Source organism: Brassica napus, chromosome A5 (genome assembly GCF_020379485.1).
Source record: "Brassica napus cultivar Da-Ae chromosome A5, Da-Ae, whole genome shotgun sequence".
NCBI lineage: Eukaryota > Viridiplantae > Streptophyta > Magnoliopsida > Brassicales > Brassicaceae > Brassica > Brassica napus.
The window spans coordinates 10,075,089-10,147,177 of NC_063438.1; the positions used below are offsets into that span (position 1 = coordinate 10,075,089).

Sequence of the window (72,089 nt, forward strand, 5' to 3'; positions counted from 1 at the left end):
GGTGCGGGAGGCAAGAGCTGAACGGGGAGGAGAGCGAGCTGCAAGTTACAAGGGGGTAGTCATCAACGGTCATGATGGTCGCCAGGAACAAAACAACGAGGATAGGGATCATCAAGGAAAGGGCAAGGGGAAAATGTATGAGGAAGATGAGGCAAAATGGGTCCGTGTGTCAGGAAGAGAGGATAAGAAAATGAGTGCAGATAGAAGTCGTTTCAGGAGAGAGGAGCTAGATTCACGCCATCGTCGCCCCAGACATGAGCCTACAAGGAATTCGTTTCAGGAGGGTCGTTACCGGTCTCAAGGGTATCGAGGTATGCGAAGAGAACGTAGTCCCAGAGATCACTTTCCAGAACAGGAGAGGAGTAAGGGGCGCACATATGAAGGTACCATGAGGTCTACTCAATTGTCAGGGGCGGGTGAAACACAACAGGAAGTGCATTCGCAGAGGGACGGTGACGTGATATTGGCACCTGTCAACGGGCTAGGGTCTGTTCAGGTACGTATGGGGAATGAGGAGGTAGAAAATGGACTTGATGTAGTCAACGAGGGCATGCTGGAACAGGAGAACTTGGTGAAAGCAGACAACATGGATACTGACGAGAATAATTCTTCACTGAAAGAGGGAAAGGTAACTAATGGTGGAGAGGATGAGTTCCAGGATGTTACGGATGAGGAGATTGTTGGGAATCAGGGTGTTACACAAGGTGATATTGGCGCTAACATTAAGATGAGTGAAGAGGGAGAGTTGGAAAAGGCTGAGAATGTGGGCGGGGGAGAAAAGAACAAGGGAGTTAAAAAGAAGCTCTTCAGAGGAGGGCCACTTGTAGTGGGAACTTCTAAGATGAGAATGGTGCATTCATTAATTTCACCGCGCAAACGTCTTGCGAGCAAGTCCAACCCCAAGCAAGGTGAGGGCACGAAGCAAGGTGATGGCACGAAGCAAGGTGATGGCATGAAGCAAGGCGATGACATGAAGAATGGAGCGGAGCAGGGTACTTCAAACCCCAAGCCTCCCATTAACAAAAATTGAAGATTTATATGGATTACGAAGATGAAGAAGCGCGGGTTTGTGTGATGGTTTTCAGTTTGTGTTTTTTTAATTCTGTTTTTCAAGTAAGCTCACTGAGCAATATCTGGTGTTTATGGTTAAGTAGTCGTTTGAGTTCTTTTTTCTGGTCTAGTGTTCTGGTCAAGTTTTTTTTAAGGAATAAAATTGGTGTTTTTGGTTCATGGATCTATGGTCTACGATGGTTTTGGTTGTGCAAAGTTACGGAGAATCATGTTGATGTGTCCTCTGGCTGTGTACAAGAGCAATGGAAAGATACAGATTTATTGGTGTTTGAATTTAAATTAGGTGTCGCAGAGGGCTTGACTCGAAACTGTTCGTTTCTATGGTTAGCACGGGATGACATCTCTGGCAGTTTGACCTCATTATGTCATGACATGTGGTATGTATTTTGTACTGTGGTGAGGATCGAGAGCGGAGAAGGAAGGGAATTGGTCTCTTTCACGTCTCTTTTAGGGCAGGTTTGTCTTTGGAGCATGGATGTTGGTGTGGATTTCTTGATGACTTGTACGGCACGTCAAGTAACTGTAAAGGTTTGTGGGCAAGCTCGATTGGGACTGTTTTCAAACAAGAATATATATGAATTTTATGGAGCTTGTCAAATAAGACGTTTATTGAAAGGAGCTCACATTTGGATGGGTTTTCGGTTTATAATGGCAATGATAATTCGCTTATTAAAATTATTGGGTTTGCAATATGGTCATCTTATGATATCTTTGTTAGCAGGATTGTATATATTAGCTCATCAAGTAAGGTTTCTTCACATCTGCTTATCTAGCCTGGAAAGGTTTTTTCAAATATTTTTTAATGAGAGTACTTAGTTAGAATTGTAGAGGCATGGGAAGCAATTGGACCATCAGTTATTTAAGGGAAATTTGGTATAAACATAAACCAGATTTTTTATTTTTATCAGAAACAAAGCAAGCTTTGGAGTTTGTTCAAAACTTTCAAGCACATATTGGATTCGATAATCTGGTTACAGTGGATCCAGTTGGGAGAAGTGGTGGATTAGCTCTATTTTATAACAATGAGTATCAGGTTAAGATTTTATATTCCAGTAACAGAATGATAGATGTGGAAGCGGTGGCTCTTGGAAAGGTAGTTTATTTAACTTTTGTGTATGGTGATCCAGTTCAAAAACTGAGGGAACAAGTGTGGGAAAGGTTAACTAGATATGGGCTCTCACGTTCTGAGCCTTGGTTCATTGTTGGCGATTTAAATGAGATCACTGGAAACCATGAGAAGGAGGGAGGATTTTTGAGAAGCCCAGAATCTTTTATTCCTTTCAATAATATGATACGAAACAGTGGATTATTGGAGTTTCCGGCTCGGAGAAATAAAATGTCATGGCAAGGAAGAAGAGGAAAAGGAAAAGAAGCAGTGACGGTCAGATGTCGTCTAGATCGCGCTTTAGCAAACGAGGAGTGGCACACTCTATTTCCGTGCTCTTATACAGAATATTTAGGGATGGTGGCGTCTGATCATCGGCCGGTGGTGGCCTATTTAGAAGATAAAGTTTCAAGGAGGAAAGGGCAGTTTCGATTTGATAAGAGGTGGATTGGTCAAGAAGGACTAATGGAATCAATTACAATGGGCTGGTCAAACTATAGGGCAGGACAATCTGAAGGTATAGTGGCAAAAATTGGTAATTGTCGCCATGAAATTGCTAAATGGCGGAAAAATAATCCTCCTTATGGAAAGGAAAAAATAAATGATTTACAGAAAGCTCTCGAAGAGGTACAAACAGATAATAATAGGTCACATGATGATATTTTGGAAGTATCCAGGAAGTTACAAGATGCATATAAGGATGAAGAGGAGTACTGGCATCAGAAAAGCATGAATATATGGCACTCATCTGGGGATCTTAACACAAAATTCTATCATGCTTTAACCAAGCAAAGGCGGGTACGTAATAGGATTGTGGGACTACATGATGCTGAGGGAAATTGGATCACAGGGGATAATGGGATGGAGAAAGTGGCAGTAGACTATTTCGAAGATCTATTTAGTACCACTTCGCCATCAGAGTTTGATAGTTTCCTTTCAGAGGTAACACCAGGTATTACACCTTAGATGAATCAACGATTGTTAAGAATAGCGACTGAAGCTGAGGTCAAAGAGGCTTTGTTTATGATGCATCCAGAGAAGGCGCCAGGTCCAGATGGTATGACTGCTCTTTTTTTCCAGCACTCTTGGCATATTATTAAAGATGATTTGGTTGATATGGTGAATAATTTTCTGGTTTCTGGAGATTTGGATCCAAGGATAAATATTACTAATATATGCATGATTCCAAAGACGGAAAGGCCCACCAGGATGACGGAGTTGAGACCAATTAGTCTTTGTAATGTGGGGTACAAGATTATTTCGAAGGTGTTGTGTCAGCGTTTGAAAATATGTCTCCCTTCTCTTATTTCGGAAACTCAATCAGCATTTGTTGCAGGACGTTTGATTTCTGATAATATTCTTATTGCTCAGGAAATGTTCCATGGATTGAGAACCAATAAGGCGTGTCAGGGAAAGTTTATGGCGATTAAAACGGATATGAGTAAAGCATATGATAGAGTGGAATGGGATTTTATCAAAGCCTTACTACAGAAGATGGGATTTGATCTACACTGGATTAAGCTAATGATGGAGTGTATATCCTCGGTTCAATATCGGGTTCTATTAAATGGACAACCACGGGGATTCATTACTCCACATCGAGGTTTACGTCAAGGAGATCCTTTATCTCCTTATTTATTCATTCTTTGTACTGAGGCCTTAATTGCGAATATAAAAAAGGCAGAGAGAGGGCAACAACTAATGGGAATGAAGGTAGCTCGGGCATGTCCAGCAGTATCTCATTTACTATTTGCGGATGATAGCCTCTTTTTTTGTAAAGCTCAGGAAAAAGAATGCCAAACTATTCTCAGGATATTAAAGGAGTACAAGGCAGCATCAGGTCAACTTATAAATTTTGATAAGTCGTCCATTCAATTTGGCCACAAAATTGAGGAAACGGCCAGACAGGAGTTAAGAAATATTTTGGGTATCCAGAATTTAGGAGGAATGGGATCTTACTTAGGTTTACCGGAAAATCTTGGAGGGTCCAAGATACAAGTTTTTGGCTTTGTTCAAGACCGACTAAATAACAGAGTCAATGGGTGAACTTTTAGGTTTTTTACTAAGGGAGGAAAGGAAGTGATTATTAAATCAGTGGTTACGGCATTACCAAATCACGTGATGTCTGTTTATCGTTTGCCTAAGGCAACCGTAAAAAAGCTAACGAGTGCGGTAGCACGATTTTGGTGGAGTCCAGGGGGAAGTACAAAAGGTATGCACTGGAAATCATGGGACAAAGTATGTGTAGATAAGGATGAAGGAGGTTTGGGGTTCAAAGATATCACGGATTTTAACACAGCGATGCTAGCTAAGCAGTTGTGGCGGCTGATAGAGAAGCCAAATACCTTATTTTCTCGTGTCTTCAAAGGTCGGTACTTTAGGAATGCCTCACCCCTGGAACCGATCCGTTCATATTCTCCGTCATATGGCTGGCGGAGTATAGTATCTGCTAGATCTCTGGTAAACAAATGACTAATCAAACTGGTGGGATCAGGATCTTCTATCTCTGTATGGAACGATCCCTGGCTCCCAACCACTCGACCGAGACCAGCCAATAAAAATCAACACAATTTCTACCCAGACCTTACAGTGGATTCCCTCATTAATACCACTTCGCGAACTTGGAACTTACAGGTACTTAGGGATTTGGTGGATCCGCAGGATGTGAAAATTATAGAAAGTATACCACTGAGCAGGACTCAGATGTTAGACAAAGATGGATGGCACTTCACAAAAAATGGAAAATATACAGTTAAATCTGGATATCAGGCAGAACGAGTTTATCCAGACAAGATAAGACCACCATTACTCATTGGACCTACCGTCGATATACTAAAGGCTTTCTGTTGGAAAATAAGGTGTCCTCCAAAATTAAAACATTTTCTTTGGCAATTGGTGACCGGATGTATAGCAGTTAAGAAGAATCTGCATGCAAGAGGAATACAAGGAGACACATGTTGTGCAAGATGTGGAGCCTCTGAGGAATCAATAAACCATGTGTTTTTCGAATGTCCTCCAGCACTTCAGGTTTGGGCTCTCTCGAAGATACCATCAAATCCAGATATTTTTCCAACCTCTTCTCTCTTCACAAACATGGATCATCTTTTTTGGAGAGTCTTTCCTCAGATGGATGATCATCAGTTTGCTTGGATATTATGGTACATTTGGAAAGGAAGGAATAATAAAGTCTTTAGCAACCTGGACATTGATCCTAGGGACACCTTTAAGTTGGCAGCAACGGAATCAACACTTTGGGCTGAGGCACAGATATTGAACGAACAGCGGACAACACAAACTGTGGAGGATAGGACACCCCCGGCGATTCCAGGCAGATGGTGTTTCACAGATGGTTCTTGGAAAGAAAATGATACCTTCTCCGGACAAGGTTGGTATAGTACGTTAGAAGGATTTGATGGGTTGTTGGGGGCGCGAAATGTTAGAGCTAGTCTCTCTCCTCTCCACGCAGAGATGGAAGCACTAATATGGGCAATGGAGTGTATGAGGAATTTACGGCAGTTTCAGGTCACGTTTGCAACAGATTGTTCTCAATTGGTGAAGATGGTTTCGGAACCAGATGAATGGCCAGCTTTTGCAAATTATTTGGAAGATTTGAAAATCCTGAAAGCAAGTTTCCTCCGATCAGAGATTATCTATGTACCAAGAACGCAAAATACCAAGGCGGATAGCCTCGCACGCAGTGCAAGGACACAATCGTCTTTCGTTGTTCACATTGATGCAGATCACCCGATGTGGTTTACAGAGTCAGTATGAATCTGTATAAGTCGATGACAAAAAAAAAATTAGATAAAAACAACAACTAAGGTAAGCATGAAGCATGACATGGCAAAGACGTGGTCTCCACTCTCGCCGGGGAAAGAAAAAAAAAGAAAACCCAGACGTCCGTTCTTCTTCCTTTCTCCTCTGACCTTTATTTCTTCTCTCCATCATCATTGCAATGTCTCTCTTGACACCACGATGAAACCTTCCTTCCCCTTCAGATCGTCGTCACACTCGGCAATGGTGGAACAGAAACAGAGGATCCTAACCTCCCTCTCCAGAATCGGCGACCGCGACACTTACCAGATCGCAGTGGACGACCTCGAGAAGCTCGTCCTCTCCGTCTCCGACTCCCCCGAAACCCTCCCGGTCCTCCTCCACTGCCTCTTCGACTCCTCCGCCGACCCTAAACCCCCCGTGAAGCGAGAATCCACGCGCCTCCTCTCCTTCCTCTGCCTCACCTACTCCGATCTCACCCCCTCGCAGCTCGCCAAGATCATCTCCCACATCGTCAAGCGCCTCAAGGACGCCCGACAACGGGGTCCGGGACGCGTGTCGCGACGCCATTGGCTCCCTCTCGGAGAGGTTTCTGACGGAGGGTGGGGCTCCGATGGTGGGGCTCTTTGCCAAGCCTCTGTTCGAGGCTATGGCGGAGCAGAACAAAAGCTTGCAGTCTGGTGCTGCCATTTGTATGGGGAAGATGGTGGATTCAGCGACGGAGCCTCCCGTTGCGGCTTTTCAGAAGCTCTGCCCTAGAATCTCTAAGCTTTTGAATAGCCCTAACTATCTTACCAAGGCTTCTCTCTTGCCTCTTGTTGGAAGCTTGTCTCAGGTTTGTATCTCTACTTTTTGCTACTTGGTTAGAGTTGTGGAATCTTGGTTTATGTGGCATTGGACAGGAGACACAAGCTATGTTCTGGTCTTAATTTGCTAGAGGAAAGTAGATTGGTGTGTCGGAATTCATTGGTCATTTGTGATCTGACTGATGGTCAAATCTTACATTCTTGCAGGTTGGAGCTATTGCACCCCAGAGCTTGGAATCATTGCTACACAGCATCCATGAGTGTCTTAGATGTACTGATTGGGTTACTCGTAAGGCAGCCTCTGATGTCTTGATAGCCTTGGCCGTCCATTCTACCAGTTTGGTTGCAGACAAAACGGATTCCACTCTTACAGCTCTCGAGGCCTGTCGTTTTGATAAGGTGACAACTCCGTTTGTCATTTCATTCTGTAAAAATAAGCTACAGTCGTGTGAATATCTTTAAAGAAACGGCTATGTACCTTTTCACGATTTACCATCTTAGCTTATAACTCCTAGAAATAAGGATGGTTTTTGTTCTGTAGTCTTTCTGGAAGAGGAAGTATGTTGCATATATCTAAGGCTAGAAAGAAGACATACAAGTATATGCTTAGCTTGTCCCATTCTCTTTCCTAGTGTCTAGAACCTTATGGTGTACACTGCTATGTATTCTAGTTCTCCAAAAAAAAAAAACTAAAAACAGCCAAAAAACTTGTTGGATGGCGAAAGCTATGTGTAGCTTAGCAGATATCTGTTCTTCCTATGTGCGAATTAATTTGCATGGATATGTTGTTTACTCTGCTACTCTGTATATCCATATCATCATTTATTAAGAAGGGAAACTACTAGACTGGAATATCACATTGTTACTTTTTCCTTCATTTTGTTTTTGCATAATTCCAATAAGTGGCTATGTTTGCTTTGTCTTGCAGATAAAGCCTGTTAGAGAGAGCTTGTCCGAAGCACTAAACGTCTGGAAGAACATTGCTGGGAAAGGTGAATCTGGAACATCGGTCGACCAGAAAGATGTGGCATCTGAGCAATGTATGTTGGAAACAAATGGAGAAACCGATCCGGTGATGCAAGGCTCTTCAGATGACTTGAGCAGTAACTCAGATTCCATTTCGAAAGCGGTTCTCATCTTGAGGAAGAAAGCACCTAGGTTGACTGGCAAAGATCTTAACCCAGAGTTTTTCCAAAAACTGGAGAAAGGAGGTTCTGGAGATATGCCTGTTGAAGTTATTCTTCCCTCTAGGCAAAAGAACTCGTCGAACTCAAACACAGAGGATGAATCAGACGCCAATGCTTCAGTATCGAGGAGTAGGCCAAAAGGTTTGTGCGGAATAGCAGGTGCACATCCCAAACAACGACATTTTGGAGATTTTGCAAGAGCATTTGAGGCAGATGAGACCGAAGTAATCCAGGCGGAGGCATCTGAAAGCAGAGGGAATTGGCCACCTTTACAGAGACAGTTATTGCACTTGGAGAGACAACAAACCCACATAATGAACATGTTGCAGGTACTGTTCTGTTTTTATCTATAAAGGGAATAGCTTTGAAGTAGTTTCACTCTTAATAGGTAACTTTCCTTACCATTACAGGATTTCATGGGTGGTTCACATGACGGCATGAGAAGTTTGGAGAACCGTGTTAGAGGTCTTGAGAGGATCGTTGAAGAGATGTCAAGAGAAATGTCTACACAATCAGGTAAGTATAAAGTAACTGCTTGATCCGCGTGGTTAAGAAACTGTAACTTGTTGCATCCGTTTAAAGCAATATATTTATTATTGGCTTCAGGTGCGAGGGGAAAGGTGGCTGCACCATGGAGGTCTGATGTAGATGGTTGGGATGGTCCTAGCTATGCTTCTTCGAGAAACGCTCAGACCAGTTCGAGAAAGACACTTGGTACCGGTCCTATGGATTCCGAGCACTCAGGTAACAGCAGAAGAGCATGGGACAAAAGCTCTGTACAAATCAGACTAGGTGAAGGACCTTCTGCTAGAAGCGTATGGCAAGCTTCAAAAGATGAAGCTACACTCGAAGCTATACGTGTGGCTGGAGAAGACGGTGGAGGAACGTCAAGGACAAGGAGAGTATCTATTCCCCAGGCAGAAGCAATAATGGAAGACGATGACGATGATGACCGTAGAGGACAAGAGCGGGACCCTGTCTGGACTTGTTGGAGCAATGCGATGCACGCACTCCGAGTTGGTGATACAGATTCTGCATTTGCTGAGGTGTTATCAACCGGTGACGATCTTTTGCTTGTCAAGTTAATGGACAAAACAGGTCCCGTTCTTGATCAACTGTCGTGTGATATTGGAAACGAGGTTCTCAATTCTATTGCACAGTTTCTCCCGGATCATACTCTGTTTGACGTATGTCTATCTTGGATTCAACAGGTAAAACAAGATTCTTACGTCTTCAAATACATTTGACTCAACCTTCGATTTTAATGTTTTCTTCTTTGTTTAAATATCCTCCAGCTGCTTGAAGTAAGCGTAGAAAACGGACCAGACTTTATGGGAATGCCATTGGAGTTAAAGAAGGAGATTCTGTTGAATCTACATGAAGCTTCTTTAACAATGGATCCTCCTGAAGACTGGGAAGGTCTAGCTCCTGACCATCTTTTGTTGCAATTAGCATCTAACTGGAACATCGAGCTCCAACATTTCGACCAGTAAAATGTTTTTAAAACACATTACAGTGTACAGATGTGCGTTTCACTCGTGCAAACAAATGTTCTTTGATGAATTATGATTCTTTTATGACAGCTACAATACATCTGCAAGGAACGATGCTAACCCAATAAGACAAGAAAAAAATCAAATTAAGAAATGATAAGATTATGAGAAAGCCAGCAGATTACACAATTAGGAAGATAGAAAAAAAAACACAGAGTATTGCTGCATAAAGCAAGTGACACTACAAATCAACTTGTACTGTTACAAAGACATAAGACTCTGGATATGATACAGACAAGAAGAGCAGTATGGTTTTGATCATTCTTCATGATTGTTGATCCCAATTTTAAAACCCGACCCTCATCAGAAAATGGGAGGCATGCACGAAATATTCATACGTGGTAGTACTAAGTAAAATGCAAAGACATTAACAGATAAAAACAATCATAAAATTGCATATATATATAAAAGTATCCCCAGAATTTGGGCGTGCCACCCATGCGCCCCAACATCTCTCTCTGAAACCCTTCGTCTCGAGAGCAGCCGCCGTTGTTTTCAACTCGCCTCTCCGGCGCCTCTCGGCGTTGTGAGAGGGCCACTGTCGCTCCCATATGTCCATCTGCTACTCCGTCATGGGTCCGGTCGGTGAATCAGCGCTCTGTTTCTGGTCTTGACTAGCGTTCTCCATCTCTTCGATTGAAGGACTCGCCGTGCTGAGAGAGCTCAGATGCTGGTGCTTCTAGCGACTGTACCGCATCTTCGCAGCCTCTCCTCACCAGATCTTGCGCCGCCTCTCCGTCCACCGCAAAACCCTAACGGTTTGGTTTAAATTGTCGCTGTGAAAGTTGTCTTATCTGTCAAGGGTCATTTGGGTGTGCACCACTACGAGCTCGTGGTCTCGGGACTTCAGACTCAGGATTGGAGGCGGCTTGTTCGTCTCTCCATGGGTCAAGCTTAGGTGTTTGCTATTGAGTGTAGCTTTAATTAGCTCCTCATCCCTCCTTTGTGTCGGATTTGGCGTTGCTTGGTTGTCTGGGTTTTGATTGTAGGTTCAGCTGATACGGGTAGTGGAGGTGGAGGCTCTTCGTTTTCTTGGTGTTTCAGGGTTTCACTTTGTTCCTAGAGGAGGTAGTAAGGCTCGGAAGTGGTGATGCTGCCCCTTTCTCTTCACCGGCTTAGAGGACGAGCGTGGTTGAGGAAGTTGAGCGCTATTAAGCTTCTGTGGTTAGTGTTGTCCTGTCTTTCGTCGGATCTTGGCTCAGACCGTGTCCCAGCTCGGACCTTGAGGGCAGTCTTTGAGCGGGCTTGTGTTTGTTCTTTTGAGAGATGACAAATTGTTCAGGTAGCCGGATGAATCAGCTTCTTGTGAGTGTTGTGCTTTCTCGTTCACTAGTCTTCGGTCCTCTCCCTTTAAACCTGTCTCGGCTTGTCTTCTCGCTCGGACTTCTCAAGTTTGTATCATTACTTTTGGTCCTGTTCGCTCCAACGCAGAACGGCTAAAGTATTGATTGATTTTGTTTCCATGTTTTTACTTTTTTTGCCGTGGAAACAAGTTTTGAGATCTTCTAGTTGTTAATCACATCTTGTAAAATCTCAACTTTCATTATGAAATGATATTTACAATTTAGCAAAAAAAAAAAAAATTGCATATATAAATCAAGTGTCATTAGAGAAACGAGAGAAAGTTATAAAGACAAAAGAGTTTCAATGTGATTTGGGATATACTGAGGTCTGTCTCCAAGTGAATTGCCTTCATCACCCACAAGTCTTCTGTCTTCGACTCTTCTAAACGTCTTTCTCTTGGGATCAATATATATATAATATATAAAAAATTGGAAAACGTTTTTGGTGAATAAATCAACTCACCATCATCAGTGATACCAATGATTTTGAACTGCTTATGCAAATCCTGACCAACATAGTGAGAAAGAGGTGAATAAAGATGGTGGCACCATTGGTTTTTCCTTGCATCCTCCAAAACGCACATTATTATACTTTTTCCACTCCTAATATTGCCAAAAAAAGCTAACTTTCCTTCATAAGATATCATCATCAGCATTTTCCAAAACATATAGTTACCACCCCATGGATATGTTATGACACTGAAAGTTTCAGATCTTACATCGAAACTCATTATAAACAGATGGGAACCACAAACAGCTTGAAAATATAGAAAACCGTTACTGCAACGTCCACTGAAACCAGTGCCATGGCCATTTAAGGGCGGTGAGTATGCTCGGTTTCGTTGATCTGATCCTAACGTTAAAACCCGACAGTAATCGCAATTTTCATGACTAGGCATCCAGACTAGCTTGTGTTTTGCCACGGTTGGATCTTATCCCAAAAACACTGTTTACCTTTCCGATGTACGGTGTTTCTCACAACACTGAGGAAAGACTCAATTTTGTGCTCTTGTTTATCCTCACTTTCTTCTCTTGTGAAATTGTTTGGTATTTGTTATAGATCAAGTTTATGAATTCCATGTTGTGCGGTTGTTTCTCACGGTGTTGTAGGCTGTTTCGGTCAATATTCTTCTTCCTTATATTTTGGCTAATGTTAGGAATTATATCTCATTGGGTTGAGTCAGAGTTTAGTTGTCTTTGATGTTGTTTTCCTCGTCGTTAGTTTGACGTCGATAGTATCTGTTCGTCTTGGTTTTCAAGATCTGGATTTTGGTGATTTGACTTCTATGCTCTTTTTCATATCTCGAGGATGGTTCTATGGTTTTCTGATTTCGTTTCGTCTCCTTTTCTCTCTTTGTTCTTTCATCTTGTTGCACCTTACATCGTTGCTCGCATTTCTGGGTCTTTCCCTTTCACCATATTTGCTATTCCATATTTGGATAGTGTTCTCCTCTCTGTATGCTCTATGGGTATGGAAGGTAATTTTTGGTCTCAAGCTTAAGCTCTAGTTTTTTGGTGGTTGACTTCCATTCTCATTCTCTAAGGTTTTCTCTTTTCTTCTCTTGTGTCCTTTGGTGTGTGTGCAGAGTTAGTCGTTTGGAGCTTTGGTCACTTATATTCAGAGCTTTAAGGGTTTTCCCTGGCATGTGCCCTTTGTATGTGTTTGTTTAGTTTGTGTGGTGTTTCTTACCTCTTAGCTAGTGGTTGTGCTTTTGGTTCTTTAGGCATGTGTTTTCTTGTTTCGTGGTTGCTTTGTTCTTCCAATGATTATTCTATCTATGATCTATTTTTTGGCTTTTTGCATTGGTACTTGATCACACTCCTTTGTGTTCAGGGGATTGTTTTATTTCAGATTTATATTTGTATCTTGTCTGACATCTGCTTGTTCTATCCAAGACATTATATGGTAAGATGAGGTAAGCTAGTCTTCTTAGTTGATCTCATTTCACCTCTAAACTTTTATTGAGTTAGTGTTATTATGGTATTTTGTTTTTTCTCTGTGATTGTGATTTTTAATAGTAAAATAAATATATAATTTATAAATAAAATAATAAAAATGGAACAAAAATAATAAAATAATAAAATTTATCTTATTTTTGTTGTAAATAAATTAAATATTTAAAATATAATTATTTATTTTCTTGAATTTTAGTGACCAATAAAATAGATTATCAAACTTCATATAATAATGGTTAGTGCGAAAAAGATTAGATAGTGCACAATTAGAAAATATTTAGCCAAAATTGCAATAATCTAAAAGAAGAAGGATCTAAAATATAAGAAGAAAAAATATATGAGAGACACATGTAATCAAACCTCTCTGCCACTTGTCATAAGAAATGAAAAGCTAACTTTATATATATACTAGGGGTTGGCCCGGGCTACGCCCGGGGTTTTTGTTAAATTTTTAATCTTAATTATATCTTTTGTATGCATATTTTAGCATATATATTGTGTTATTATTAAAATATAAGTTGCTAGACAACTTTAAAATTATTTATTTATTTTTCCTACATTTTTAAAACTATTTTAAATAATTTATTTATTAATTTAAATTATATATAAGGTGATGAGCAAAATAAAAAGAAAATTATTTAAATTTTAGTTATATTGGTTGGATTGTAGAAATGTTTCAGTTCACTTATAATTTCTTATAGCTTTTGTTTCAAATTAGTTTTTAAGTAATTTAATGGACTCCTCTCCCCGTTAAATTAACAGTCCTATTTGTTTTTTTTTCATGTTTTTAGTTATTTTATTTCAACCATCGGTTTAAAAGTTATAATATTTTTCTACAGCTAAACTTACAACTATATCGACAAAGTTCTTACAACAATATTTTTGCGTTATAACATTGTTAGATGTACAAACATTTTGGAATTGCATAATCCTGGTGCAAATTTTTCATTTTAATTTTTTTTGTTCTGACTTTGTCCTACATCCGTTTTGATGTATTTGAACCATCTGTAATATATATACAACAGATTTGTCTTCAAATAATGGTTACAGTTTTTTATTAAAAAGTGGCCTTCATGGTAGTAAGGTTTCATGTGAGTGTGCAGAGCTTGGTTTGTTGTGGTTAGTAAGCCGTTGGGTCTTTACCATCGAATGTTAAGACAAAGAGTTTTGTATGTGGTCAATGATATGTAGTTTGTATTTGAATCACATTTATATTTGTATCAAATTTATAGTTGCGTAAAAATTATTGACCGTCTATAAGTTATCGGAGGAAAAAATTGCTGGCTCACTAAATTGTTGCATGGTCATGTCTTTAACACCTTATTAATTAATGCACCCTATTTCGTTCATTTCGTAGGCATGAACCTTCTTCTATGAACATATTATACAGCTTTGTAAATGTTGTTAGAGTAAACTGAGTGATATTTTGTTGAATTATTTTTCTACCATGCCGGTTGCTCAATTTTCTTTAATCTAAATAGCGTTAATTATGTGAATGTAGTTTATTTCCTTGTAACCGAAAACTGAAACAAAGCAAGGCAAAAAAAAAAAGCCATGGAAAATGGAAAGTGTTTAGACTACAATGGTCTGTGTGTTGGTGGTGATTTTATTTGTTTAAATGATGTGCATGAATTACTCAAACTTCTTTACATATTCCAAATTTTGCTCCACTATAGATTTCGTATAATTATATATAGACTATAGTTTAGTTGGGAAATTCCAAAATACATTCCTAATTTAGGTATGTTTTAATGTTTTTAATAACTTTATTTAGCATTATATCTTTACTTAATATTTTGTACCATTTAGATGTAATTTTGTACATCATCTTAAGCTATGTAAAAGTTGCATGTGTGAAATTTAGGTGTCTCTAATTATTCCTATGTTGAATTTCAACTTCTACCTCTATGGTTTCAATGTTTGGTCAGACAAAATCTCGAGGCAGTATACATAACTTAGGTCACACGTATTATCAATGACATCTCAGTAGCTATTATCGTTAACGATTTTAGTTTGTCGTAATGCTGTCATGAGAATAGAACACAAACATAATAGTACACCAATATGTGGCCAAAGATGATAATGAATTCCAAATATAACTTTATATTCCGTTGAAGATAGTTAACATCAGATGAAGTAAATAAAAGCAACAACGATGCCTAAGCATTATTTTAGGAGTCGACGTCTTGGTTTAAGACTGTATCCTCTTCAACCTATTCAAGGTGTGCCTTCTTAGTTGCTTTTGAACATGTCGGATAAGTAAATATGTGGCTGATGCCCTAGTCTTAGCTTTCCACTTACTCTGTTTCAGAGAAATCACAGAAAGAAGAACAGGACAAAAGAAGACGACCGGTTTATCAGTCAAAAAAAAAAAAGACTACCAGTTTATACTGGTTCATGAAGGCGATAGTTAGCCGCTTCTTGTGACCAGGAAGAGGACCGGAGGAAAAATTGCGTTCAGAGGTTTCAAGACCTCCGTTTTTGGCTGAATCTGTTGGCTTTTGCTTTAAAGACTGACCATACCATACCAGTTGAGATTATTGAATACCAAACCGGTTTTGTTTGATTAATACCAACAATCTGTCCGGTGGAATCCTGTTTGGCGATTCACCTTCGCCAATAGACTCTCCCAGAGATACGGTAACGGTCTCCCAAAGCTGGATATTTTCCACTCCATGGCGGATCCGGTGATCGAGCCATTATTGATGATGGTCAACACAGTCCTATCCGTGTTGGCTCTCGTTTACCCACCAAAGAATCTCGTCGTTTATCTCTCGGACGACGCTAGCTCTCAGCTAACGTTCTATGCTCTCACGAAAGCAGCTGAGTTTGCTAAAACTTGGGCTCCGTTCTGTAAGGAGTTCGACATTGAACCGAGATCCAGCTTACTTTTCTGGCAAGGTAAATGGTCTTGATACTGTTGAGGCATTGGAGGTGGCTGAGTTGTATTGAGAAATGGCGGCAAGGATTGAAAGTCGACGAAGCTGCGGTGGATAACCGAGGAGTCACGGTTGAAGTACGGTGCCGGCTTTTGGCTGTGGGATTTTGTAGCTACTCAAAGAAACCATGGAACCATTCTTCAAGTAAGTAAACGCCTGTAAAATTAGCAGCGAAATAGAAACATAGTATGAGTTTATTGGTTTCATCAGATTTTGATGGACAGAAGAAAAAGAAAATATAATAGTGATACCAACACTGGTTTATCCATCGAGAGAGAAGAGACCTGAGCATCATCATCTAAATGACGAAGAAGATAATAACGTGATTGCAAAAAAATAGAAACGGGAAGAAATGAAAAAAAAAAAACAAAATCTTTTGATTCTATAAAATGGAAATAGATTAAACCGAGAAGATAATTATATTAGTGGAAAAAGATACTAACTTGTTCATCAATCAATAACATCTCAAGGCTCATCAGTTGTCCCCTTTTGTTGATGTTCTTGGCTTCCAGAATCTCAAAAGACAGACCTCCGCCGCGTTGGAGCATCTCCCGGCTCTCAAGTCAGCAAGAACGGTTTATGAATTACCCATCGAAATCGTTTGCTTGCAAATTAAAAGTTTTCGGATTTGGTTTGAGTTGGAGTTTGCATGGTATGGAGGTGAGATATATATAGCTGGAGATATAGGCGGTTTCAAGGGAAACGTACAGGTGCACCGAAATCTTAATGAATGAGAAGTGGATTACTCAAGGGAAAACTCAAAATAAATGACGGCTTTGAGGAATTGGAACTTGGAAGTCGTTACGGGTAGCGAAGGGAGTGCTTAGTTTCTCTGGAAATTAGACGCTCAAGCATCCACCGCAAAAAAAAAGAATGAAGAAGAACCCTAATCTCACGTGACCAGAGACGATGATGAGCATCTAGGCCTATGTGGGCTTATTTTTCGAACATTACCCAAACCCAAATAGAGGAATAAGGAAAACAGAAAAGAAGCGAGGACTAAGCAAAACATACGCGCAGATAAAAAGCAAACGCGTGAAATTCACATACCACTCAGCGCGCCGACACGTGGCGAGAAAGCCCCCCCTTTCCAGAGCGACGTGGACAGCCTAATGAGGGAGAAAACTCTCCTTTATTATTATAGATATATATATATAAACGGAAAAAAAGAAGCAAGTTTTCCTCGTCTCTTAAAGCAAAGGAAAATGATGCAAGCACCCGTATAAAATTAAATCTTTGAAGTACATATTTTATGTTTCAAATATTAATATTTTTTATTAATTTGACAAATCGAATCAGTTATTTTTATTTTTTGGGTTAGTCAGATTTATTTTGGGTTTTCCGAGTTTTTGGGTTACCTTTTCGAGTTCAGCTAATAACACTTCGAGTTCAGATATGTTTTATACCACCATACAAGATTCATTCTGTTTTTTTTTTACGTTTCGTATCGGATGGTTCAGACTTCGGGTTACAAACTTATGCCCATGTTTACTTCAAATAAAGATAAAATGCGATAATATAAAATTTTACCCCAAAAATTATTTTGTGCTTTGAAAGTGCATGTCAAAATCTAGTGTTTTATTAAATATGGATTCCAAAAAGCAATCAACACAATAATAGAGCTAGGTTCTCTTCTGGTGTTGACACATCAGACTTTTAGAGTATTAAGACTTAAGAGGTTGACATGTCATTAAATGAAAAAAGTTGAAAGCTAATGAAAATATTTGGTTTCTCCACGTCATTCACATCTTAACCTTTTTCTCTTTCTTAATTTCATCGAAGACGGGATTAGTTTGGGAGATGGAGAAAGTCGCAGAGAAGAGTTGTGGGCATAGAAAGATGAGGCGAGGAAAGTCTACGGCGGAGATTCCGTTTGATTTTAGGAAGTGATCATAGCGGAGAGGATGACGGGAAGGTTGTCCACCGGTGGAGCAAGTCTGGGATTGTGAAGGATTATTCCGAGATACGAGAGGCATCTTAGATTTTCACGGTGAAAGGTCTGAAACTGAAGATAGAGAGGTCTAGAGTTTGGAGGAGGAAAGGAAAACGACGAGGATGAAGATAGAGGTTAAAGACGAAGTGAAGCATATAGGTAGCCATTGATTTTGTCGTCGCTTCTTAATTTCACCATCGACGAACAATCCCAGAAGATGAATCATCTTCTTCTGAAACTCCACATCCGAGAGCATCACATGTTAGACGAGTCGACTAGACTGATGATCGAGACTGGAAACATTTGAGCCGGCGGGATCTGATCTGGCAGCGGCTGTGCATACGGCTCAGCTGGATGCCGCTAACCGGATTAGCTTCGAGGAGGAAAGGAAGACGACGAGGATGAAGATAGCCTTGGTGTTAATGCTACGGTCACCGATGAAGAATTCCCATTGACACCTCATCCCTTCGCTATTGGGTATACATTGACTAATTGTTAGATTAATTTGTCTAGAGATGCTGCGGTTTAGAGAACTTAGGGGTTTGCTGGAATTGATCACTGCTACTGCTTAATGCTTGCACTCTGCTTGATTATGACAATGGGGGATTTAAAGATGATCATGAAGGTGTTTACTTTTTTTTTTTTGTAGGGACATTTGGTTATTAACTATGACCAGAAAGTCATAGGTGGTTTCTGCGATGTGTATGTAATTACATCTAATTCTCTTTAACAAGGGAAGATGCCAGTTCAAGGTTATAACAAACGATTAAAAGTATGTTTTTTTTAGATTTGAAAAAACTGATGTGATCTATGGATTGGTTATAACATATGTGCTTTGTGTGCGTAGACATCATCACTAAGCTTGAAGAGGCGTTATTGCTTGAGCCAAAGAAACATGCTGGGATTATGGAATGGTTTCATGGTCTCAGAAAATCACGTGATAAGGGAAAATCTTCATGGGGTTGGAATCTGAATGGCTAGCATTCTACTCATCATGCGCTATTTCCTTGGGCCTTGACTGTATATGATGGTACTAGCCTATATGACTTTGTCTGAAGGCTATCTTATTTCTCTCTGTATATTACTTGTAATGTTGCTTCTGTTTGTAGGTGAGCCTGACCCAGAGTTTAAGCTTTCATGTCGACAAAGATCTCCCTTTCTACAAAACAATTACCGAGATAGTAGCTTCAGCAGGTATTTTTCAGTAAGTATTCTATTTATCAAGTGGATATGCATATCGAAATCTTGTGCTGCTTTTGTAACTAGAGAAAACATTATTTCTGAAAGCATGTGAAATAAGACTTTAAGAAAACAACTTTTGGAATATCTAAACCGTGCACATTTCACATGTGTGTGTGTCTGTTTTCATACTTTTTCCTTAGTTGATGGACCTCTACACATTGTTATATTTCAATATCTGAAATGGTAGCACTTGTAGAGTATCCTGCAAGCAGAATCTGAGGAAAACCTTAAGATTTACTACTTTTGTTTAGTTGGTGAACACTGGAAAGGAAAGAGCAAAAGTGAGCCTTATTTTTTACATAGGCGGTGAGTTGGCATCTGATTCCTTTCTATTACATTACTTCCAGAAGAGCAGATGTTTACCAGCTTTACATTCTACATAACTCAATTGGTGGGACCTCACATATGTCAGGGGGTCATGTAAATGAGCCATTCATGTAAGGAGGAATATGTGACATATTTTCCATAAGTGATTATGGCTTCAAGTCAATGTGTAATTGTTTTTTGTTTTGGGTCCGTCTTCCTTTCAGAAGTGAAGATGGGTCTCTGGCGTCCTCTTAAATCACAAGTAAGTCACTTTATCTTAATAGCTTTAAAAGTAAAACTGTTGGTTTGCATATATCTCGTGGTCCACGTTGACATTATTTCTTATTGGTTTAATGGAAGACAATTAGGAAAGGCAGTACCTGAAGTTTTATGTTACAAGCGACCTTACATTTCAAGTGTGCTAATATAATTGATCTGATGAATGAAACAAAACAATAAGATTTGTTTTCTAAACCTGATGTCAAAGTTTTGTTCTTAAATCGAATCTCTTTTGTTTTAAACATAGGTTCCACTACTCCACGCAGAGATTCACATGCTAGGCTTTGGCACACTGATACTGAGTGGCACCGGTCAATCAGGAGCCTCAATATTCATTATCATCATCATATTTCATTTCAGTATATGTGTTTTTATTATGTCAATAAAATTAAGTATTTCCTTTTTTCAAAAAGAAAACAAAGTATTCCCCAAAATACAATATAACAGTAAAAAAAATCAAAAATAAAACAAACTTTAATATCATGCATTAAACAGAAAAAAGTGATTACTAAAAAATCCCTTACAGAAGGAAACAACAAATTAACAAATATATAAAGATCTTTATTAAATAAAAAAAAATTAAAACTTTTACTAAAAGTTATACATAACTAAAGTATGTTGATATCTACTAATCACAATTTTCACAATATTAATAACATTAAATTTAAATAAATGACAATTATTAAATAAAAACACATTTTAAAAATATTTAAGGTAAAAATCAGTTAGTGTTATAATATTTCGCGGCGTAGCGCGGATTTTGCCTAGTGGTTATATAATACCTTTATATTTGCATTTTTTACCCTTTAATTTTAAACTACAAATTCGAAATTTATCTTTATCTCAGCCTCCTCGTAGGTTGTATAGTGTGGTTAGTATATAAATTGACATTATTATTAATAAAAAAGATAATAACAATTAGGAACAAGGGTTTAAGGGTAAGGGCAATACGTCTTCAAGCGATGGCCACAATCTTGTCTTCCTCTCCACTTGCTTGAAACCGACAAAAATCGCCACCATAAACCCTATTTTATCTTCGCGCCTGCAGCGAGGAGTCACTCTCTTCAAGCTGGGTCGATTAGCTTCGCTTATGGCCATGGGGGTTTCCTTCACCTCCCACAGCAACCCTCTCCTTCGCCACTTATCTCCTTCCCCTTTCTCGCCTTTTCGTTCTTCCTTCTTCCTCGTGCCTTGCCGTAAAACCCTTCAAAGGTTTCCACTCTTTTTTTGTTCATCTCTTACTTCTTCGTCTGTTCCTTATTATCCATTAATCTGCTCTGTTTCTGTAGTGGTGTTCTTGTCTTCAGTAAAGTTTTAATCTTTCTTCTTCTTCTTCTTCTTGGTGTCTTTGTTGATGTTTTAGTTTGTTAAGAGTTCACTTGATTGTGGATTAATCTTCTCTGTTTCATAGTTCTTAGGTTCAATTTTCAGGGAAAGCAATAGCTTTGTTGTGTCTTCATTTAATTGAAGTTTGAATTTGTTCTGTCTTGTAACTTTTGTGGGTTTTAAGTTGAATTTTGTTCTTGTGAATTTCAGGAGATTAGCTTCCACAGAAGGGAGTGTTGGGTATTCGACCTCCACAGTTTGTCATGGATTCCAAAACCCGGTTCATCAGCGGCCATCTTCTGTTGTGTTCAATGGAGAGTGGATACTTCTGTCGGAGCCTAACAGGGCAAGGATGGTTCCAAAGACGAACAAAGTTGGGAACCAGACAGAAGTTGGAGAAACCGTGAACCATCAAGTTCCTGGAACTGTAAGTGCTTGGAGGGACGAAGCAAATAAGTTTAGAGCAAGACATGGCCAAGTTGCTACTAGAAACCTCGATGATGCTTCTTATTTCAGCGGCTCATCCATCCCAGTTACTCCACCTAGCGCCCCTTCCTATGGAAGAACCTCTCAGAAGATTGATTATGGAGTCAAGCCTAGAGGTAATAACAGTACTTCTGCTACACTCCATAAAGAATCGATTGGCGTTATGCAGTCTGAACCTGTTGTGACGTCGCCAAACAAGAACTTGGAGGTTGTGAGGCTTCAAGGAGATGGAAAACCAAAACCTCTTGTGAGCGGAAAGGCGTCTGGTAAAGCAAGCAATGTGAATCCAGTTACCATTTCCAAAGTGGAGAAAAGCAACGAACCATCGAAAGTCCGAGCAAACCTAAGGAGAATATATGACAAGGTTGTTGTTGTTGATACTGTGCCGGCTGCGAGGAATGTGGTGGCTAAGCTTGTGGATCAATACAGGAATCTTGTTCACTCTTGTGATACAGAGGTGTGCTTCATTTTTTTCTGTTTAAGTTAGTCATTTTACAGTTATGAGTTCTATTGTAATTCTTGTTTTTTCAATGCTTATAGGTGTCCGATATTGAGGTGAAGGATGAAACACCTGTAGACCATGGCAGACTGATATGTTTTAGTATCTATTGCGGGTCAGATGCAGATTTTGGGAATGGAAAATCTTGCATCTGGGTAGATGTTCTTGGTGAAAACGGCAGGGAGGTTTTGGCCGAGTTTAAACCTTATTTTGAAGACTCATCCATCAGAAAAGTGAGTTTCAAACAGTCTGGCACAACTACATCTTTGATATGTTGAATTAAAACCTTGATATGTTTGGCTTTATTCGTTTCAGGTGTGGCACAACTACAGCTTTGATAGCCACATTATTAGAAACCATGGAATTGAGCTTTCTGGATTTCATGCTGACACAATGCACATGGCGAGACTGTGGGATTCCGCGAGACGGACAGAGGGTGGTTACTCGCTTGAAGCGCTTACAAGCGACCCAAGAGTTCTTGGGGGCACACAGACAAAGGAGGAAGCAGATTTCCTCGGCAAAATTTCGATGAAGACTATTTTTGGGAAGAGAAAGCTGAAGAAAGACGGAACAGAAGGGAAAATAATTGTCATCCCTCCGGTTGAAGAGCTTCAGCGAGAAGACCGAGAGGCTTGGATATCGTACTCTGCCTTGGATGCAATAAGCACGCTGAAGCTTTACGAGAGCATGTCAAAGAAACTGCAACTAAAAGAATGGCGTCTTGATGGAAAGCTACTCTCAGGAAGGACAATGTTGGACTTTTACCATGAGTTCTGGCGACCCTTTGGTGAGCTTCTTGTCAAAATGGAAGCGGAAGGGATACTTGTGGATAGGGACTACCTGGCTGAGATTGAGAAAGTAGCCAAAGCAGAGCAGCAAGTCGCTGTGAGTAGGTTTCGAAATTGGGCGTCTAAGTATTGCCCCGATGCAAAATATATGAACGTTGGCAGTGACACACAATTGCGTCAGCTCTTCTTTGGTGGCATTTCTAACAGTGAGAATGATGAGGTGCTTCCGGTTGAAAAGCTTTTCAAAATTCCAAACATTGACAAGATTATTGAAGAGGGCAAAAAGGCACCTACCAAGTTCAGAAACATCAAGTTGCATAGGATCAGCGATACCCCAATCTCAACTGAAACGTTCACTGCCAGTGGTTGGCCCTCTGTTAGTGGGGTCACTTTGAAAACCTTGGCTGGGAAAGTTTCTGCTGGGTACGATTTTATGGAGGATGTTACAGATACAAGTGCAGAAGAAGATGATGATGCTCAGCTACTAGAACAAGCTTCAGAAGCGCAAAAGGCCAAGACGGATGTTGACACGTCTGCTTATGGAACAGCATATGCAGCGTTTGGAGGGGGTGAAAGGGGAAAGGAGGCCTGTCATGCTATTGCCTCATTGTGTGAAGTTTGCTCCATAGATTCGTTAATCTCAAATTTTATTCTTCCATTACAGGTAATTTTTTTTGTGCTTTCTGAATTTTCAATTTTTTTTCCTTCAGGTTGATTGATGTTTATGGAACTGTTTTTCATGTCTGACAGGGAAGTAATGTATCAGGCAAAGATGGTCGAGTCCATTGCTCCCTGAATATCAATACAGAAACTGGCCGCTTATCAGCTAGGAGGCCAAACTTGCAGGTACTGTATATATATTTTTTTGTCCAAACCAACATTGCCTGAACCTAATTTTTGGTAATCAACCGAGCATACTGTAAATTTTTGTTAGTTTGTTTCTGTATTGTTGTTACCTAGAGCTAGTAGTAGATAATTTCATGTGAAATGGTCAAGTTTTATTTTTCTTGGCAAACACTAAGTAAATGATCTTGTAGTTGCATCTAGAGTTTGGTACTAAAGCTTTACTTTATCTGTCTAGAACCAACCTGCGTTGGAGAAGGATCGGTACAAGATTCGTAAGGCCTTTGTAGCAGCACCTGGAAATTCACTTATTGTGGCTGACTATGGGCAGGTGAGAATTACAAAGTTGATGTTGTTGTAGAAACTTTCGGTTGGGTACACTCTATGACTGTAATTCCTCCTCTGTCTTCAGCTGGAACTTAGAATTCTGGCACATCTTGCTGGTTGTAAAAGCATGATGCAAGCTTTCAAAGCAGGTGGAGATTTCCACTCGAGGACTGCCATGAATATGTATCCACATATTCGTAAAGCTGTGGAAAATGGGGAAGTGCTCCTTGAGTGGCATCCGCAACCTGGGCAAGACAAGCCACCAGTACCCTTGTTGAAGGTAGATCTATCCTTGTTACAGTTGGTCTAGAATCCATCGTAGTTGACATAAGCTTTGTGCCTAACTGTTTGTGGATATCTTATACTCAGGACGCCTTTGCTTCTGAGAGAAGAAAGGCTAAGATGCTCAACTTTTCAATTGCCTATGGGAAAACCGCAATTGGGCTTTCTAGAGATTGGAAGGTAGTATCAATATTAATGTTAGCACTGATCAACTTTGATGTGTGATTAAGCTACAACAATGCCATTATTTTTTCTCATCCTCTAAAGGTCTCAAGAGAAGAAGCTCAGGAGACGGTCAATCTATGGTACAATGACAGACAAGAAGTAAGGAAATGGCAAGAGTTGCGTAAGAAAGAAGCTATCAAGGATGGTTATGTACTCACTCTCTTAGGAAGGGCTCGTAGATTCCCAGCATATCAGTCTCGTGCACAGAAGAATCATATCCAAAGAGCAGCCATCAACACTCCAGTGCAGGTTTTCCATTTCGTTCCTTTTGATTTATCAGAATACTGATTTCCTTTTGCTATTTCACCAATCTCGACTCTGAGCATCGATGATCCACACTTACAGGGAAGTGCAGCTGATGTTGCAATGTGTGCAATGCTGGAAATAACGACAAATCAACAATTGAAGGAGCTTGGTTGGAAATTACTTCTACAGGTAACAAACGAAGAATATAAGCTTTGATTTTGTACACTTTTTTAGCCTCTATTCGTTTGAAAATGTGAGTAACAACAACTTGGAAACAGATTCACGATGAAGTAATCTTGGAAGGACCAATGGAGTCAGCGGAAATGGCCAAGGATATAGTTGTGGACTGCATGGCTAAACCCTTTAACGGCAAGAATATACTCTCAGTAGATTTATCGGTTGATGCGAAATGTGCTCAGAACTGGTATGCTGCTAAATAAGCTTAAGAGGAACAAGACAACACTTCAAGGAAAAGGAAGAAATATTATTTTTGGCTATTGGTTCTGGTGACCATGAGGCAGTGTTTGGGTAGTAGATTTGGCGTGTCGGCCTTTTTTTTTCTTCTGTTGTAAATGTTAGAAAAGCCTTTAATACAGTGGGCAGTGTAAATAGATCTCTATTCTGTTCATCTAACTTGACAATGTTTGAATGCAAACTTATGTTATAATCCCTGTTCGAAAACGTGTCATCTAGGACACATAGTCGCTGAAAAAACTTGCGTGGTGATTTGATGCTATTTGGTTACTTAATCATTAGTGAAAATTTTAAAGTTCATCATTTTGTATATTTGTTATATATTTGTTATATTTCAGTTAAAGCTAACAAGATTAAGAAAAAAGAAACAGAGAAATCGCAAAAAAAAAAAAAGAAAAGACAAAAATGAGATTTGCAGGCGAATTGTTGAAGACAAGGACATTTTAATCATTTGACTTCATTAAACCTAAAAATAAAAATAAAAGTACAAAGTGGCTACAAAGAGCAAATGAGTGAAGAATACAATGTGAATGCGTTAAGTAAGCGAACACTAACCACATGACCATATATCAACTGCTTGAATAATTAACATATTTAATATATTTCATTGTGAAATGAGATAAAAGCCCTAAAACTACTCATTAAGTAAACAACGTCTAATTTCTAAATAATAGATTCGATGCTAGGCGCTACTTCACTACACGCGTACACCTAGCGTAATTTTAAATATGGTTATAATAGATAATAGATTAAAACAAAAAGGTAGAGAGTGAACAAATTAGAGTGAAAATGACATGACCAATTTTTTCAAAGGATCAGACCTAAGAAGAAATATAGTGATACAGAGAAGCTGGTGAAAATGCTTCTCACTCACTTGAAAAAAGGATAAGAGAATTTCAGGTGATGGATAGTGATTGACTCAGGGACTTATCAATAGTTTGCTTACAGTAAAAATAGAGCAAATGAGTGACGAGTACGATGTAACTGCAATCGAAGTACAACAAAAGACGATGAAATTTTGTGAAGATGGGGTTGATGTAAATGGAGAGTGAAGGAAAGAAGAGTATTATCATTATGGATATTAGTGATGAGCCTAACTCACACCTAAAAGTTAGCTCAAGAGTGGAAGATTGCCCATACACATATATATTGCCCAAAGACCATTTGCCCAAACGATGTGGAACATTAATAGGCCTCCTCGAGACGTGGATGGGAAACGGTCCAATGGAAATAGTCCAAGCCCAACATCTCGGAAATACACAGCAATATGGGCCACTTTTAGAGGCTACATAGGTAGAAAACTGTTTATATGAGAATCATATATTGGGCCAAACCTTGGGCTCTGATACCATATTAGTGATGAGCCTAACTCACAGCCAAAAACTTGCTCAAGAGTAGATGATTGCCCATACACATAAATATTGCCCAAAGACCATTTGCTGACCAGGGAGACCTGCAAAAAGAACCACACCATCTGAAGCAATTCTAGAAAGGTCAGGCAGGGTCTTGTTAAGGTACTTGGATAGGAGATAATCAAGAGCATCTGAGACGATCACAAGAGATAATTAAGAGCATCTGGGGCATTAATATGGGACCAACAAAGCAGAATGTTGGCTCAATGAAGGAGAAAAGAAGAGAAGATAGTCTTCAAAAATTGAAACAAAGAAAAAGTTGAAGTAGAAAAGACATTAGCGATGATAAGAGAATGGAAAACCAGAGGACACAAGATCAAAATTGAAGTTTCTGCTTAGCTAACCATCTGATCTGAAACTTTTCAAGAGGAAAACAAGACAACAATGTCACACATTATCAATAGTTTGGTGTGAAGAAAATTCTACACCAAATGTATCTAATATACAACAAGATCTTTAATCTTTACAAACCATAACCTTTAAATATATTTTTATGGTTGATGGTTGATTAACAAGCCTTAAACAATACGGAATTTCATGTGAAAATAAGATAATTTTCTTTAATCTATTTGCTATATATAATGCTACTCGTAACTGGTTTGATCAGATAAGATGAAATTTAGATGATACTTTTTTTTGTTTGACAACCATTTGATACTTAAAGATAAAAGTTTCACATGTTTTTAGGATTTATAAGAATAACTTTCTTAATGTTTATAAAATCTGTCAGAACTGAACTATTAAATTTTATATCTCATTGTCACAACTCAACAACAATATATTGTGCTAGCAGAACTTTGGTTTTTCCTTTTAGTAATAGATAATTACTAATAGTCTAATACTATTAGGATTAAATTAAGCTTATCTTATCCTAACCAACTTGTTAGAGATATCTTGGGCTGCAAATTTTCAAAGCTTATCCAATACAAAATATAATGCATAAGCTTGCATAGAATGTATTTAGGAAACAAAACTGTAATGAAAACTTCAGATCAATAAGAATAACTTCAAATTAAAAAAAAAACTTCAAATCACACTACAAGAAAACATTTCCGTAATGACGAAATAGAAATTCGTCATAACGTAGACGTAAAATTACAAGGAAAACGTTTCGTCGTAAATACCTTGTACATTTACGATGAAAGTACGTCGCGAAAAATATTCGTCGTAATTTTACAAGGATATTACGACGAAACATGTTACCGTATTTATTGGTGAAAACGTGTATTCAATGCGCTTTAAATTGCCTAATTTCGTTGTAAATTCCTTGTAAAACCGATGTAAGAGAGATGTAAAACCCTAGTAAAATCATTGTTGTACTTCACCTACCAAACTCAAAAAAATTTCTATATATATGTCATTTCTCGCAACTCACTCTCTCACAACACACAAGGGAAAAGAAGAAATTTTTTTTGAGAAAACAAAACTCCAGAAAAATTATAAAAAAAACAATTCCCAAAACAATTTCCAAAAAAAAATTCCAAAAACAAATTCTTAAAAAAAGTGGCGGATGACGGTAATATCTACGAGTTACAGAGTTGGATGTATTCCCATAATGATTCGGATGGGAGAGTGACGAATGCATTTCTGAGCGGGCTAGAGACATTCATGTACCAAGCGGACTCTACACCGATCACGCAGGAACGCAGTAATATGTTATGCCCTTGTCAGAAATGCAAGAATTCAAAATTTGCACATAGTGAAACTGTATGGAAGCATTTAGTAAACAGAGGATTTACACCACAATATTAGTAGTAATAATAATTTTGAGGATGCTGGTAATAATGAAGAATTGAATCATTTGTATAATGAATATAATTATCATCAAGAAGATCAGATGATAGATCATGATAGTAGGGGTGGGCACAAGCCGAGTACTTGGTATTTTCGGTATACTTAGTACTCGGCTTGGCTTGTACGAGTATTAAAATTTTGGACTTGTACTTGGTTTGTTAAAAACGAGTACTTATAGTTTCAAGTACTTGCAAAAAATGAGTAGATTACTCTTTAGGACACATTTTGAGTTTCTTTTACATTCATAGACACTTTCCACTTGTGATACACTTTTTTGTGGGGTCTACTGGATTTTTGGACAACTATACCCTTAAGAAAATGAGAATGTTAGTTTTTTTATTATTTTTCTTATTGTACTTCATATTTCATTTGCTTCTCAAAATCTAAAATATATTAAATAAAAATAATTGTCATAATAAATTATATATAAAATTCTCTATCTTTTTAAGATCCATTTTCATATATGTATGTTAACTTGTAAACAAAATTAATTGTGGACGTGGACTCCAAAACGTGGATAGTAGAGTTATACACTAGTTGTGGACATGGACACCTTTAAGAGCTTGTTGTTCGCTATATTCTCTGGGAAGAAGAAACCCACATAACCATGTTTCAACCGTTACTCCCACCGTCACCGGCACGGCCGACACCATCACCACGATCGAGTTTTGGTTCTAACTCGCTAAAGGTCTCATCTTTCGATCTGATGTACATCAATCTGCTGGAGACTTCCTCGTGACCACATCCAATCCAACGCAACTAGCTCTCGATCTACGATAAGACAGCTCGATCAGAGATGTCTTATCCATTGGAGCTCGATCAGAGCTGTCTTATCAGAGATCGGGAGCTAGTTGCGTTGGATTGGATGTGGTCACATGGTAAATCTTCAGCATCCAAAAATGATATTTTTAGCAAGTTGGAACCGCTCGATCGTGGTGGTGGCCTCAGCAGTGCCGGTGACGGTGAGAGTAACGGTGGAAACGTGGTTATGTGGGTTATTCCTTTCCAGAGACTATGGCGAAGAATAACCTCTTAAAGCTATCAGCCAACGACCTTCGTGTTAAGATGTACATGTCCACGACTAGTATATAACTCTACTATCCACGCTTTGGTGTCTATGTCTACACTGAATTTTGTTTACACGTTAATATATATATATATATATATATAATTATATATATATATATATATATATATATATATATATATATATATATATATATATATATATATGAAAATAGATCTTAAAAGATAGATAATTTTATGTATAATTTAGTATGACATCTTTACGAGGAAAAATAAATGAAAACATAAAGTGGAATAAGAAGAGGAGAGAGATTCATGTGATGAGAAGAAACAACTTTTATATTAAAAACATAAATGCAATGAAAGAAATAATAAAGTCTAGGGTCATAAGAGTCTTTTTGGCATGAGAAAGTGTGTCTCAAACACAAAATGTCTTATAGTGTAATTGAAAAATGAGAAAGTGTCTATGTGTAAAAAACTCAAGAAGATTTTGGAGCTTTATTCGGTAATGATTATGAGGATGCTAGAAAGAAGTACATATTAGGTAACGCCATGGGGGTGTTTGGGATGCTGAGACTCGTGATCGAGCAAGTGAGTTCAATGTTGTAACACTTATCTAACAGTCTTAAGCTATTGCATCACAAATAAATAAACTGATGATATTTTACTCTATTTTTCTCTAATAGAGCACTGAGTAGTACGTCAAATGTAATAAGAGTAGGAAGACATTTAACCCTTTCCATCAGACAAAAATTAACATTTATATAAATATGCTAGGTTTGTTACCATTTTCAAACATAAACCATACAGATATTAGTTATCATCAGGAATTACTGTTTCTCTGTGATGAAAAGAATATAGAAAGTAAGAATAGTTCAGATGAAGAAGATTCGTCATCATCCGTACCATGTTCATAAGTATTAGGTAACGCCATGGGGTGTTTGGGATGCTTAGATTCGGCATCCTCCGTTATTTTTTATCTCTTATCTGCCTTTATATTTATGTATGGATGCAACAAATATACGAAGTTTTGATTTTTTTAGCAATTAAGGAACGATGATGGTGTTTGCCTATTCTTTTTCACTGCCTCTTTCTTTTACCATCTGTTCATTTTTCAATGTCAATATGTACTTCTTTCTAGCATCGTCATAATCATTACCGAATAAAACTCCAAAATCTTTTTTATCTGCTGACCAAAATTTGTCCTTTTAAACCTTGGACTGCTTTATTTGTTAAACCACATTAGATTCTCTGTCAACTACGTTCGAATCGTCTTTTTTTCTCTTCTTTTGAGATAGTAAAAATTTTGAACGACATACTTGGTTTCAAACAGGCTTAAAACTGTTAGATAAGTGTTGCAAATTAAATCACCACAAGGTCTCATAAAATCTATCAAATAAAAATGTGAAAATATACAATCGGGGCTTCTAGTTCTAGTGGTAAAGGGCTTACAGCTGTGAGTACCGCCACCTGGGTTCGAATCCCGGCCACTGGGGAATTAACATTTCGGCATCGCCAGGGACAGAGGACCGACACGTGGCAACACGTGACTAGTCTGGATCACTTTTGTGAGGCCAGGATACCTCTGTATAATTCAAAAAAAAAAAAAAAATATACAATCGGAGCAAAGTTGAAGTAGTTCAAGAAGTGCAACATGAACTACAACACAGAGCATGAGCATGAGACGTGGAGTCAGCTTGAGGGAAGTATTGGAGAAGAATCAATCGATCTTATGTGTTAAGGAAGATAGGCTTAATCGTTGAATAACCGGAAATGAAAAGTTTTCATTAGGTAGATCATTAGGCTTAGGGTTCTCCTATAAAAGAGGTGTTGGAATTGTCTTTGTTGGGCAACACAAAAAAGTGCTTTTAGCTAAGAGAAGTTTTGAAAGGCCGAGCAAGGAGTAGCAAAACACTAAGGGTTAGAAACATGAGCAGTTCAAGAGATTTGGTGCAAGTCTTTGAACATAAGTGAGTAAGTCAAGGTTTGTCTTGATCTTGATGAAAAAATGCTTTTAAAAATGATACTCGTAAATTCATTTTAAAAGGACATGTAGTCGTAATTCTTGGAAAGATTACCCTGTGTTATTGTGTGTTTAGTTCCTATTGCAGTTAACTCTCACATTTACAAAATGAGCTCTCAGTTACAACCTCCCAGCCAAGTTTAGTTGGAACTACGCTATTGCAATATTATTAGTCGAGCGGCTGAGTTCTCCATCAGTGACGTCTTCCACTGCCTCCATGTCCACGTACGTCAGATCACTTACCTCCAAATACGCCAACACCGTTTACATGAACATCAGACTATGCCAATTTGCCAGAGCTCCACCACAAACACTATGTACAACTCAAAAATGGAATTTGAGAACGATAATAGAGAGGCACAGTACACAGAAGGGTTTAAGGAACATTTCTAGAGAGAATTTGAAAAATGAGGAACAACTTTTGATCTTTTTGGTCATTTTGAACATATTTTATCATTCTGTAATAGGAAAAATAGTAAATTAAAATATAAAAAAATTAAAAAAAAATTATTAGGTACATAAGTATGACTATTTATATGCTTTAATTTTTTTTAAATAGTAAAATTATATTTTATTTTATGTCTTATCTGAAAATAGAATACTCATTATGTCCATCTACTTAGTTTAGAAAATCGGATACTAAGTATTGTACACAGATCTATCGTTGACATATAAAGTAAACAAAACATTATTATATATTCTACATTTCCTATAATTTGTCCGGTTTTATTCTGGCAAGATATCGTTAATCTACCTGAGGCTTGACAACTCTACACTTAGGGAATAGTAGATTTGTCACCCACTATGCAATGTTCTACTCTACGTAGGATCATATTATAGCCAAATTTCATATTTTGGTTAATATCTTTTGTAAATCTATATGAAATCTACAATAAATCTCGCACATTATATTTTCTCCCACGTTTTTACCTTTTAAATATTAAATCAATTACAAAGTAATAGTATTTGTAATTCAGATTAATATATATATATTAATTTAAAGGTATTATGGTATTAACAGGAATTTAAATCATATTTTCTAAATAATCTTCTAAAAGTTCTACTTTGGACAAACTCAAGTTCTAGATATGCCATTTTTTCCATTTTCATATATATTACAATAACGCTAAGAAGGGCTTTCACCACTTCCAGATAGGCCTGGAACTTATTATCTGAGATCCGGATTCGATCTGAGATCCGCTCCGGATTCGCTCTGAAAATAGGATATTCGGGGTGCTCGAATCCGAATCCAGATAGTAAAATTTTGGATCCGTCCAAACCGAATCCGAATCCGGATATCTTAATTTTTAGGTCTGTATATCCAGATCCGGATCCGTATTTTTAAAACACATTAAATTTTTAAATTTCATTAGTATTTATATTTGTTATTATATTAATATTTATACATGAATTAATCTTATAATATTATATTTTATTTTTTACAATATTATAGACATATATAAATATATTTATAAATATTTGATCTATGTATTATATTAAAAAAATAGTATTTTATTTTCAAAAAAATATTATTTTAATTATTTTTACAGATCCGGATCCGGATATCCACGGATAATAGAATATCGAGATGTATATCCAAAATTCGGATATCCGAAAACCACAAATCCAGATCTGAATACTAAATTCACGGATCTGATGGATCCGGATCCGGAACCGGATATCCCAAATTTCTCGGATATCCGGATCCGTCCCAGGCCTACCTCCAGGCTCCAGCTATCGGCCAACAATTTGTGCGACAGTATGACTTTTTTTATTCTATTCTTATGTTATGCATAGAAAATATATAGTTTGACTAAAGTCACCACACGTTTACGTAACAACTAATAAAATATATTATTTATCTACTTCCATTAATATGTCAATAAATACACTTCAACAAATTTACATTTCGTAATATTCACAGTACAAACAAATACAAACAACATGTTATTAAAAAAATATGTCAACTTTCAAGGCCTAAACAAATTACCTATCACATAAACTCCTTTCCCGAGAACTAGCGACCATCAGGCTAGTAATAATAACAGAATAGAAAACTAACAAATCTATACAGTTAGCAACTCCAAGAATTAATATACAATATACACAATGTTAACTGAAATCAAAATCAAATTACAAAAATGACAAACAACTCTCGCCAAACTCGGACAAACCATTAGTATCTTCCCTATTAAAAGAGAAGTACCATTTTTATCTACTACAAAATAGTCATACTAGAAGTCTAGGTCTATATATTCAAATAATTTTTTTTATTGTTTACATTAGTTTATTTAATGTATAACATTTCTAAATAATTATAAGGATATTAATAACAAATTCATTTTAACTATAAATTTAAATTTTAGTTTTAGGAATAACAAAATCTGTTGAGAAATAATCTAACAATTTTTTTTTTAAATTTTCAATATTCTTTTAATTAATGCACTGATTAATTTCGCAATTAGTAGCTTAATATTATTATAAATTAATTTTAATTAGTTTTTTTTATTATAAACAATATAATGAAATTATATGCTAATTTTATAAATTTTATAAGTATATTTTACATTATATTAAAATAGAAGTAATTAATGAATTACATATTAAAATTATGTTTTTTGTGCAAACATATTAAAATTATGTTGAATTGGTAAACCAATATATTTTAAAAAATAATTTCATTAAGATAAATAAATAAAATTTCATTCACCGTTTAAAGTGACTAAAATATCATTCACCTTTTAAAATGATTAATATCATAAATTAAGTAATACTTTTTACAAAAAATAAAATTGTTAACATATGTTAAATTTTAATATTTAGAACTATATATCATTTTAATAGTTTGGCACGTAGTGCTCGGCAACAACCGTCTTTCGTCGTACACATGGATTCAGAGTTACCACCTTGGTTTACAGAGTCTATATGAGTCTGTGAATGTTTTTTGCTGTCAAAAAAAAAAAACTATATATCATCTATTAAGTTATTTTTAAAATGACAGCAATATATTATCATAAATTATTTTATACACAATAATATAAAATTTTATATCTATAAATGAAATGTTATACGCACGGATGTGCGGATTAGAATCTAGTAATATACATAACGTCTGCAACAGACAAAAAGATGTAACCTTTTTTTTGGTGAAACCAAAGATTGTAACTTAATGTTTAATAATAGTATTGAATCTTTTTCATGTTCCTATAGCATGATTAGTACTAATATCGGTTAACACTAACGTAGTTATCTATATATATTCATACTCCAACTCAAATTTGGTATTACGTATATGAACAAAATAATATTTTGTAATATTAATTTAGCAACACATTAGCAATATTTTATTTAAATTATCACTACAACAAAACATAGGATTTACGATGAACGATATGTTATTAATTCGTCATAAATAAAGTGTTACAACGAATAAATAATGATATCAAAATAGTCACAAAACACCATTAAAAAAATTCGTCTTAAATTTCAGGCACATCGATTCGTCGTTAAAATCGTCTTTAACCTACGAGGAAAGGGTTCGTCATAAATTACTCGTAAGGCTTCATTGTAAAGTCCTCGTAAATATTCGAAGTGAACTCGTCGTTTAAATAGTGTCAACACGACGAGTTTATAAGGAAGTCGATGTTAGTTCCTCATAAATATTTACGACAAATTTACATGTACCTCCTCATATATTCCTTGTAAAATTTTATGAGAAATTTACATCTACGTCCAAGTAAAAATATGTAAAAAGTTATGAGGAATTATCATGTACTTCATTGTAAGGTCTTCATGTTTATCTCTGAATATTGAATTTTTGTTTTAGAAAAAAACTAAAATAACCAAAATTTAAAAATTATAATATATTAAATTTGTTAAACAATAAAAATATTAAATTATTAAAATTATTTAATAATTAAATTTTAAATAATAAAAGTTATTAAACAATAAATATTATTAAATAATTAAAAGTATTTACAAAAATATTCAAATATATAGTATAAAACAAAACTGAAAATAAAGCTAGCGGAGGAAGTCGTCGTCTTGGAACTAGTCTCTGGTGATCGTTCTCTCTAACTAAGCTGCCTCCTTATCCGCGGATCAGGAAGGTGGATCTGGAATCCCGAGTACTACCCGTCTATTCCATAACATCCTCTGCATCTATGGATTTCTGTCCGCCATAAGGTCGAGAAGACATTCAAAGGACTCCATGCGAGCTTGCATAGATAGAATCCAAATCAGACCGCATCCGGGAAGACTCTTCTTCCCTTCTTTGGGCATAAATCGATGTTGATCATGGAATATCGCTAATATTCTTATCCCCCGCCTCTTTTTATGGACAATCTGCAAAAGAAAATAAAAAATACTTAAATAATAAAATTATTAAAATACAAAAAGGTTAAGTACTAAATAAAAAAACCATGAAATTGTATATTATCTCTAAAAATCTTGTGCATGGACAACTGGACGGGCTACTCATCTGGAGACTGCTGCATCAGCTGAGTCTAGCATTTTGCAACCTGAGCAGACACGTCATTGTGGATCTTCTCTGACATAGGATCCACGAAAAGACTGCCTTGCGAGTGTGTAGCCCAAAAAGCTCAGAAAGCGATGGTTGCTCTCCGCCTTTCTTTGCGGCTTACAAAATAAAATTTAGATCAAATTCAGTTAATAAAATTATAATTAAAGAAAAAATATTGAAATATAACATTTATTTACCTTTTGCAGACAAACGCCTGAGTGGCATATTTGGCCTGAAGTGTGAACCATTGACAAATGTCGATGCTCATCACTCGTCGAACGAGTAGTGGAGCACCGCTGCGATTCGGACTGAGTGGGATTTAGCTCAATAGCTGATGAGACCATTCCATACATCTTTTGTGAGAGAGGGGGCTTTGCTTCATAGCCCATGAGCTCCCAAATGACTTTCCAGTCGGAGACGGTGTTGCATAGGCACGTCTTTGCCTTCAATACAATTTTTTCCTTAATCTTCTCGTTAATCCCAGTGGACCAATTCTATTTTTTCTTGAGAATGAATATTAGAAAACAATGGTAAAATATATATTATACTAATTAAGAAATTAACTGTTTAAATTTTATTTTTGTACTAACCGCCAAACACTTAAACCAACTGGTTTTGACCATGTCAAAACCACTAACCACTCTGTTGGACATGTCCGTCTACCCCAAACCTGGAAAATAATAATAAATAAGTTAAATAAATTTATTGTAAAAATATATTATTTAAATCATAGTAATAGTTTATATATATATATATATATAAGTTTCATGTGGTAGATCGGGATCTAACACATCTAAACCCTCTCATCCCAGCTGGGCGGAAAGATCTTCAACGGTATAACGAGAGTATAGTGCATCAGGCGACAACAACAAATCATGATGTACTCCCGCTGCAGGGGGAGGAAGAGAACGGTCTGGAGTAACCTGATCATGAGGAGCATCGTTTGTAACCACATAAGGAGCATCGTTTGTAACCACATGAGGAGCGAGTGGAGGTGAAAAGGGAGGAACCGGAGGTGCAGGTGGATGTGCCAGTCATAATGATTATGAGATTTTGGGACAAAATCCGGAGCCGTAGAAGGACCCTATGAACTAGATGTGGGATCTCAAGTGCAGAATGTCTCACTATAATGTGGTGGTGGACCCTTTCTACGAACCATCTAAAACAAATTCAAATTAGAAAATTATATATAGAAATTGAAATCCAATTCCACAACTTAATCTCTATAAATCCCACCTAAACTTAACTAGCTAAAAAAAAAATTACGCCTTTTGCCGAGGGAAACGAGTGGAAGTGAGTTTGAGGGGAACAGCCGAAAAGTGGGGGAGTGAAATGAGTCGAAGTATAGATATAGAAATAGGGTTCCTCGTAAGGTCATCGTAAATTTACGATAGCCTAGCTTGTGTTTTTTCTTTACGACAAATTAACCACATCCGGCGTTGTCATTTTACGAGGCAATTACGACGCATACCATTTACGAGAATGTGCCACGTCTAGTGTTTCTTGTAAAGTGGACTTTGCGCCAAATACCATTTATGACGATTTTTCGAGGAACACTTCTGAATCCCTAAACTTAAATCCCTAAACCCCAAACCATATAATACTTCATATATTTATACATGATTGTCATAACTTCCACAGACATTTATTAAATCTTAATTCATCATTAGAGTCTGAAATCATTTATAAATGAAATATATTAATATTTTCAGAAAGAAACATTAATTAATATTAGTTATGAAAATATTACATTATTCAGATTCATCATTTAAGTTATCATCACAATATTGTACATCACTTTCATCAAACTCGTCTTTATTTTCTTCATCGGTCTCATCGCCAGGACAATTTCATATTCACGGTTATGTAAATCATTAAGAAGGATGTCATCGGTTTATTGTTCATGTGCCTCTACTGCATTGACACAAATGCTTGTTGTAAAGGGGGTCATCTCCACAGATAATTATATCTCGAGGTGTAATTTTATTAGCAGAAAACCAAGTAATTCTGGAATCTTTGATCTGGGGATATGAGATGAAGCTAACTTGGTCTGCTTGAGATAGAAATGGTCTTAGGCAATCATTATCGATCTGATCGATTATTTTCAACAATATTCCTAGACCAACGCTAGTATGCGCCTAGGTATCTAATCCAATAGGATTCGGGTTCCGTTAATTGATTGCACTCTTGTGCCTCTCAATTGTCCTATGATTCTAGGTTCAAAGAATTAGTCACACTCTCAAGATTTTCCAACTACTCTAGATCCTAGTATTACAAGCTACCCTGGTGTAGAGATCTATAGATATCCTAACAATCATATAATTCAGAAGTTCATTCAAAACCCTAAAAAACCTAGATCTAGCAGGTGGATCTACTCAGACATGATAGTTGTCATAGAAATCATAGATGAATAGAAGAAATTGCAATAGATATTAAAACCAAAACCAATGGAGTTCCAAGAGGACTCTGAAGGAGTTCCTCCCTTCTCTCCTAACTAAGAACAATCAATAAAAGAAAGTGTAGCCGTCAACAATGGCTTAGAAAATACATAAATAGGGTTTTAGGTCGTCTAAGGGTATTCTGGTAATTTGTAGTTGCTTCTGGGCTTCAGTCAGTCATAAAATATGCTCGGCCCGTATTCTGGCATCACCGTCGATCGACACCAAGGGTAAACCGTCGATCGACAGTCTCCTCGACAGCTTCCTCTCGCGAGGCAGACTGACCACTTTTCAGTAAAACGGGCATAACTTCTGCTATAGGATGCTGATTGACCTCAAACTGGTGGCATTGGAAATTTAACTAAAAGTTCAATATAACGTTGGGAAGGTCTTCATCCATAGCTAGACATCTGACGCGTCTTTGCAGCTCTGCATTCAAAATGCTCCAAAAGACACCAAAATCACCACTTTCTTCCAAATCGTCCCTGAACCTGTAAACACTCTAAATAGACTCTATATCGTAGTAAATATATATTAAAACATTTATAAACCATGGCTAAAAGTGGGTAAAATCCATGGCCTATCACATTTCATCTTACTAACCAGAGAATTCTACTTCAATAATCTCTTGCAAGATCCCATAGAAATCTTTTTCACCTTTCACACATTCCGTAATTCCTTGTTACCCAACGTTTTCCATATTCATAAGTATGAAAGTAAAGCCACATTTGAAATACATAGGTGATGTGTGATCTTTGCAACCGGATCTTGAACGAATTTGTGAAGCCATGTGGGATAATATGGATCATCATAATCAACCTAACTACAAAAATAACACAAAATTTTGATTAATACAAAAGTAACACAAACATTCAATTAATTCATATTATTAATTTAAATATGTAAGTACATGAGTCTTTAACCACTTACAAAAGTGTAGATCTTTTGGTTTGTTCATCTCATCTGTGGATATACGTGGTATCACTTATTTCGCTTTAGTAGTAAATAAGCCACAAAATAACAGAATAAGATATATATATATATAAATTGAGTAGACTTTTAACCCTTACCTTTCAAATAAACACTCCATATTATCCTCACAACTGAGAAGAACATATGTGCTGGCACTGTTGGGGTCTTCTTGACTTGAACACCAAACATGTTTCAATTTTCCACCCAAACGCCTGATTTGGGAAAAGATGTTTGGAACACCATCAACTATATATGTTGGCGCAATACCACCATCATCATATCTACGTGTAACTCGTTTTTGTGTATGTACTTTTGGCACAAAGTAATAGGATGTAAAGTGCGATGTTCTTCAGTCAAACTCCCAGCAACTATGGAACCTTCCACCTTTGCAAGATTTTTTGTTTTTTTCCTTTCAACTGCCTCATAGATCGCTCGTATGGGTACATCCACCAAAAATGAATAGGTCCACCTTGTTATATCTAATATGAAAGGTGGACTACGAGATGTTCCATGACATAAAAAACAAAGGAAATATATTCTCTAAGTTGCACAATAAAATCATAATGTTTGTCATTGAGTTGTTGGATGACATCTTCAATTAACATATGTGTGCTTAGATCCCTGAAAAATGCTTCATTAACTTGTATAGTGCAAAAGTAAATATATTAGTAGTTAGTTACTAAGTAAAAAATATGTTATTAATTTGTATTTAAAAAAATATTTCACCTGCAAGCGGTTCATGTATAATTGTTGGAACCAGCTCAGCAAATGCAAATGGAAGTTGACTTTGCATAAACACATGACAATCATGACTCATCATCCATGTGAATATTGATCTTGTTCAACACATCTAGTGATATATGAAACATAGCCATCAGGAACTTGACTTATGATGCCACTTAGTTTAACATCGTTGTCTTTGCTTTTGATGACAGTCTGAATATAAGAACTGGAATATAAATATTGTGTTTATGATGTTGTCGAAAAAATCATTCTCTATATGCATCACATCAAGGTTGGATGCAAAAGCAGGTCTTTCTGGTATGGCAACTCCCAAAATATACTCTTCTTGTGGCAATTGTGATGAACTCCATAATAATCAAGCATATTTCCATGAATATGCCGATTACCCCCACGATAAGTAGTTTTTTCAGCACCGTAGTAATCAATATGCTCTTCAATTTGTTTTCAACTTAAATGTGGAGGAGGAGTGTCGCATACAACTCTTTTGTTCCTAAACAATGTCTTGTTTCTTCAGTACGGATGGTTAACAATTAAAACATGTCTTCCTACCATGCTTCAGTTGAAACTCATATGTCATAACAAGAAAATATGGACAAGATAACTTCTCATGTGATAGCCTAGCCAGATAGCGTCCCATATGCCGGAAAGTCGCTTATGGTCCATATGAGAACTGCTCGAATCGTAAAATTTGTTTTTGTTGAACAATCATATGTGTTGGATCCTATTGACCATAAATTCTTCAACTTATCTATCAGTGGTTGTAGAAAAACATCCAGTGACCGCTTTAGATGCTTATGACTAGTGAATAATATGCTCAAGAATATAAATTTTCGTTTCATGCACAACTTTGGTGGTATGTTGTACATCGTAAGAATGACTTGGCCACAACGAATATTTTCTTGCAGATACTCCAAATTGGCTGAATCCATATGTGCATAACTCAAGATAAACATTTCAAATATTTCTAGGGAAATCTGCGGTGATTCGTATTGAAATGTTTTCATGGTCTTGCATCTGATGGATGAGTGACCTCTCCATCCTTCTAGACATGTTCAGCATGTTATCTTCTCACTTCAGCAATCCTTTGGGATTGATATAATCTTTTCAACATGTTTGTAATTGATAGATACCACATCCTTTGGTACGGTATCCTATTCTGCACACGTCTTTGCGGTTTAAATTGTGTTTTTTTTTTCCTAAGTAACACTCTTGTTCCTTGTCGTTCCTCAAGTAGATTATGCAATTGTCGATGCAAACATCAATCATCTCCGAAGGCAACCCAAGACTATAAACCAATTTATGAATCTCGTAAAAAGAATCGACTGACACGTTGTCCTCTGGCAAATACTCTTTAAACAATTCGGCCCATGCATACATGCAATTCTTATATAAATTATGATTAGTTTTAATATCCATCATCCCACCTGATAGAGACAATTTAGAGACACTTTCTCTACAACCAGTGTAGATTAGATAATTCGCAACATCTAACATTTCATTAAAAAAATTTGCATCTAAGTTAGGTTCTTCAAAATTTTGAGTTTCATCAGATATTGTTGTAGTAGTTTCTAAAGATGCATATGTTACCATGTCGTGAACCCTATCATGATCAATCATTTGCTCCTCATTTTCATTATGCAAATGATTTGGTTCTTGATCACTATTACCAGCATTTTAAAATTACTATTACTACTACTAATTTATTCCCACCATAACCATCTCCATGTTGAAACCAAATATAGTAATGTGATGTAAAACCTCTATTTACCAAGCTGTTCCATACAGTTTTATCACGGGAAATTTAGTATTCTTTCATTTCTGACAAGGACATAACATCTTACTGTTTTCATGTGTGATCGGGATACAGCAAGCATAGAACATGAATATCTCTAGCCCATTGAAAAATTCCTTCATGACTCTCGTTTCAGAATATTTGTGCGTAGACATCTAACTTCGTAACTCGTATATATTGCCATCACTAGACATTTTTTCCTTCACATCTCTATGTTGTTTTTTTTTGTGTCTTCCATGCTCAAAAGAATATCATAGGTAAAAATTTTAGGCTCAAGAGAATGTCATATATATATGTATATGAAATTTTCTTCAATGGTAGGTATGAATTTAACAACAGATTTATAACAAAACAATTACAAGTCTTTTACTTCAGTATAACAACGACTTTATGAAGAAATAAGTTAGGTATAGCCTATCAACTATTTCAATTTTACTCGTCGTCTTTAAAAAAATATTTTCATTCATCGTAAAATCGTCGTAAATTAACATGTGTTTTACCATAAATATTTGTTCACATTAATTTATTTCTGCTTTACAACGAATTAGTTTTTCCACGTAAACTACTTGTTAAAAATTATCGTTAATTTATAACGACCATTTCTCCTCGTAAATTTTAGTAATAAATGATATTTTTTCCTCTAGCGTATATTATTTCATCACTTATTAAATAATTGTAAATGTATAAGGATTTTTATTAAGTATTAAAGAATCAATGTCTTTATTTATTGTAATACTAGGGTAAATATTCGTCCTCCTCAATCCTCATCCTTAAATTAGGTTTTTAGTTTCTTAATTTTATTTGTTGGTAAATATCGAATATTATTACGGATTTTATTTTGCAAAATGTTTTGAGAACGATAACAAATAAGCACACTACATAAAAGGGTTTCAGGAATATTTCTATCGCAATGATCGCTAAGAAGGGCCTCCACAAGCTCTAACTATTGGCCAACAATTTGTGCGACAGTGGAACCTTTTTATGGTATTCTTTTGTTATGCATAGGAAATTTTGAGCTTGAACAAGCCACCGCACGTTTACGTAAACAACTAATAAAATATATTATTTGTATTTTTTCTTGTCAACAAAATATATTATTTGTTTACTTCCATTAATGTGTCAATAAATCCACTTACTCAACAAATTTACATTTCGTAATATGCACAATACAAACCACATGTTCTTAAATAATATAGGTCAACTTTAAAGGCCTAACCAATATCAAATAAACTCTGTTCTCGAGAACTAGCCACCATCAGGCTATTACTAATAACATAATCTATACTATACTAAAAGGGGATATAAGCCATGGAGAGGGTGTCCACATAGGATAGAAAAATCAACCAATCAGAGAACCCGAAATTGCCATATCATCTCATTTATTTTTCGTAAAAAATAAAAAAAACAATGCGAAGGTGAGAATCGAACCCGGGTTGGTATGATATATATATAGGACAGTTACCACTAAGCCATTGACACTTTCTTGGACACATATAAAGAACCACTAAGTATATAATCACAAACTTTTATGTACATTTACAATAATATGAATTCAACTTTCAAGACTCCGATACTTTGTTTTGTAAAAAAAAAAAGTAAGTGGCTAAGTTAATATATTCTTAGAAAGTGTGAGAACGTTGACAAATATGAAAAAGCATAGATTTTTGTTTTCGTGACAAAGTTAAGAATTTTGTAAAAGTAAGTTTAACATATAAATTTTCGTGACAAATATGAAAAAGCATAGATTTTTGTAAAATTTTGACAAAACAACTCAAAACATACTTCTCTAATGTCTTAATAAAATATTATTTAAGGGTGTAATAATTAAATATATTAATTCAATAAATTTTGTAATTTATAGACAAAACAATAACACAACAAATTTTGAAACATTTGTTTAACCTATCGATTTTTTTTCATGAGAATCCAACTAAACAAGATAAAAAAAAATTAGATTTACAAATATTTAATTACCATTTTATTCAATTTTGATTAATTTCAAATTGTCATAATGTATCTTTTTGAAGTTACAAATATGAAAAAGCATAGATTTTTGTACAATTTGACAAAACAACTCAAAACATATTTTTCTAATGTCTTAATAAAATATTATTTAAGGATGCAATAATTAAATATATTAATTCAATAAATTTTATAATTTATAGACAAAACAATACCACAACAAATTTTGAAACATTTGTTTAACCAATCGATTTTTTTTTCATGAGAATCCAACTAAACAATTAGATTTACAAATATTTAATTACCATTTTATTCAATTTTGATTCATTTCAAATTGTAATAATGTATCTTTTTGAAGTTACAAAAAAATAATGTTCTTTCTTTATTACACTAGCATTGTATATAGATTCTATATACACAAAATAAATATAATATAACAACATAAGCTTGCTTTCCCCGATTCATATGAAAACTTTTTAAGTTATCCACCAAAGCAAATTAATTAAATCAATGAAATTGTTAAAATACAGCAAATTAATATATAATTTTATTTTAAATTAAATTATTTAAAAAGTGTATTTTCGTTAAAACAAAATAATAAATAAGTAAAACTGATTTGATGGTAATTTTTATGATATATACATATATATATATATATATATATATATATATATATATATATATATATATATATATATATATATATATATATATATATATATATATATATTCTGTGAAAGAAATAGAAGCTTAATATGGAAAAAAATCTTAAATACAAAAACTTCTAAAAATTAACAAAAAAAACTAATAAATTAAACTATGATATCACTTAAAATCTTCTTAGACCATATTAATAAAATATTTAAGCGATAATTAGACAAATTTGATTTTTTTCCAGCAAAAAATTTATTATTAATTAGCATCAGTTATTTCAAGATGTTTAAGAAATGGTGGACAAAAAAATAAGATGGACATTAATGATATATGAACTATGAATAGTACTTTGTGAAGCAGACTTAGATAACATATCTGCACATCCATTTCCAGTCCTTTTTGATGCTTAAATTCAATTTCTTCAGAGTAGTTATTCCACAAATAGATCGTATGAGATATTGTTTTGATATGTAGATTTGTTTTTTCAATGTTAAGAAGATTGATAACTGTAAAAATGTCTCTTTCGAATATGATATGTCTATAACGAGTCCCCAACATGAGACAAGTTTGTTTAAAAAGTAAATAATTTTATTTTTCTTATATTATATAATCAATATATATTATTTACTGATAATAAAAATATAGTTATTCATCTATCACAAATATCTATGCAAATATGTGAATCAAGTACAACAATCAAACAACATAATGATTTCCACAAAAAAATTTAAAAATATATTTATGTTATGAAGTCATATTTTATATTCTTTAAATAATGTAATACAATATTATACATTATTTTTTAGAATTGAGAAATACATATATCAGTTAGACAAATTAAGCGATAATTAGACAAATTTGATTTTTATTTTGTGAGTAAAAAGTTTATTATTAATTAGCATTACTTATTTCAAGATGTTTAAGAAATGATGGACAAAAAAATAGGATGGACATAAATGATATATGAACTATAAATAGTTTTTTGTAAAGCTGACTTAGATAACACATATGTACATCCATTTCCAGTCCTTTTTGATGCATAAATTCAATTTCTTCAGAGCAGTTATTCCACAAAGAGATCGTATGAGATATTGTTTTGATATTCAGATTTGTTTCTTGATTGTTAAGAAGATTGATAAGTGTAAAAATATTTCATTCGAATATGATATGTCTATAACCGAGTCCCCAACATGAGACAAGTTTGTTAAAACGTAAATAATTCCATTTTTCTTATATTATATAATAAATATATATATATTATTTACTGATAATAAAAATATAGTTATTCATCTATCACAAATATCTATGCAAATATGTGAATTAAGTACAACAATCAAACAACATAATGATTTTCACAAAGAAAATATAAAAAATATATTTATATTATGTGGTCTTATTTTATATTCTTTAAATAATATAATACAATATTATACATTATTTTTTATAATTGAGAAATACATATAATATCTTATCCGCGCGTAGCGCGGTTAAAAAATCTAGTAAAAAAATAATAAAAATCTATGGATACAGTTAGCAACTCCAAGAGTTAATTTACAGCATAAACAATGTTAACTAAAAAAATATTAAAGTCAAATTAAAAATGGCAAACAACTTTCGCAAAACGCGGTCCATTAATATGTATACATAACGTCTGCAATACACAAAAGATGTAACATCTTTTTTGGTCAAACCAAAGATTGTAACTTAATGGTTAATACAAGCATTGTATTTTTTTCATGTTTACATAGCATGGTTAGTACGAATACTGGTTAATACTAGCATTGTTACATATGCTCATATTCGAACTCAGATTTGGTGTTCTGTATATGAACAAAATTATATTTTTGTAATATTAATTTAACAACACATTAGCAATATTTTATTTAAACTATAACTGCAAAAAAAACATACGATTTACGACGACCGAAATCATAGTTAATTCATTGTAAATGGATTTTACGAAAAAAAATAATAATGTTATCGAAATTGTCATAAACTACCGGTTGTAACGGACATTTCATCGTAAAATCCTTGTAAACTTTACGATGATAAAGATTCATCGTAAATTCCAGAGATAGCGTCTCACTAGCTTGCACGTCAAAGAAACGCGCCTACTCAGGACCACCACTTCCTGCCTCCATGAATTGCAAAAACATTAGCTTTGGAGAAGAGACTACCGAGATTATGCAACACACCGCCAACATCCAAAACATAGGATTTGTTGTTTGGTATATATTATTTTTGATTTGAAGTTAAGTAATTTAAAAAAATTAGAATTTAAGATTTTAATTAGAGTTTAGGATATATGATTAATTTGAGGTATGATGTAGATCTATAGTTTAGGGTTTAAAGTTTAAATTTAATATTTTATCTAAACTTTTAAAAATATTAAAATTTTAGATTAAATAAAAAATATTTGAGTTTTAGAGGTTGTGTTTAAAATTTAGGTTTTAGAATTTTGGATTTATTTGAATTTTGGAAACAAATGAAATGGAGTGAGAGAGAAAGTGAAACGAGGGTGAAAGGGACAATAAATTATTTCTCGCCCCTTAATTATGCATAACGTTTGAAACTGAAAATGTTATGTATACTACGTTTCCAAAAAGCATTTGCATAATTAAAACTGGACCAACCAAATATAGTTTTTGCATTTTCACAAATGGTATCTAAAAATAACGTATGCCAGACATAGAAGAAAAGAAAGAAAAAAACATTATTCTCAACTTTTTTTTTTTGGGTACAAATGTTAAATACATTATTCTCAACTGCAATCAAAACCCCTATTTCTTGTATTAACAACTCGATTATCCATGCTTAAATAACACTCTACAAATTGGAAAGTTGTTATGATCGTATTATGTAAATTTTACTTCAGAAAATAGCCAGCGAGTCATGAGGTGGAGAACGTGGAGGTTAAAAATCATTGCATATATTCGTACGAAAACCAGCTTTAAAAAAAAAAAAAATTATTCGTACGTAACGAGTTAACTTCAAACCCCATGCAAATTCTCATGCACGGAAACCTTCCTATATAAACCCTTCCAAGTTCATTATTTAGTCATCATCATCAAATTAACCATCAACAAAAAGCAAATTTAGCTAAGAACCAAAGAAAGCAAAAACCACAATGTTCTCAACCATGGAATGTCAAAAAGCTCAATTCTTTGTAACCATTCTTATCATTCTCTTTGCGGTTTCAAGTAGCAAAAATGTTTGTAACCCGGCCTGTAAGGCTAAAGAACCGTTCAACTGCGACAATCCACTTACATTCAACCGAACTAGTTTTCCAAAGAACTTCACTTTTGGTGCGGCTACTTCAGCCTACCAGGTACATATATCTTTGAAACTGACCTTTTAATAAGACATAGGGATCTATCAAGATTATTTTCATCAACCAAATATACGAATAATCTTTAACCCGGCCTGCATGATTTTTTTTTTGTACCAGATCGAAGGTGCTTCACATAGAGCACTTAACGGATGGGACTATTTCACTCATAGATATCCAGGTCACAACACATCATTGATTAAAAAAATTCCCGTATAATTAATTAGCATTCACCTTGATGTAGAGAAAGTTAAGTATATAAATAACGGATGGGAATATTTCACTCAGAAGTTATATATACTCATATTTCGATCTGCTATATATTTACAGAGAAAGTGCCAGACCACAGTTCTGGAGACCTTGCTTGTGATTCGTATGATCTTTACAAGGTAAGAGGCTATCCATGATGAATGTGTGTGTATACATGTTGTTTGTTCCATTTCAGAAATGTAACTGAGCTCTGGAACTCTCATATAACAGGAGGATGTCAAATTACTGAAAAGAATGAAGGCTCAAGCATACAGACTCTCAATAGCATGGTCAAGGATCTTACCAAGTAAGCGCAGATGATAAGACTAAATTTTCATTATTATTATTATTATTATTATATTTTAACTAATCTTACGACATATATGCTTCTACCCTTAGAGGGAAGATTGACTGGAGGGATTGACGAAAACGGGATAAAATACTACAATAACCTCATCAATGAGTTAAAAGCAAATGGTAAATATATTACATAAATTTGTATTTTTGATACATACATATATTATCAAGTTTTAATTGTCCGATGTATCAATTTTTGTTGTGTGAATAAAGGCATTGAACCGTACGTAACAATATTCCACTGGGATGTTCCCCAAACTCTAGAAGATGAGTATGGAGGTTTCTTGAGTCGACGCATAGTGTAAGTGCATTAAATAATATTTATCTTAAACTTGTTTTCTTTGTCTTAGGTTATGTTACTTATGTACATTACATAAGATCTATCTTTTTATCTAATATGTATGATACATGAGCAGAGAGGACTACAAAAACTATGCCGAGCTTCTATTTCAGAGATTCGGAGACAGAGTCAAATTTTGGATCACTTTAAACCAGCCTTACTCTCTCGCAAGCAAAGGTTATGGAGACGGATCGTATCCTCCTGGACGGTGCACTGGCTGTGAATTTGGAGGAGATTCTGGAACTGAGCCTTATATAGTTGCACATAACCAACTTCTAGCTCATGCAAAAACTGTAGCATTATACCGAAAACGATATCAGGTTCATATACTTACCAAATATTTCATGATTTTTTTCCTTCCAAGAAGATTTGTATGTAGTATATGTAACTTATAATCCAAAATATCTATGCATTCAGAAATTGCATGGTGGTAAAATAGGAACGACCTTGATCGGGAGATGGTTCACCCCATTAAACGAAAATAGCATTCGTGACACGGCTGCTGCAAAGCGGGCATTTGATTTCTTCGTTGGATGGTATATATATTTTTCAATTAAATTGATTCTCAGATCACATGAATATTCACGAACACATACACATCTATAAAGCTTTTGTTATAGTGTTCAAATGTAACAAATATACTTGCAGTATTTAATTTATTATTTTTGTTCTATATATATATATATGTATGAAGGTTTTTGGATCCATTGGTTTATGGAAGATATCCAAAGATAATGCGACAGATGGTTGGACCTAGATTGCCAAAATTCACACCTCAAGAATCAAAGTTAGTCAAAGGATCACTTGATTTTCTAGGGTTGAACTATTATGTTACACAATACGCGACCAATGCACCTCCTTCTACAAAACCTAGTGTCATAACCGATCCAAGAGTTACACTTGGATGTATGTAAAAAATTGTGCTTCTTATATTATATTATATATATATATATATGTGTGTGTGTGTGTGTGAGTGTAAATTTTCTAAACTCATATATTTCTCTCTACTTGGATACAGATTACCGCAACGGAGTACCTATTGGTGTTCAGGTAACTATCGACTTAGATTTATAATCATCATTTTTAAGAGATCACAGCGTTTATTTGAATTTCCTTCTGATATGTTCCCTTCTTGTTTACAGGCGCCTAGCTTCGTCTACTACCCTCCAGGGTTCCGTCAGATTCTAAATTATATCAAAAACAAATACGGAAACCCACTTACCTACATCACTGAAAACGGTACCTACATATCATCATACCAATACAAATATGTTTAACCAATGTTTAAACAAATAGAAATATGTGTGTGTGTTTAATTTGGAAATATTGTGTTAAATTTTACAGGAATTGGAGATCTTGATATGGGAAACTTAACCCTGCCAAATGCTCTTGCTGATAATGGACGAATTCAAAATCATTGCAGCCATATTTCATGTCTAAAATGCTCTATCGAGTGAGTTAACTTTATTTGACATACTTTTGAGAATTATAAGTGGTTAACATTATTTCAAATTTATTTCAGGGATGGATGCAACGTAGCAGGATATTTTGCATGGTCATTAATGGACAACTACGAGTTCGGAAATGGTTACACTCTCCGGTTTGGTATGAACTGGGTCAATTTCACTAATCCTGCTGATAGAAGAGAAAAAGATTCTGGAAAATGGTTTTCTAAGTTCATAATCAAACAATAAGAGGAATCGATATGATATACATACATACATACATATATATATATATATTTATATATTTGTGTGTGTGTGTATATATATAATTAAATTAATGTACTTCCAACCTATTGAATCTAATAATTATTGTACTCTATGTATTGTTGGCTTTATTTTATTATAATTATTTAATAAATTTTACGTGATGTGTATGTGTTTCTAATACAGTTGTAATAACCAGGTCTTGATTTCTGGCAATTCATAAATTAATAAATAAAAATTATATATAGCTTTTACCGTTCATATTTTATACTCTACGTGTCTTCTACGTACTCAAGCGTAACATTTCAAAAATTAAATCAGTTTAAATAACAAAATAGGCACATGAAGATGTTGTCTAATTCAAGAGAAAAATCAAACCAAAATGCTTTTGCTTATATTTTTGGTAGCGATTTAAGTTTGACAAAAAGAATGCTCACATATGGACTCTGCAGAGGAATATTCCGGCTGAGTTTTCATGTAACAAGAAAGATACTGAATCGTAAGTGCGGGTGACTTGTGGTTTCTATGATCTTTATAAGGTGTGAGACTATTACTGACTTTCGTTTCTAAATTCCAACAACGTTAGGCTCTCTGCTTTTCAGACTTCCAGCTTCTTGTCTTAAAGAGATAGAGATATTATGTCTAGTATTCCAATTGTCGGGCTAGGGTTGCATATAAATAGTGAAAGATATGCAACCCTATCATAAGCTAAACGAAACATTCGTTTGCAGCCAGTGGTGTGAAAGATTTGGTTTTTTCTCAGCTTTTTGTACTAGTTACTTATTTTCTACAATATAAATATGAATGTGATTAGATCTATAAGACATGGCTTATAAATAAGAAAGTTACTTAGTTGTAGATAATTTACCGTGAAAGTTGTGGTATTCTTACTCCTAACCTAAGAGTTCCACACTTGAATGGATCGGATGTTGCTGGGTTTTAAATCTATTCTCTCAGCAGCAGTTTTTGCAGCACGTACTTGTGGCACTAGTCTTGACTTCCCAGCCCTCCACAAACTTCCCAACTGTTTGAAAATAACAGCTTTCTGCCAGTTTACTTGCAAGTTAAACCTCCTCTGCATCAAAATAAGCAAATGTCAAACATGTTTATAATTTCATCTTGCGATTCAACAAAACATATATATATATACAAACCTGAATTTCTTCCCACATTGTTTCTTTAGTCACTGCATCAAGTTTTTTCCAATCAAAAGGTGTTACCAGAACATGTTCCCTCACAAGAGGACCAAGAAAAGATGATAGTGTTACTGAACCAGGTCCAGCATGATCACCAAAGTCAGTGAATGTAACTGCAACCTTTTCATTAGGATTTTCAGCCATTCTACAGATCTTTGTTGGTCCTCTTTTATTCTTTTCTTTCACTTCATCCTCTGGTAGCTGAAATCCTTCAATACTAGGAATCTCATCATCTTGAGCATTGCTAACTCCATCTTCTTTCATATTAAGAGCTTCTTCTTCGTTCTCTTTCTCATTTTCGTCATTCTCTTTCTCTACGTCTTCACCTTCTTCTTCCATATTGGCAGCTTTTTCTTTATCCTTCTTCTGTTCATGTCAAGTCAAACAAACTTCTCCTTCTATCTCAGAATCTTCTTTATCATCTTCAGACATCGCTCTCAGTGTGATCAGCATCATCTTGCGGTTTTACATCTTCTACCTCCTCATCTTTTGGTGTTACATCTTCTACCTCATCATTATGCGGTGTTATATCTTCTATTTCATCATCTTGAGCAGCCACTTTCTTCTTTCTACCCCTTCTTCTCTTAGTTACAACTACATTCTTTTTTGGGGAAGCCACTTTCTTTGATTTTCTTTTCTTATTCACCTTTAATGTTGTTGAAGAAGAAACTTCTGGTGTTAGATCTTCTACCTCCAAGCCTAGATTATGTCTACTACGACGAGAACCTACTTGTCCTCCTCCTCTTGTCTTCGCCATATCTGAAACTGATAATCGAAAAACAGATTCAATCGAAACCCAAAATATAAATCGAAACCAAAAATCACAAATCGAAACCCAAAATCACATGCATATTTACACAATCTAAGAATCAATACCCAAAATAAAAATCGATTCCCAAAATCACAAACTTCCACATAGATACCCAAAATCAGAAACTAAGAATCGAAACCCAAAATCAATGAGATAGAACAAAGAAGCTACTATTGAATGAGAACCTATTGATTCTTCGATAATCTTTGATTCAAGAGAACTCTCTCAAATTTTTGAAAACAATGAACAAAAAGGTTTTCGTTTTAGGAGAATTCTTCGTTTTATGAGAAGTGAAGAAATAGTCAAATTTTGTGACAAAAAAGCAAAAAAAGAAGAAGAAGAGTTAAACACCAAAATCGAAGAGTGGACTGGTCAAAGGTTAATTTAATGTATTTTTGATTAATATTTTACAATTACTATAGCGCTTAATTTTGGTTCTGCAATGCTAAGGTGCCAACACTTAGCACATTTACGCGGCTAAAAAAAATTGTTTCCCACAACAACAAATATATCATTTCAATTGACAAACGCTATAATCCGATGCTATTAATACTGACATTTCCTGTAGTGAGAGTAGTTGGTGAAGTTATCCTTCCGTCAGCTGAACGATCCTTCTCATTAAGCGGGATAAACTTCAAAACCCGGTTTAGTCCAGTTCTAATGTGGTTACGGTTTGATTTGAATTCAATTCTTGTCAATCGATCTTTTGATCTAAACTAGATGTCGGTTTACTCTAAGAAGTGGAATCAACGCACCTAAAATGTGTGAAAATAGGAGGCTCTCTAGACCCATAGGCCTAATAATTTTTTCACCATCGAGAATCACACCCTTCCTCTTATAAATAAGTGTTCTTACCTTTGGTTCTTCACATATCTCCATGTTTAAAGGTATTTTCTCTCTATCTCTCTATCTATTCTCTGCTTTCGTGTATTTTCTCTGGCAGCCACTGCTATTTGGGTGATTATTCCGATATGCTCGCTGCTCATCACTTGTTCGTGTAGAAGAAATGTCTTCGATCTAAAAAATTTCAATATCCGATAAGGACGATGTCACTACTCCGAGCCTGGATTGAGATCATTCAGGCGGCGCAAGCCTATTGATGACGGCAAGACCTCTTGAGAATGCTCTGAGGGATAAATTTCGATCAGCTCTAACTAGTTTGTTATTTCGAGGAGCATCTTAGGGCCTATAGGAATGGTCATCCTGCACCTGATGAGGAAGACCTCATGGATGGCACCGAGAAAAATGCCATCATCATCGTAGATGGTGCCAAGGGAAGTTTAAGTGAAAACCCTATAGCAAATCAACCCACTATTGGGTGAACTGTTATCGTAGCGAGACCTTTGAGGAGTTTCCTGCACTTTCTTTAGATATTTTTTGTCTGTCAATCGAGAGGGACATAACTGGGGAAACGTTCAGCCACATGGTCGACATTTCGAGTGTGACGGATATGCTAAGGACATGTCACGCTCCTGCTGGCATCACATTCAGAATTTCGAAGAGAGACCAGCGTCCGTGGACTCCTCCGATTGGGTACATGTGCGTGTACTATTTGCTCTTGGACAAAGATATGAAACTATAATTTCCAATACCTTGGCTTATCACATCGTATTTCTCCCGCTGAGCCATCGTGATGACCCAGTTGGTGACAGGAGCGATCAAGATTGCAGTGGTACTGATGGTTCTGGCTACGGAGATTGACGTATCCATGAGCGTTCATGTGTTCGAGGAGAAGCGTAGACCCAATCTTTTCCGAATAGGCTTTTCTGTGAATATGATGTTGAAACTTCACATTTTGAGTGGCAGGTCTTCGACGAAGCACACCTTGCAGCTTTATTACTTCTATGTCAGGGCTGATTAGGCGATCTTCAAAGTACCGCCAATTGATGATTCTTGCGTGCTGTAGAGTCCTCGACTTGATAGTTGGTCAAAGTGGAGTCATCTGATTTAGTCGTGAATTGCTACCGTCTTGCTTTATTTATGCAGTTAAGAATCCTTGCACTACCGCATATCCAGAGAAATTTTGAGAGGACGTTCTGAAGGTTGCTGCTCTAAGTCGTCAGAAGTGCCCAAAGTTTGACAAAGCGGGATTCAAAAAAAACAGAGGCGAATAGCTAAAGGTATTTTGCTTCAGTGAGAAATTTCCCTCAAGAAACTTTCCTCGGCCGAGGAGTTAAACTTGGTGATATTTTGCAGTTATTGACCGTCGACTATCCCTTGTGCGAAATTTAGCGGGAAGAGACTAAGGCTGCCGATGGGCAATGGACCTGCCAAGTTATAGTGGTGTCTTGGATGCTTAGCTGGACTTAGGGAATCTAAACCCCATGGAGGTCCTTGACGAAATGGCGTCGGGAACCTTGGCGGAACCGGTCCCGGTTGTGGAGACCAATCAGATTGACCAGGACGGTCTAAGAAGAAGAAGACGGAGAGCAAATCTTCAAAGACTTGAAAGGCCGATCACTCTGCGAAGGTAAATAGTCGACTAGACGACGATCAATCGACTGAATAGTCGAGGAAGACCAGGAAGGACTTCCTGAAACTGACCAGGAGAATCCTTCTGAGGAAAGACGGAAGAATTCTAGTAAGGATAAATGGAGAAGGCTGCCGAGAATATATCTGCCGAGAGAAGGTAAAACGAACCTGTCGAGAGGAGTCAGGAAGATCCTGCTGAGGGTTCAGTTCCACCTTCGCGTCTCCTTCTCCTACTAGAGAAGGTCTTGAGAGACCGAACATCGTACATACAATGGTCCCCGAGGCTGCAAAGCGAGCACTCGAAGGAATAGTTGTGTCCCTTCCGAAGCAGCCTCGTTGCGATGTCTGATCGCATGGAACTTCGCTATTCCAAGAGCGGTCCGATCGTTAATGATCCGGACTGATGTGCTGAATTAGTTTGTCAGATTAGAGGCGGGCCAAGAGAAATGCCGAGGGTCTCGGAATTGGTCTTCTCAGACAAGTGCAAAGATGTTTCTCGAGCTGGAGTCGCCGTAAGTTTAGGATTTTCCTCCTGTGTTTTTATCTTTTAGTTTCGACTCTGTTTTGTGTCCAACCTTATCGTTCCTTCCTCGGCAGTACGCTGCCCGCATGAATCTCATGGTGTAGGACTATTGATTTCTTAATGTCCGTCTTTTGTTCCGGTTGTAATATACGACCTTCTTTTTATATATTGGCCTTACTGTGATTCCATTTTGCTTTAGTCATCAGATTCTGTTCAGAATCATTAAAGTGCTAACTGTTTATTTTGAATTAGCGTTAAATTTTTGTTAGTTTTGCTAATGTGTCTGGTTTTTAATCAAATCATCAATTTTAATCAATCTTTGTTTTTCGTCTCTTCATTATGATTCATTGATCGGTTAATTTCTCTGATCGGCTCCGTTTTTTTAATTTTGACATTAATCTTCTCCATCTCTAAATCTCGATTTCATGAAAACTCAATCGACGAGGAGGTGAAATTGATATACAATGATGAGTTTCTTGTGAAGCATATAGAAAAATACGACACCAAATTGATATGGAGATTGCTATTTTTATGTGTCTTTGTTGCTTAAAGTATTTACCAATTTATTTTTCAGAATTTGTTTTTTCAAGCCGATGATGGAGCTGAAGACTAATTATAAAGTGATGGGAATGTTTTGGAGCTTGTTTAAGGCAGATAAAGTTGTAGTCTTAGTCAAACAGGGTCTGCTTTTCAAAATCTGTCTAATAATACAAATCAAGATCATTTTGATATTTGTTCTTTTTTATTGGATTATTTAATCAATGTTTCTCTACGACTTTAATTTTATTTTTTTTGTTCAATGGACCGGAAAAAAGTCTATTTCAATCCGTGTATTTTAGGTCATGCTTTTTCACGCCCAAACAAAAAGTAAGTGAAAAATCATATATGAACTAAATATTTGTTTGAATTTCATATCCGAACTTCTTACCGTGTTACAAAAACCTACTTTGACTAATATTTCATTAGTGCCTGACATAAGAAGTGTCGACACAGTTTTATTTCCATTACACTAATCTTTGTGTAGTTAATATATAAAAAGAGGTTATACATACTTTCTCTTAAATATTTTTATACTGCCTTGAGAAATATTTCTCATTTAAAAAGAAAAACAAACTATTGCGTATAGGAATTGAACCACGAACAAGGTTAAAGTATACTAACCACTCGGCCAAGGTATATTTTACTACTAGCATATAATTTACAACTAGATTCTGACCCGCCCTTTAAAAGGGCGTGTATATTTTTTATTTAAAATTATATAATTTATAATTTATTATTTGAGATTTTGTACGTATATTCTTATTTCACAATGTCATTTTATATTTCTTATTCATTTTACAAGAATTAAATTTGTTGAATTGATGAGATATAAGATTTACTCGGCATATTTTAGACTAAATCAATAATATATATTTGGAGGGGTTTTCATAGTTCTTACCAATGTTTTTGTATTTGATCTAGATCCGCGGTCGAACCGGTAAATTCGGTGACCCATATATATTATGGTTCAGATTTAGTTAAAATTCAATATTTAAAAACCAGATAAATCCGTAAAAATCATAAAGTCTGTTACTAACTCGCAATCCGACACTGGTTGACCGGATAAAAATCCATATAAATCTGATTATATTTGTTTTAAAATGATTCAACTTTTGATATATTTTTAATGGTACATAATTTAAATAAACTATATGATTTGTAATTTTTTTAATTTTGATAATGCTTTTACTATATCGTTTAATTTTAATGAAGAAAATGGTGATCAAAACTAAAAAGTATATATTGTTTTTTTCTTGGAAAAATTATTATATATATTTTCTCATTTAACTGTATCCATTTATAATTCTGATCTTTGTTTTGTTTTATAAACATATTTGTGGTTTAGCTCCATGTCCCCATCATTTTTTTGTATACGTCTTTAGTAAATCAAATATAAATAGCACATTTTTATTATATTTTTATTGGGGCCTCGAGATTGTTTTTAACAATTGTAACTCATAAAATGTAGTATTTATTTTTATTAGCAAAAGAAAGAATGATGTTTCGTAGTGATACGTAGTTATAAAATATGGACTACATATATATATATATTTTTTGTAAGCTAAACTACGTATATTGATATTTCGTAGTCATAAAAAAACCCAATAATATTATGGTTGAAGACGCCGTAATATTAACTTTCACGTGAGTGAGTATGATTTCATATTCTATTTGTAATCAAATATGAACATGTCCATGTTATAATGTTATATTATGGTTGATGTTACTATTGAGCACATAAACGCATAGTTATAATGTTATAATGTTACAAAAAGAACCAGTTATAATGTTATATTATGGTTGATGTTACTATTGAGCACGTAAACGCATAGTTATCAATGTCATATTGGGTTTAACACATTTAAAAAATGCGGGTAGCTTTATAGTTATCAATGTGTGTTACGGGGGTATTAACTGTAATAAAAATATAATTATGGATACGTTATTAGTTATCCCGCATCTTTACCAAATTTCTGTTTTTGTTTGATTAAATAAAATATATGGGTGCAGTTATAAAATAGTAGCAGCCGATAATTAGGCAAGATAAGTGGTGGTTACATCCACAATATATATGCAGTTACATTAAAAAGCATGTATCATTAAAATTTTAAATTGGACTCAACTAATATCAATTGGGCATGTTCCTGTTTTAATAGTATTGATCTATGATCTATATACCCATATTATTTGGACTTGAAGAAACATTCGTTCATCTTATTCTTGCCTTCTTTGCAACCAACATATACGAATCAGCATTTTTGGCTTCATGAAGAGAGATAGGAAGCAAAAAAACGAAATAACAGATTAAGAAATTCTAATTATCATCTCCACCTACGTAGAACATATCAGTTCATCAAAAATCGATTCAGCATGTTCGATCTTTCCTGTGCTTTCTCTCACCACGACCCAACCATGTGAGATCTTTGCTTCTCTCTGTCGCAAATAATTTCTCTCTGATGGATCCCAAAGACTTAGAGAAAAGTTTAACAATTATATTCAAACAATGAAAAGTAGTGGATGGTTCAACAATTCGAAAACAGTAAAACTTAGGAAACATAATTGCATAACTAGATAAATGGAGATATGGAGATCAAGTTCCTATATCCAAGGAAATATTAAAAAACTGAAACTAGGAAATTAGGAAACACCTCATATTTTCTTAACCAAGTCTATGGTTCGATTCGGTTATCTTGATTGGACCATTTGGTTCGCATCAATACTCACCCATTCAACATCAACCTTGTCCTCAGTTGCTTCAGTTGGTAAGTCCTTGCCAATACATTCATGCAAACACTTGACTTGTCGACTAAATTTTTTGTTGTTGCTTCCTTTTTCTCTGTTGGTGATATCTTATTTCTCTTCCTCTTGTGCATGTGTTGTTTTTTGCTCCAGAAAGTGTGATGTTGGTGACTGATCCGAGTTGATCGAGCTCGTCTGCGTTTCGGTGGTGATTTCTTTGATTGATCGAGCGATAAAATTGTGTAAGACCAAACGGCTCGTGACGAACGGGATGCAGTACCAACACTGCCTCCCCCATCACCAGTTTTCATCTTTCTCACTATCCCCACCATATGATTCATGGTAGCCTCAAGACTCCAAAAATTTCAGTCATACAAACCTTCATCTTTTGGAACTCATCGTACATTTGGCGAAGGAGATTGGTCCATTTTGGATTCGGTTATCTTGATTAGACCATTTGATTCGCATCACTCTCTCTCGCAAATCATGCCAGCCTCGTTCTCTATCTGTACTCTTTTGGTCAAAAGTTGTATTCTCATCATCGGATCACAACCCACACTAATTCAATCACCAAAATTAAACCTAAATATAGACGACGAATATGTATAAAATTTCCTATCAATACTATTAAAACACAAGCACTGTGTATGTACTTATAAATAGTTTAGGTTGGACTATTAAATTTATTTAAATTTTCAATATTTCTGACATACCCTATATTAATTAGGGTTTATTTGCTGAATAACCTAAATCATAAGTGAAATTAAATGCATGCTTATGATTTTAACATAATTAGGTAAGTAACAATTATGTATCTTTTGATCCGGTTATAACCCTCTCTCGTACAAGTAGCAGGTGAAAGGAAGAAGGTAATATCACATCACTTAAATTAAATATAGATAATAATGAGGCTACATCACATACATACAAACCACATCACCCAAATTAAATGAGACCACATCATACACATACAAACCACATATGTTTTATTGTTTCAGTAAATATGTAGAGGATATATACTAAAATATGCCAAATAAATCTGAATTTACACCAATTCGACTAACGTAACTCTTATAAAATGCACACAAAACATAATGATGAGAGAGAGAGTAGGTCTAGGCACTCGGGTTTTCGGGTCGGATACGGGTCAGTACCTTTCGGTTTTCGATCATTTGAGTCCAACATATTTTGACCCAACTAGATATATGAAATTTTTTGGTTTAGTTTTGGGCTGGTTCTTTTTGAGTCTGGGTCGGTTCGTGTACATAATTTAAATATCTCTAAAATACTTATAATTTTTAGGTACATAGTGGGTCTGGTTCAGTTCAAGTATTTAGAACCCGAAAATATTCAAAGTACCTAAGACCCCCAAAATATCTGAAACCCGAAAAATATTCAAATATCGAAAAGATACAAAATCTCAAATAAACTAATATATAAATTATATAATTTTATACATAATCTCATATAAACTAATATATAAATTATATAATTTTAAACAAATTCTCTGCTTCGATATAGTAAAACCTTTTTACATAATAATGTACAACATCATAAAATTTTAATTTATATCAAACTTTGTCTATAATAAAAAGAAAAACAAAATCCGCACTTCGAAAATGCTGGTCAAGATTTAGTATATATTAATTAAGGAGCATTGATTAAGTTGTAACATTCTGTACTATGCTGAGGTGTTATCACCATAGCTCCTTTCAGCACTCTAATAAATCCACTAAAATTCTTAGGGAAATTGTATGGACTATTGGAAATAAATTATTTGATCAATTTCTTTATCTCTAAGTTTAAAAAATCTTTTATATATTAATTGAGAAACATTACAACATTGTTTTGTAGCCACATGTCACCATGATAATGAAATTCATAATTCTTAGAGAAATAAGTTAGTCTTTCTTAACTTATATTATATTTTTATTAAACTAACTATTAAATTGATAAATAGTGTACAAAAGAATATTCTCGCACTTTCCTTAAATAAAAGCTACGAAATTACCTAATATGATTAACGTATACATGACAATCAATGATTATGAATTATAAATACTTGATAATAATTTTTGTATTTTAGCTCTTTTTGTTTAATTTTATATTATTAAAAGATATTAAACAGCCACATTAGTCATATAATAAAAATTAATTAATTTTTTCTTATATGTTATATTTTGAATATTTAAAACGACTATAAATTACTAAAAACGTAAAATATCTCACACTAAAATTTTGTGATCAATAGTTTAACTTTTTTGGTAATAACAAGATACAAATGATCATAAATTGTTGAATATGAAGACTCATTTACTAGACATTAATATTATATATTAATATAGTTTAAAATTAAACTATATAGCATAGAAAAAATATTTAAATATTATAATTTCTAAATTTGTACTGAAAAAGTATTGAAACCTTAATATTTTAATTTTGAAATTTGAATTAAAAAAATTGCACATTAGAAATTTTGGGTTTATCATATAAGTATGAATTCTCAATGATAAATATTTATATTAAAATAAGATTTTTATATCACTTTTGGAAGTCTGTTTGTGCTTCAGTCTTCATGTATTTCCTTCTCTAATGGTTTTCATGTAAAGTTTCATGTCAGCTCTCCGATGGTTCACAAGTATTTTCATCGTAAACATTTCTTCTCTTTAACTTAAATTGTTATGTAGATCGTGCTTCTTATTTTTAACCTCATCTTGTGAGGTGAAACATTCTGCTCGCCTATTCGGTCTTCTGCTGATCATTTGTGTTCTTGCAGGTTGCCGTCAGGAGACTCAAGGCATGGAGAAACAGAGAAGATATAGATTTCGTTGTTGAAGTCGAGATTCGAAAGAAAGTTTTGTGAAAATTGTTGATCAGAGACTGAGAGTAGAGAACGTGGAAGAGAAGCTGAGAAGTTTCTCTTGGTGGGACTAAAATATGCTCAGATGGAGCCAGAGAAGAGACCAACAATGTCTGAAGTTGTGGAGATGCTAATGAATAAATTAATGGAGAAAATGTCGTCTGAACTTGAAGCCAATTCTCTCTTCAAGAATCCATATATATAGCAGCAATTAAAACTGTAGAGAGCATCAGGAGGTTGCAGATGAAAGCTCAGACGTGATCTCGGAAGAAAAGGATCATTATTAATAGGGTTTTTAGGCACATGACATTTGTTTTCTCAGATTAGTTTTTAACATCTTCTCTTAATTATACCAACACATGACAAAGCTACTACATTTCCAAATCTCTACTACTCCACTTAAACTTCCATTAAAAAGGTGTCAAATGAAACTATTTCACTTAGTTTGTGTGTGACAACTTCGTTTTGTACATCCTTAGAGTTTCTTCATCACAGTTTCTCTGACTTGGCCCAAGTCACCAAACCTTAACCGTAGAAAGAGCTGCAGCAAAATAGAAAACTCATCATATCCCTTGTATATTAATTGAGGAACATTTGAAAAGATGTAACCTCAATTTTGTATTAATTAAAAGAGACCCCAATGCATAGGTGGCACTCAATTAGGTAGTCAATTACATTCAATTGAAAAATAAGTAGGTACACATTCGATTTTTATATGTTGTTAGATACATAAGTTGGTCAAACTATATGATATAATGATATGATATGATATTTTCTTTCCTTAAAGAAAACCTACGGAATTACCATAAATGACTAATATATATATGACAATTAATGAGTTTAATAATAAAGATTTGATAACAATGTATATCTCCTCCATCATTTTTTGTTTAATTTTATATTATTAAAATAAATTAAACAATCAAATTAGCTATAAAAATAAAATTTAGACTTTTTCGTATATGTTATATTTTGAATTTTTAAAAACGACAATAAATGACTAAAACTATTAAAATTATTATGTTAAAAATTAATGATCAATGGTTTAACATTTTTATTATAAGAAGATACACATGATTTTAAAACCATATGAGTAAAAAATATCATTTAATAATAAAAATATATATTATATATATATATATATATATATTAAACACTATATACCATAAGATTACATAAATATTTTAATATTAAAACTTTCAATGAATTTTCAAGAACATTTATAAATTATAAACTTATTAAAAATTTCAGATTGAAAATTTTGTTATCGATGATTTAAATATTTTGTTATAAAACGATATGAACGATCATAGAACCGTATGATTATAAATTCTTATTTAATAAATAATTATATAAAATATACTATTCCTAGAAAAATAGGTTGGTCCATCTTAACTTATATTACACTTTTTATTAAACTAACTATCGAATTGATAAATAACGTACCAAAAAATGTTTTGCACTTTCCTTAAATAAAAGCTACGAAATTACCTAATATGATTAACGTATATGTGAAAATTAATTATAATGAATAATAAATATTTGATAACAATTTTTGTATCTTAGTTCTTTTTTTAATATTATATTATTAAAATATATTTAAAAATCACATTAAATATATAATAAAAACATTTATAATTTTTTTATATGTTATATTTTGAATTTTTCAAAACGTCTATAAATTATTAGAAATTTGAAGATCCCCACTCTGAAAATTTTGTGATCAATAGATTATTTTTTTGTCATAATAAGTTACAAATGATCATAAAATTGTATTAAGATGAATTTTTATTTAATATTATAAGAAGATACACATTATTTTAAAACCATATGAGTAAAAAATATCATTTAATAATAAAACATATATTTATATATATATAGATTATAATATATACCATAAGATTACATAAATATTTTAATATTAAAACTTTCAATGAATTTTCAAAAACATTTATAAATTATAAACTTATTAAAGATTTCACATTGAAAATTTTGTTATCGATGATTTAAATATTCAGTTATAAAATGATATGAATGATCATAGAACTGTATGATTATAAATTCTCATTTAATAAATGACTATATAAAATATACTATTCTTAGAAAAATAGGTTGGTCCATCTTGACTTACATTATATTTTTTATTAAACTAACTATCGAATTGATAAATAATCTACCAAAATTTTTTTTGCACTTTCCTTAATTAGAAGCTACGAAATTACCTAATATGATTAACGTATATATGAAAATTAATTATTATGAATAATAAATATTTGATAACAATTTTGGTATCTTAGTTCTTTTTTTAATTTTATATTATTGAAAGATATTAAAAAATCACATTAAATATATAATAAAAACATTTATATTTTTTCTTATATGTTATATTTGAATTTTTCAAAACGTCTATATATTATTAGAAATTTGAATATTCTCACTCTGAAATTTTGTGATCAATAGATTATTTTTTTGTTATAATAAGTTACAAATGATCATAAAATATAACGCATATGAATTTTTTATTTAATGAACATTCAAACTAAATAATATATATATATATAAACACTAATGATTTAAAGCAACAAGATTGGCTGATCAATTTAGTCGTCCAGTTGAAATCTTTCAAAAGTATGTGAAAAACTAAAGTCAAAGTAAATATGGATTTAGAATGGTAGTTATATTTTACTAACCAAATACCGAAAAAAAACCGAACCGAACCGAAACCAATCCGATATCCGGATTAATCCAAATGAAGCCAAACTATTGTTTCATTTTCCAAAATATAATAAAAATAATAACTTAATTCAGCGCAAGGCGCGGGTCTTATCCTAGTCATTAGGTGAAAGGGAAGCATTGTTCTCAACATCGCAACAGTGTAGATGGTTGGAGGCAAGGATCCAAAGCGAGTAATAACCTGCGGATTCCAATATAAAAAATGATCTCAAAGGAAACACCACTAAAGTTTGAAAAACGTTTATGGAAAAACACAAAAGTGGTAAATACATTTAAAAGAATTTTAGTAATTTTTAAAATGTCCAAATATATCACATATTTTGTATTACTGAAAAAGTTTGAAAAAAATAATGATAAAAATTTATTTCACCACTAAAACGCCTTTAATGTATGTATTGTATCTATTTCCTAAAGTGATATATATGTAGTCTTACACTACCGAATTTAATTGAACGATTAGCAAATTTTAACATTTAAGGAACAGATTTATATGATCAAATTATTAAAACAAATGAACCATCAACACATATAATCTAAATTTATTATAACCAGAAGCTTAAAACTTAACACTAAAATATTCATATATGTACAACAAATTTTTATGAGTTAGCTATAAATAAAGTAATCTATAAATTTTTGAAAATAATTAGTCTCTTCTAAAATTTGAAGATTGTAATATAAACCTTGAACTGAAAAAATTAAGCTAATTATTATAAAAAATTATTAGCATATGAATATTTATGTTTTGTGCTGATAAGAGGAAAATAGACCGTGAAATACACAGCAAGCAAAAATTACATTAAAATATTATTGAAAACCAACACTTATAAACAAATTAGAGAACAAATAAACCTTACAAATCAAAACAATATTTTTCATCATTTGTTCCCATCATCTTATGAATTTAAATTATAATATTAACTTAGAATTATAAGTTTAATTTCCAAGGGATTGAAACAAAATCCATATGTAGAATATAATCTCCCCGTTGATAGTCAGGGTCTTCTGTATTATTGATGGTAACATTCAAGATGGTTCAACCATTGTCCAACCAATCTTATAAACCAATGATGACACTGCAGACTAGGTCTTCGACATTCGGATATTCATTTGGATAGCTTTTCCGCATTTTGAAAAATAGTCTCATTCGGATATTACAAAAATAATCACGTTCAAGTCGGATCTTCCTAGATCCGGGTGGGTTCGAATTTTATCCAAAATAACCAAACTATTCGATTCGACTCGAGTATTTTATATCCAAATTACTCAAACTAATATAAAATAACTTAAAACCTAAAAATACTCAATTTATATAGTTCGAATTGGTTATATTTTGTCTGAAACTAACCATATACATAATGTTATTTGTTTTTTTTTATCCAAACATCTATTTTATCTATAAATACCTAAAATAAATAATATATTTGATTTATAATTTTAATTTTAAGTATTAATACTATTATAAATATGATTTAAAATAATGTTATATATATATATATATATATCTTTGGATACTCATTCAGTTTTCGGTACGGGTCGGGTTTAATTTTGATTTTCAGGTTATTGAAAAATGGTCCTATTCAGATGTTCAGGCAGGATCCAACCAGGTCAGATACCCTATTTTTTGTATTGGTTCGGGTAAATATTTCGGATATGGATATTATACCAAGCCCTACTGGAAACAGAGAGGACAAGTGGACATAATATAAAAAAAAGATTTAAAGCAATTGTATCTAAATAAATTTGTAAAATAAAAACCATATTTCTCCAGTTCTAACAACTCTTCAAGCATATCAAATACTAATATGGATACTAATATATATATATATATATATATATATATAGTGCAAGAAGAGATACAATATAAATGATCGGAAAAGTACAAAGAATATAATATAAATAAAATTATCTCAACTGTGGTCTAAATTAAAACAAATCGATAAAAATATATACCATTAAATGAGAATATCTTCACTGAAACTTTGTTAATTATGAAAATTAGTTACCCTCAACTAAAATGAAGCTGAATATTAATAAATAAAAAATCAACCAAAAAATGATAAAAGTAAATAAAAAAGGATCAAATAAATAATCAAATCATAAAAATAAATGATACATAAAATATAATTTAAAACTAAAATTCTGCGGGAAGCGCGGACAAACCACTAGTTATATATTATGCTCGCGTAAATTAGAGCTACCGACATAAAGCGTCACTATTGACTCTCTAAATTTGTGTATTTATTTTAACTATTCACTAGAGTTTGATCCATGCATCCACACAAGTTTGTTTTACCTTTTATAGACAAATACTAATATAAATTTTAAAACTTTATCTATATTAAATAATTGTTTAATACAACTTTTCAAAAACATAATAATTTTAGTTTATATTAAGTAATTATATTTTATTATTGAGCTGTCGATTTTATCACTTATTTTTAGAATTTGATTTGAACATCCGTGCGAATGTATTTTTATTTTTTTACGGATCAGAATTTTATACTCTTCAACATTCATATTGGGTTACATTTAAATATATGTTTGTTAATATATTATATAAATTATTATTTTTATGTGGGTTTTAGTTATTACTAATGATAATGATTATTTTAACTATATATCTTTAAAACAATATTGTGTTCTAGATTTAGTAAATAAATACATAAATTGATTTAAGTGGCTTCATAGTTGTTTTATCATTTTTATTAAGTAACTTTTAATAATATATCATTAATAAATCTACATCGGTTATAATTATTCCAGTTATATATGAATATTAAGGGAACAAGACGATGAATAAATAATTTTATATCATTATTAAATGGTAGATGATTTTATTTATAGAAAATATTTATTAGCTAGCTAGATTATAAGAAGTGTTTTGGACCCTAATTAATTGATTAGCTAGGGAGATTGATTTTTTAAATTATTGTTGCTTTTTTTAGTTAAAACTCAAATTAGGAAATATATTAATTAAACAGAAAAAGACATAGAATCCGACAAAGTAACTTAATAATAACTATAATGACATGCCATTGTACATAAGTTAGAAAACCTAGGGGCATTTTATATTTGTACTCTTTTTTTAATAGATTAAACTAGATTTTCAAGCGCGGGTATGTTTTTATTTAGGTTCGGACATATTTATTCGGAGCTACAAACCGAACTGTACCAAACTGAAAAAAAAAATCAAAACCAAAATTGAAAGGAATTTCATAAATAACTGAGCATCTCATATATCTCTGGAACAGAAATATTGAAACCCAACCGAGAGCCTAATGGGTACCTGAATTTTAAAATACAAATTATATACTTATAAATATTAAATATATTCAATTTACCCCATTTATAAATAACCGAATATCCTTAAAATAATATTTATAAACAGAATTACCCAAAAAATGTAAATTTACCCAAATATTTTATCTTCAAAATATTAAAAATTATTTGAATTATCCGATATTTTTTATCCAAACAATCTGAATTACCCTATACTAAACTGAAAGACCTAAATTATCTGATATTTTATCTATAAATCCGTAATTACTCGAAAACCCATAATCAAACTGGAACTGAGTTTGACCTATTTTTATTGCATATTTGCCAGTTCTCAATTTTCTACTGAACCAAACTAAAATAATCCTGAAACATAATCAAATTTTATAAATAATTGAACGGTTTCTAAATTTTTAGAACAGAAACCAAATGTTGAGAACTAATAGTGAATATTCATTTAAATGGTGCGAAAAAAATTTATTTTTAAATATTTAATTCTTTTTACTGGCGGTACATAAGACTTTTTGGTAAATAAGGTTTTTTGGTGAATAAGATTTTAAATGTTGGAAATTCTTCTTCTTTGATTTGAATTGTGGTGAGGATTTGCTTCTTATCTCCTTTTCAGTTCTCTTTCTCTGTTTTTTTGGTCGGACCCGAATACGACCCGCTTTAAATCAGACCCGATAATAACCCCTTATAAACAGTGACTCATTAACAATCAGATATGATCGACACATAGCGCCACAGGGCACAGACTGGAGAGGGAGAGCTCTTGAATACGGTGACAGAGCCATACAAACAGTCGGAATTATTAAAACATGAAACGAAAGCACTAATATGACAACGGCTAATATAGTGTTGCAAAATATCATCTCCAAAACTTTCACATAAGCATTCGACCAATAACATAAGTTCGTGGTGGTCTATGAAACAATTTGGATATCATATAGACTATAGTTAGAATAATTAATTGTAAGACCAAAAATAACTAATAGGTCCAAACAACTTTTTAAAGTAGATTTTTTCAGAATGATTTTCTTTTAATAGTATAGATTATTACAAACCTGGTCTGCTACTACTCTTTCAGAACGAATGTAGTTCCTTTCTTTGTCATAGAAATGGCACCCGACTCATTATCGTCTTCAACAAGCGCCAGTTGCAAGTAGCCAGTTTGTATACTGCAACAGATACCGCAAGCAAGAAACCCAAGAAGCTTCTTTTAGTGTCTAACGAAAATTTTTGGTCATATAGATGCATAAAGCTTACAGCTTTATAGGATAACAAAGTGGATATTACCTTTCCCCAGTTCTCTTGTATAGACTCATGAGCCGCACAGAGGTTGTAGTTATGTATTCTTGGGCTCATGTCATGTGGGATGTGTACGTTGATATCATGGCAAAGAATCTCAATCACAGAAACATCAAAATAATGCTCTCAAACTCGGAGAATACCAGCTTAGCAGGTAAAGATGCATTACTAACTAGGATAATCACAATGAACATTTCCGTTAAGCTGGACTTGAGCTACGTTCCACTCATCCGCAGGCTTGAAAGGAATGTGTGGAGGCGTATGATGAACCATCGTGAACGTGCTCATCTATAGAGAAACAACAAATGCATATTCGTTGTGGCTTCTGATGGTGTATCCAACGAAAAAGAGGAGAACAGAGAGAAGCATTAATCCAAAAGTGATAGCCCAACCATGGCATCAACCAGAACTTTACCCATCCCAAAATGCCAACTTTGTGTATAATCGTTGGCCACTCAACGCCAACGGCCATGAAGGCATAAACACAAGCCAAACTTATCTTCACCCTATTTACTTCGCTCGCTCTTTCTCAGATTTAAGTGCCAGTTCACCCTATCAGAACACTTACTATTTTGTAAACAAGTATACAGAGAAAAGAAGAATTGATCATTGCGTAAAAGAGTAAAGCTTCATGTATATATATTCCAGTGACCTATGGACAAAGAAGGACAAATCTGACCACTTTTTGCAGAACGGGTGATGAATCAACCTCCTCTTGCGGAAGGTTGCCAAGCATGGTTATAGAGAACTAACCTATAGAGAACAAAGTCACGAAGTCTTAAGTAGGTTAGGGAGAGTTACATGTTAGTTTTGGCGTGATGACGGTTGTGCTTAAACATACAAGAGGTAGGAAGGCTAGAGTACCCACAATGTCTTCAACCAATTTGTTCTGTGAAAATGATTTATGAGCACAATCATGGCCTATCACAAAGAACAATGCACTTAGACAACAGTAATTAGCAAGGCGAGAGAGAGAAGAGACAGTGGATGAGAGACCCCTGTAACTGTAGTTCAATGCCAATGACGTGCAACACTTATATACCTCTCAGGGAAGGGTATCCATGATATCTTTAAGAGTGACCTTATCAGGAAGATCTTTGCCAATTTGGTTGAACCCATAGCTTTCTGCTAACTGTTCCCTGTCTTCTGCACTGTCAGCTGTAGGAGGAACAGCTTATACATCCAATCCTTTTCTCTCCAGGGACTAGGAATGTTCTCGTTCTGTGCGTATACAACATAAACTTAGGCAACATCTCAACAAAACGAGAACTAGCATAGCCTCACCGTCTTTGTTCTGCAACAACAGATCCACATATGCGTCCAAGTAGTCTTTACCACAGCTTTTTCTGACGTATAACTAGGCAAATCAACATTCAGGAAGAGCTAAGATGCATCTTTTGGTATATGATTAACAGGGTCAAGTGGGATTTTAACAACAACAAAAAAGGAGCAAATGGTTTGAGACAGTAACAGGTCGAAAACAGTAACTATCCAGTCAGCAATAGGTACCTAAGAATAGGGTTGTTCTGTCTGGCAAAATATCATAATCGATTCATGAATAACAATTTAGAGATGAAAACATTATAAAAGATTTGGGTTTTGAAACACTTGAATATACAGCAGAATGCACATTACATTGCAGAAATTCAAATAGAACTCTACAGCTTTCTTTAGCTTGATTCTTGTTAGCTTCTTGCTCGTTTAGTTCTACAATCCAAAAACACACAGTAAATGGCTTCAGTAGTAGTAGTATTGAATAAATAAAAGAGTGAAGGGTAAATAATAATTAATTACCAATGATTCTGAGAAGAAGTGATACTTTTGTAGAATTTGGAGATTCTCCCACGAGATTCAGGTTTAGGTATAAAGGTCTTGTGCCTCAAACCAAAGATCTCTTGTACCAGAGGAACATGGCTTAGTACCAGCTTCCATGCCAGAAACCACCCTGCCAATTCAATTCAATTCAAGGACAATTACCCAGATTATCTATTTTCTCAAAAGTAAGAGAAAAAAAATGGAGAAGAGAGTACAAAGAGCGATGAAGCAGACGATGAAGGAGGTGGCCAGAAGCGGACGTAGGATGAAGAAGATGAGATTGTCCAGGAACCAAGGAGATTCCATCGATTCAACGATGATCTTCTGTGCGTGTTTGTTTGGGTTAAATCAGCTTGTTTTTCTCCTATCAAATCTTATTTTATTTCTTCAAAACGACGTCGCTCAAAATGTGTGTAACAAAAGTTATTTTAGGCTTTTATCAATGATTTCACGAAAGTTAGGGGGTTATTTCAGCAAATATACTATCAAGGAAGGACTAGTGGAAACTTCGATTGGTTTTTTGAACCAACTGTCGCGGCGGAGGGATTGTGCATCGATGGTGAAGGCACTGCAAGGCGCGGCGGATGTCAACCAATTGATGGATCAGTTAGAGCGTCATTGCCTGGCTCCCGATGGATCTCTTGTCACCAAATCAGCCTACTACGATCTCCAGCTCGTAATCTCCCTCTCTCTCTAGATGTGTTTCCCCAATCCTCTAAGGCTTTTGATATCGCCATTTCAGGCGAGAGAGGAGATGTCTCGGGAGAGATTGCGTTACTTGGAAGCTATGGTAAATATAACTCTTTTTTCTCTAATTACACGATCTATTTTCGCACAAAAAGGAATGGGACAAATAAATGCCTAGGCGTATTGATTGATATGCAATGTATTGTAGGCTATCTATTGTGAAGCTGTCGCTATGGTAGAAGAGTATCAGCAAGCTCTTTCTTTGCCTAACCATGTGGGAACTCGGGATGTTCAGGGTCTTTTCCCTCAGGTTTCTTCTTCTTCTGGGAATTCAGTTTTTTTGCGATTATGTTATTTCATTGACTCCTTTACGAGCCAACTTGTTGATCTTTTTCCAGGTTTATGAGACTTTAGAGCATAGGTTGGTGGTTGCTGAGGCAGCTCAGAAACTTAGGCTACCTCTTATTTCAGATGATGGTGAAATTCACGAGGAAGATATCGAAAAGTGGAGTATACTATCAAGAAGCTCTCTTGATAGTGCGAGCACCACGAGTTTTACAATTAGCTCCGCTTCTAACTCGGTGAACTATGCGAACAGCTCTGCAAACAGTCTTGGTGCTGCTCCTGATACTGACGTAGTTGGTGGTGTGCCGAATCGCTTTCTTGGAATAACCCCTGCTTATTTATCATATGTCCAGCTTCAAAATACTATGTCCATGGTATCGTCACATCATTTTGTGCCTTGTATTGGTCTCTTCATAACTATAACACAAATTCTGATTTTTGTTTCTTCTTTAATGACACTTTTGCTTAG

At 34.5% G+C, this 72,089-nt stretch overlaps 3 protein-coding genes, 2 long non-coding RNA genes and 1 pseudogene across 6 annotated transcripts in view; 5 read left to right on the top strand and 1 right to left on the bottom strand.

Annotated features, from left to right (window-relative positions):
• The first annotated feature begins 6,012 nt into the window (after positions 1-6,012).
• On the top strand, positions 6,013-9,529 carry LOC106451654 (annotated as a pseudogene).
• A 5,333-nt stretch (positions 9,530-14,862) lies between these two features.
• Positions 14,863-17,269, bottom strand: LOC125609538. Its single transcript, XR_007339766.1, has 2 exons — positions 16,178-17,269; positions 14,863-15,890 (listed from the first exon to the last, which is right to left on the bottom strand). It is a non-coding gene; the product is annotated as an uncharacterized LOC125609538 (long non-coding RNA).
• A 221-nt stretch (positions 17,270-17,490) lies between these two features.
• On the top strand, positions 17,491-18,552 carry LOC125609537. Its single transcript, XR_007339765.1, has 3 exons — positions 17,491-18,144; positions 18,317-18,439; positions 18,515-18,552. It is a non-coding gene; the product is annotated as an uncharacterized LOC125609537 (long non-coding RNA).
• A 1,892-nt stretch (positions 18,553-20,444) lies between these two features.
• Positions 20,445-25,187, top strand: LOC106451652 (DNA polymerase I A, chloroplastic/mitochondrial-like). The gene is made up of 11 exons (XM_013893603.3): positions 20,445-20,706; positions 21,031-21,763; positions 21,847-22,038; positions 22,121-23,257; positions 23,344-23,439; positions 23,675-23,767; positions 23,849-24,043; positions 24,133-24,225; positions 24,313-24,519; positions 24,616-24,705; positions 24,795-25,187. Exons 1-11 carry the CDS (start codon positions 20,585-20,587, stop codon positions 24,954-24,956), a joined length of 3,120 nt encoding a protein of 1,039 aa, XP_013749057.2. The 5' UTR covers positions 20,445-20,584; the 3' UTR covers positions 24,957-25,187.
• Positions 25,188-47,213: 22,026 nt separating this feature from the next.
• LOC106453761 (myrosinase 4-like) lies at positions 47,214-50,718 on the top strand. Its single transcript, XM_048780327.1, has 13 exons — positions 47,214-47,657; positions 47,778-47,838; positions 47,988-48,046; positions 48,138-48,213; positions 48,306-48,383; positions 48,477-48,564; positions 48,680-48,923; positions 49,021-49,139; positions 49,298-49,509; positions 49,622-49,653; positions 49,746-49,842; positions 49,948-50,056; positions 50,126-50,718. Exons 1-13 carry the CDS (start codon positions 47,457-47,459, stop codon positions 50,295-50,297), a joined length of 1,548 nt encoding a protein of 515 aa, XP_048636284.1. The 5' UTR covers positions 47,214-47,456; the 3' UTR covers positions 50,298-50,718.
• A 20,054-nt stretch (positions 50,719-70,772) lies between these two features.
• LOC125609542 (AUGMIN subunit 4-like) overlaps positions 70,773-72,089 on the top strand; it is a 3,310-nt gene continuing 1,993 nt past the window's right edge. The window contains exons 1-4 of one of the 2 annotated variants that reach the window (XM_048781020.1): positions 70,773-71,264; positions 71,331-71,378; positions 71,484-71,585; positions 71,674-71,994. In XM_048781020.1, the coding sequence (XP_048636977.1) occupies positions 70,788-71,264; positions 71,331-71,378; positions 71,484-71,585; positions 71,674-71,994 (948 nt within the window). In that variant the 5' untranslated portion in view covers positions 70,773-70,787. The remainder of the gene's footprint in view (positions 71,265-71,330; positions 71,379-71,483; positions 71,586-71,673; positions 71,995-72,089) is intronic. The other variant, XM_048781021.1, reaches the window with a different exon arrangement.

Excerpts from the sequence above, each read along its gene's own strand:
- LOC106451652 (XM_013893603.3), top strand. The coding sequence starts at position 20,585 with ATGGCCATGGGGGTTTCCTTCACCTCCCACAGCAACCCTCTCCTTCGC. Across the intron at positions 21,764-21,846 it reads TTCACTCTTGTGATACAGAG|GTGTCCGATATTGAGGTGAA; the intron begins GTGTGCTTCATT and ends CAATGCTTATAG. Across the intron at positions 24,520-24,615 it reads CCATCAACACTCCAGTGCAG|GGAAGTGCAGCTGATGTTGC; the intron begins GTTTTCCATTTC and ends CCACACTTACAG.
- LOC106453761 (XM_048780327.1), top strand. The coding sequence starts at position 47,457 with ATGTTCTCAACCATGGAATGTCAAAAAGCTCAATTCTTTGTAACCATT. Across the intron at positions 47,839-47,987 it reads TTTCACTCATAGATATCCAG|AGAAAGTGCCAGACCACAGT; the intron begins GTCACAACACAT and ends ATATATTTACAG. Across the intron at positions 49,510-49,621 it reads TCCAAGAGTTACACTTGGAT|ATTACCGCAACGGAGTACCT; the intron begins GTATGTAAAAAA and ends ACTTGGATACAG.